The sequence below is a fragment of the Sciurus carolinensis genome, chromosome 17 (genome assembly GCF_902686445.1).
Source record: "Sciurus carolinensis chromosome 17, mSciCar1.2, whole genome shotgun sequence".
NCBI classification, from domain to species: Eukaryota; Metazoa; Chordata; class Mammalia; order Rodentia; family Sciuridae; genus Sciurus; species Sciurus carolinensis.
This window is the reverse complement of record NC_062229.1, coordinates 17326244-17398332: the sequence shown is the minus strand read 5'-3', so window position 1 is coordinate 17398332 and position 72089 is coordinate 17326244. Positions and strand designations below refer to the sequence as shown.

General features: G+C 40.3%; 1 protein-coding gene and 2 pseudogenes across 1 annotated transcript; all 3 read left to right on the top strand.

Annotated features, from left to right (window-relative positions):
- Positions 1-25142: 25142 nt before the first annotated feature.
- Positions 25143-25893, top strand: LOC124968138 (olfactory receptor 7C2-like; annotated as a pseudogene).
- A 9911-nt stretch (positions 25894-35804) lies between these two features.
- On the top strand, positions 35805-36756 carry LOC124968137 (olfactory receptor 7C2-like; annotated as a pseudogene).
- Positions 36757-60048: 23292 nt separating this feature from the next.
- LOC124968136 (olfactory receptor 7C2-like) lies at positions 60049-61011 on the top strand. Its single transcript, XM_047530467.1, has one exon. The coding sequence runs from the start codon at positions 60049-60051 to the stop codon at positions 61009-61011; it is 963 nt and encodes a 320-aa protein (XP_047386423.1).
- Positions 61012-72089: the final 11078 nt, after the last annotated feature.

Below are 72089 nucleotides of genomic sequence, written 5' to 3'. Positions count from 1 at the left end.
CACCCACCACAGGAAGTTCAACTCCTGATTGTCCGATGACAGTCAGCAAACTGATCACCAACTGCCAGTGGAGCACCAGCTGCCTGCTGCTACCTGTAATTTCACTGTCACAGTCCCTGCAGGTTTGATTACACGTGGCTGCAACCATTTTGAGACACCTGCCAGGCCCCGTAGGACCCCTGGCCAGAGTGACTGAGCCCCACCTCCAGGATCCCTCAGCCCAACCGATCACTTCCTGCCTCTGGAGCCCTTATATTGACTGACTGCTCCCTGCCACCAGGACCCCCAGACCAACTGACTGCGCCCTATCACCAGGACACCAGACCGACTGATTGCACCCGGCCTCCAGGATCTCACAACCGCACCAAACACACCCAACCTCCAGTACCCCTGTCTGACCAACCGCAACCCGCATCCAGGACCTCCAGCCAACCAAATCTATGATCGCCCACTGCCCGCAGGCGGTGGGCAATCACAACACGTAAGCTCTTCTTGATCACAGGAACCAAAAAGGGGGCTTTATTCCACAAGTCTCAGACTTATATTGAGAACATCAGCCTGTCAGAGAGTAGACTACCAGTAAGTCAGCCTATCAAGGAACAGTCTCCAGGCAGATACCAGGATTGCCTCATGTACAACAGCCAACCAGAGTTACTTCCTAAAACTTGAATATGAGTGCAGCTATGTCTGGCAAGCTGCCAGGCGCTATCTTAGAAATCAGGACACGGTGCGGCTCTGGGGCCCTCAGAGGCTGCCCCTGACATCTCCCCTTATTCTTTAAATAAGAAAAGATGACTTGGGACCATGCCTGACTTAGGTTGTCCATGGCAAATTACATCCTTACCCGTCATTGGAATTCTGACCTCCAGGTGTCAGAACCCTGTCTTAGGTTGGTATGCAATTCCACGGATCTTACCCGTCTTTGACTACTGGTCCAGCATGCTTAGCCATACTTGGGGGGATGTGCCTGTCTCAATGGCTGTCAAAGCCTGTACTATAGCCCGTTGATGACATCGGGCATCTTGGCGAGCTCTGATTTGGCTGCTTATAACATAGGCTATCCCAAAGCAGATATAATCAGAACAGCTACTGTTCCAGCCCACTGTTTGGTCAATACCAGGGCTTTAGATAACAAAGAGAACATCTCAGATACCGATAAAACTGAACCCTGGTGGCATTGACTCTGAGTATCAAACGTAGATGACCAATTTTTAGATAACATAATCACAGAGCTAAGGTTATTATAAGCAATAGGGGTGACACACACTGCTCTTAAAGGATAAACACATCCCAGTCCCAAAAGTTCTTGCAAGATATCCACTTGTTCTTGTAGTAAGTCCACTCTTTGATTTACAAGGAGTAAGCCTGCTGTTAGATGTTGGTTTAGGGTCTCTTTAGTCTGTAAGGCTGCAGCTGTATTTTTGGCCAAGTGATTGACTGCTGTTGCTGTAGGTATGGCAGTTGCTAGTGCTGCTGTTGCAGAAACCACTATTGCAGTGACCATAGCCGCTGTGATGCCAAATTCTCTCCTGTTTCTTGACAGTAACACTGGCAATTCCGCATCTGTAACAGAGACTGGGACTGGTAGGAAGGTAGGAACACACATTAAGACTGCCAGCAGGAACCTAGAAGCATTCCAACATTGAGAGAGATAGCATAAATCTGAAGTACAATTGAGAGAAGCGGTTGTTTCGTTAGTTCAGAAACATAAAAGGGGGAAACACACAAACTGGGGTAGGTGGAAAGGTACATAATTGAACTGTTCCTCCTAAGAGACTGAAAAGAGGTTGTAAGTTAGTTCAAGGGGGGAAAGGCTACAAGCATCATGGTCATCAGGAGTCTGAGTTACTTGTTGGTAGCGTTGGCACTGGTCGAGTTAGTTGCTCAGGAACCCAGATAGGCGATGTTTTATCCTGTGGAAACACACAAACCGAGCCGCGGCTCCAGTAATGCACCGGGTCCGGGCCGTTCCATTGTCCTGTAAGAACATCCTTCCATTTTACCATCACTCTATCATGTTGTTTATGATTGCCATGTCTCTCAGTGGCAGAGCGACCCTCATTATCCAGAGTTAAAATTTTTTTAAACTAAAGAGGCAAAGAGAAAGTTTATCTTTAGGGGACCTGAAGGTCTCCCCTATCCCCCCTTTTTGTTTATAAAGAGTCCTTGTGGGTTATACAATACTCTAACAGTTGCTTAACCATAATTGTATAAACCCCTATTTTTAAGACTAATTGTTCTAAAGAATAAAACTTAATAGACACAAAGTTAAGAGTAAATTAGTGTTTCTAAGAAATCCTTGTTATTTTACCATGTCATTTTACCATATAGATTAAACTTTGGTTTATATTAGAACATTAGTATTTCACCTTAGGAAAACCTTAAATAGCTTTAAATGTTTCACATACATACAACCAACTTAGTTACATGCAAACTTGTTGAAACTTGCCCTTTACTTACGTAGACTTTCTTTTAGCACTTACTTAGACCCTCATTTATTTCACACACACACTTTCTTACCCAGAACATTTCCTTTTCCCTTTACTAAATATATTTCCATACCCGAATCTTTTTTCTCTTTCCTGTTGACCCCTTTTTGTTCACATTCTGAAACAACTCTTATGAATTTCTAAATTTAAAAAAAATTACTCTATTTTAATAAGATTAAATATTTTGTTATTATAGTACTCTACATCAACATTTTATTAGTTTGACCACCTAGAGACTCTCAAGTTATTTTAAGACATTTTACTTCTATTAGTTTACCCAATTTAAATTGAACCTCTTTAAATCACGTGAATTAAAAATATTTGGATCCATTTTTAAATTTTAATTTTAGGAGTGCTCAATTTTGATACAGACAAAACATGACACTAGACAGCACGACATACACATAACACAAAATCAAAGGCCTTGAAACTTTATAGGTGAATCTCCATTGCAATGTAACAGATTTTCAAAACTAGTTGAATAAAAAAAAAAAATAGAACTGATCAAAAAAGTCATGAGCTCAAAAATAAAATATGGAATTAAAAAAAAAACAAGAGTACTGGAAAAATGATACGGGAAAATGATACGACTGTTAATTACTTTAGTAAAGCACCATAAAATTTACTTTTGCTGGAGTTCAAGTAAGACTCTTTTTGCTCTTTTTTTTTCCTTGGGTTTGAGACCAGTCTCCTACTGAGCCTTCAGGCTTTCTCTATTTACATTTCAATGTAAGCCTTGACTGAGATTTGGATCTGAAAGGGGATGAAATGTTCCAGCAGAAACTTGATGCCTAGGGCATTTTAACCCTTAATCCTGGTTAGTAATCAATTCAGGTTTGGATGCAGAAAATTGTGAAACAATTATCTCCCAATATTTGTGGGGACTGGGGCTACTATATCATACTCCTTATTAGGACATGCCACTGATGGTTTGGCTGGTTACTCCCTCCACACCGGCATATGTGGGACCTCATGGCAAGAGGACTAAGTGAGCTGGGTGGGGCGAAGTTGGAGGAGGTGAAGGAATTAGCATAGAAGCGCAAGAAAGAAGAGACTTGAAGATAAGGAATCCCTTTCCATCTGCCCGCTCGCTTGCAGAAGCTGTGTGCCAATATCTTTGGTAGCCAAAATCCACCTTCCCATGGAGCCATCTTTCATCCCTGCACAGGCCAATTTGTTATCGGTAGTCATTCCTTCCCAAACTAACATTTTAACATTTACCGGGAAGGCCCTACAGGGAGGGGGGAGGTTAGAGTTTGTGAGTTTCTGGAAGGAGATGCAACGGGGAGGAGCCCGCGGTTCTTTAGGTGACGGCTCTTTGGGCAGAAACTTGGAGCGCCCTTTGGGAGGTCCTGGAGAGAAGCAGGCCTTAAGGGCGGATAAAGTAGGGCAGACTCCTAATGGGGGACCCTCCCCTAAACTGATTTCCCTCTTCCTAACAAGTTGTTCCTCACACCCAATTTCATTTTCCTTGTCTGTCTCTGATCTTATTGACACCCTTTCTGATGCTTTAGACCTTTCCTCTTTTATTTCTTCCAAAACCTCTTCCCCTTGTTTTATGGCCTCTCTGCATTTGGTTCGGGCTGTTTTAGTTTTAAGAGGAATTCCATTGGCCCGGAGCAAATCCTTTAAGGGACCTTCCATGCGCATTCGTGACATTTCAGTGCCCATTTTTCTCTATTAAACTAACAATGCAAAGCACTTTAAGTAGCAAAACAAAGCAAAAGCACTTACAAACACTCAATCTCTGTCGCTTATCCTGCGAACTTTAACTCGTCGCTTCCCACGAACTTTAACTCCTCACTTTTCCCATGAACTTTACCTGTGAACATTAATTTGTTGCTTTTCCTGCGAACTTTAACTCGTCACTTTTCCCACGAACTTTAACTCCATTGCTTCCTGCCAACTTTAACTCCATTGCTTCCTGCGAACTTTAACTCCGTCGCTCCCCGCGAACTTTAACTTGTCACTTCCCGTGAACTTTAACTCTGTCGCTTATCCAGCGAACTTTAACTCGTCACTTATCCAGCAAACTTTAACTCGTGGCTTATCGAGCAAACTTTAACTCGTCGCTTACCCAGCGAACTTTAACTCGTCGCTTATCCTGCAAACTTTAACTCATCGCTTATCCAGCGAACTTTAACCTGGCCAGACTGTACTTTACTTTCCCTGTATTTACCTGATCAGTTTCTTCTTTATAACTCGAGGGTCCCGGGTTTCGGAACCACTTATGATCGCCCACCGCCCACAGGCGGTGGGCAATCACAACACGTAAGCTCTTCTTGATCACAGGAACCAAAAAGGGGGCTTTATTCCACAACTCTCAGACTTATATTGAGAACATCAGCCTATCAGAGAGTAGACTACCAGGAAAGTCAGCCTATCAAGGAACAGTCTCCAGGGAGATACCAGGATTGCCTCATGTACAACAGCCAACCAGAGTTACTTCCTAAAACTTGAATATGAGTGCAGCTATGTCTGGCAAGCTGCCAGGCGCTATCTTAGAAATCAGGACATGGTGCGGCTCTGGGGCCCTCAGAGCCTGCCCCTGACACAAATCCACACCCCGAGCTGCAGCTCCCCATTTGCCAACACATTTCAAAGCCAGAGCAGCCATCTTGGATAATCCTGGAAGCCCTTGCTCTGATCTTTAGGTGGGGCAAATCTCATCCTAAGATGCCTGCTGGAGACTTGAAGCTCATTGTTGGGTACCTCTCATGCATCAGGCTACTGAAGACTTGAAGGTTTGAATACTATATGTCTGCTATAGTGTAGATTTTCTTTTATCTCCTTACTGAATAATCTTAAGTTTTTATTTCTTACTATTCTTGCTCTCTTTTTCTTTTGTATACCTGTTCCCTCAGAGTCTCTTTCTCCCTTTTTGCATGCTAAGATCCAATTTCTTTTGATTACACTCTCACACTTTCTATTATCTAGAACTTCAGAATATTCTTTTCTTATCCATTCAACAGCTACATCCTACATCCCTCTGCATCCTCTTTGTCCCTCATTAGAAACTGCAGACCTTATTGCAAATCTGATGGTTATACTGAAGAAAATATTTGAACTCATTCTGTTTATTATGACAATATTGTTAATGTTCTCATAGGGACTATTTGGTCTCGGACAGCATAGTGTCTGAATTGGGCACTGCTAATATTGATCTCCCCTTAAAGAAAAGCTTTTGGAAACCGATAGGGCCACTATAAGCCTATAGGGAGGAATCTGCAATACACCAGATCTGCACTGCTATAGGAGAAGATACATGAACAACATGAAGAAACAAGGGAAGAAAATGATCCAAACAAATCTATATTCTATATTAATAGACACCAATGACAGTATGGTAGAAGAAATGTCAGAAAAGGACTTCAGATTATACATGATTAAGATAATTAACAAAGCAAAGGAAGAGATAATAGAGCAAATACAGGCAATGAATGATAATACCAATAGGCAGTTGAAAGAGCAACTGCAGGAAGCAAAAGATCATTTCAAGAAAGAGATAGAGATTCTCAAAAAAACCCAAATGGAAATCCTTGAAATGAAGGAAACAATAAACCAAATAAAAAACTCAATGGAAAGCATCACCAAAAGACTAGACCACTTGGAAGACAGAACCTCAGACAATGAAGAAAAAATATTTAATCTTGAAAATTAAGTTACCCAAACAGAGAAGATGGTAAGAAACATGAACAGAAACTCCAAGAACTATGGGATGTCATGAAAACACCAAATTTAAGAATTATTGGGATTGAGGAAGGCACAGAGACACAAACCAAGGAATGAACAACCTATTCAATGAAATAATATCAGAAAATTTCCTGAACCTGAAGAATGAAATGGAAAATCAAATACAAGAGGCTTACAGAACACCAAATGCACAAAATCACAACAGATCCACACCAAGGCACATTATAATAAAAATGCCTAACATTCATAATAAAAATATGATTTTGAAGGGTGCAAGAGAAAAGTATCAGATTACATATAGGGGGAAATCAATGTGAATAGCAGCAGACTTCTCAACCTAGACTCTAAAAGCTAGAATGGCCTGGAACAACATATTTCAAGCTCTGAAAGAACATGGTTGCCAACCAAGAATCCGATACCCAGAAAACTAACCTTCAGATTTGAAGATGAAATAAAATCCTTCCATGATAAACAAAAGTTAAAAGAATTTACAAATAGAAAGCCTACACTACACAATGTTCTCAAAACACTATTCCATGAGGAGGAAATGAAAAACAACAATGTAGGTCAGCAAAGGGAGGAACTACCTTAGAGAAAAACCCACTCAAAGGAGAAACCAAACCATTTTACAAATCAAAAATAAGCCCAAATGACTGGAAATACAAACCATATCTCAATAATAACCCTGAAAGTTAATGGCCTAAACTCATCAATCAAAAGACAGAGACTGTCAGAATGGATTAAAAAGAAAGACTCAACAATATGCTACCTGCAAGAGATTCATCTCATAGAAAAAGACATCCACAGACTAAAGGTGAAAGGATGGGGAAAAATCTACCATGCACATGGACTCAGTAAAAATGCGGGGTTTTCATCCTTATATCAGATAAGGTGGACTTTAAGCCAAATTAATCAGAAGAGATAAAGACATTTCATACTGCTTAAGGGAACCATAAATCAGGAAGACATAGCGATAGTAAATATTTATACCCCAAACAATGGTTCATCCCTGTACAAAAAACAAATCCTTCTCAATTTCATGAATAAAATAGACCACAACACAGTGGTCTAGGTGACTTTAACACACTGCTGTCATCACTAGATAGATCTTCTAAACAAAAAACAAACAAAGAAACCATAGAACTCAATAACACAATCAACAACTTAGTCTTAATAGACATATATAGAATATTCCATCCATCAATGAGAGAATTCACTTTCTTCTCAGCAGCACATGGAACCTTCTCGAAAATAGAACATACATTACGCCACAACGCAGTCCTTAGGAGATGCAAAAAAATGGAGATACTGCCTTATGTTTTATCAGATCATAATGGACTGAGAGTAGAAATCAATGACAAAATAAAAAATAGAAATTACTCCAACACCTGGAGACTAAATAATATGCTATTGAATGAAACATGGATAACAAAAAACATCAGGGAGGAGATAAAACATTCTTACAGATCATGATACAACATATCAAAATCTCTGGGACACTATGAAAGTGGTACTAAGAGGAAAATGCATTGCATGGAGTACATTCCAGAAAAGAATGAAAAGTCAACAACTAAATGACCTAACATTACAGCTCAAAGCACTAGAGAAAGAAGAACAGAATAACAGCAGAAGTAATAGAAGACAGGAAATAATTAAAATCAGAGCTGAATCAATGAAATTGAAACAAAAGAACCAAATCAAAAAATTGACAAAACAAAAAGTTGGTTCTTTGAAAAAGTAAACAAAATATACAAACCCTTAGCCACACTAACAAAGAGAAGGAGAGAGAAGACTCAAATTACTAAAATTCTTGACGAAAAAGGAAATATCATGACAGACACCACTGGGATACAGAACATAATGAGAAAACACTTTGAAAATCTGTATTCCAAGAAAATAGAAACTATTGAAGACATTGACAAATTTCTAGAGATATATGCTACTCCCAAACTGAACCAGAAAGACAAACACAATTTAAACAGATCAATATCAAACAATGAAATAGAAGAAGCCATTAAAAATTTACCATCCAAGAAAAGCCCTGGACTAGACGAATTCTCAGCCAAGTTCTAGAAGACCTTCAAAGAAGAACTCATTCCAATACTTCTCAAAGTATTCCAGGAAATAGAAAAGGAGGGTACCCTACCAAACTCATTCTATGAAGCTAATATCACCCTCATACACAAACCAGGAAAAGAAACATTAAGGAAAGAAAATTTTAGACCAATATCCTTGATGAATATAAATGCAAAGATCCTTAACAAAATATTGGCAAACCGTATCAAAAACATATTAAGACAATTGTGCACTATGATCAAGTGGGGTTCATCCCTGGAATGCAAGGACGGTTTAACATTTGTAAATCAATAAATGTAATCCATCATGTCAATAGACTTAATGATAAGAATCATATGGTTATTTCAATTAATGCAGAAAAAGCATCCGACAAAATACAACACTCCCTCATGCTCAAAACACTAAAAAAAATAGGGATAGTAGGAACATACCTCAACATTGTAAAGGCTATTTATGCTAAACACATTGCCAACGTCAATCTTAATGGAGAAAAACTGAAACCATTCCCTTTAAAAACAGGATCAAGACAGGGATGTCCTCTTTCACCACTTCTATTCAACATTGTCCTCGAAACTATAGCCAGAGCAATTAGGCAGAATAAAGAAATTAAAGGGATACGAATAGAAAAGAGGAACTTAAGCTGTCACTATTTGCAGATGACATGATTCTATATTTAGAGGATCCAAAAAGCTCCTCCAGAAAACTTCTAGACCTCAACAATGAATTCAGCAAAATAGCAGGCTATAAAATCAACACGCATAAATCTAAAGCATTTTTATACACAAGTGATGAAACATCTGAAAGAGAAATGAGGAAAACAACTCCATTTGCAATATCCTCAAAATAAAATAAAACACTTGGAAATCAATTTAACCAAAGAGGTAAAAGATCTCCACAATGAAAACTACAAAACATTAAAGAAAGAAATTGAGGAAGACCTTAGAAGATGGAAAGATCTCCCATGTTCTTGGATAGGCAGAATTAATATTGTCAAAATGGTCATACTACCAAAAGTGCTATACAGATTCAATGCAATTCCAATTAAAATCCCAATGACATACCTTACAGAAATAGTGCAAGTAATCATGAAATTCATCTGAAAGAAAAGGAAACCCAGAATAGCTAATGCAATCCTTAGCAGGAAGAGTGAAACAGGTGGTATCGCAACACCAGTACTTCAACTATACTACAAAGCAATAGTAACAAAAATGGCGTGGTTTTGGTACCAAAATAGACAGGTAGATCAATGGTACAGAATAGAGGACATGAACACAATCCCAAATAAATACAATTTTCTCATACTAGACAAAGGGGCCAAAAATATGCAATGGAGAAAAGATAGCCTCTTCAAAAAATGGTGCTGGGAAAACTGGAAATTCATATGCAGCAGAATGAAACTAAACCCCTATCTCTCACCCTGCACAAAACTCAACTCAAAATGGATTAAAGACCTCGTAATCAGACCAGAGACCCTGCATCTTATAGAAGAAAAAGTAGGTTCAAATCTTCAACCTGTTGGCTTAGGATCAGACTTCCTTAACAGGACTCCCATAGCATAAGAAATAAAAGCAAGAATCAATAACTGGGATAGATTCAAACTAAAAATCTTTCTCCCAGCAAAGGAAACTATCAGCCATGTGAAGAGAGACCCTACACAGTGGAAGAGAACCTTTGCCAACCATACCTCAGATAGAGCACTAATTTCCAGAATCTATAAATATTTCAAAAAACTCTACACGAAGAATACAAATAATCAAATCAACAAATGAGCTAAGGAAATGAACACACACTTCACAGAAGAAGATCTACAAGCAATCAACAGACATATGAAAAAATGTTCAACATCTTCAGTAATATGAGAAATGCAAATCAAAACCACCCTAAGATTCCATCTCACCCCAATTAGAATGGCGATTATCAAGAATAAAACCAACAATAGGTGTGGGGAGGATGTGAGGAAAAAGGTACACTCATACATTGCTGGTGGGGCTGCAAATTAGTGCAGCTGCTCTGGAAAGCAATGTGGAGATTCCTCAGAAAGCTTGGAATGGAACCACCATTTGACCCAGCTATCCCACTCCTTGGCCTATACCCAAAGGACTTAAAATCAGCATACTACAGAGATCTACAGAGATACAGCCGCATCAATGTTCATAGCTGCTCAATTCACAATAGCCAGACTGTGGAACCAACATAGATGTCCTTCAATTGATGAATGGATAAAGAAAGTGTGGCATATATATATATATATATATATATATATGGCATATATATATATATATATATATATATATATATATATATACACACACACACACACACACACACACACAATGGAATATTACTCAGCTATAAAGAATAATAAATTTATGGCATTTGCAGGAAAATTGATGAAATTGGAGAATATCATGCTAAGTTAGATAAGCCAATCTCAAAAAACCAAAGGATGAATGATCTCACTGATAAGTGGATGATGACACATAATGGGGGTTGAGAGAGGGGCAAGAATGGAGGAAGGAGGGACTGTGTAGAAGGAAAAGAGGGGTTTGAGGAGTGGGGGGAAGGAAAAAATAACAGAATGAATCAAAAACCATTACCCTGTGTAGATATATGATTACACAAATGGTATGCCTTTACTTCATGTACAAACAGAAACGACATGTATCCCATTTGTTTACAATAAAAATAAATAATAAAAAAATTAAGCAAATCGTATACAGAAACATTTTTAAAAGATAGTGCACCATGATCAAGTGGGTTTTGTTCCAGGGATGCAAGGTTGGTACAATATCCAGAAATCTATAAATGTAATTCACCACATCAACAGGCTTAGAGTTAAGAATCCCATGATTATTTCAATAGATGCAGAAAACGCATTTGATAAAATACAGCACCCCTTCATGCCCAAACACTAGAAAAAATAGGTATAGTAGGAACATACCTCAACATCGTAAAGGCTATCTATGCTAAGCCCATGGCCAACATCATTCTAAATGGTGAAAAACTAAAAGCATTCCCACTAAAAACTGGAGCAAGGCAGGGATGCCCTCTTTCACCCCTTCTATTCAACACTGTCCTCGAAACTCTAGCCAGAGTAATTAGGCAGACCAAAGAAATTAAGTGGATACAAATAGGAAAAGAAGAACTCATAGTATCCCTATTTGCTGATGATATGATTGTGTATTTAGAGGAGCCAAAATATTCCACCAGAAAACTTCTAGAACTCATAAATGAATTCAGTCAAGTAGCAGGATATAAAATCAATACGCAGAAATCTAGTGCATTTCTATTTATAAGTGATGACTCCTCTGATAGAGAAATTAGGAGAACTACACCATTCACAATAGCCTCAAAAACCTAAAATCCTTGGGAATCAATCTAACAAAAGAGGTGAAAGTCTTCTACAATGAGAACTACATAACACTGAAGAAATTTTAAAAAATCTTAGAAGTTGGAAAGTTCTTCCATGTTCTTGGATTAGGCAGAAAGAATTAATAGTGTCAAAATGCTATACCAACAAAAGCACTAAACAAATTCAAAGGAATTCCAATTAAAATCCCAAGGACGGTCATTCTTAACAGCATTAAACCTGAACATCAAATGTTATGAACAAGAAATGAATGTAATTTACATTTTATTGATAAGAAAACTTCATTAAAGTTTACCCAAAGGGAATGAAAAGTCTTGAGGGAAATTTCTGCCCCTGGAATGAGAATAGGAACATTGTAATTACATCAGATTATTTCAGATTAATTCACAATTTTAAGGGATCTCTAATCAACTTCCTTTTTTTCTTCCATTAGCAATGATTCTAAAATCCATCTCTGAAAATAAACTGGTAACAGGAGCAAAATTTTGAAGGAAATAATATCAGCTAATATTTCTATTTGTCTTTTAAGTATAAAGTGAAGATAAATTTAAAAAAAAATCTGGATCTGAGAGTCTGAGAAATGACCATTTTTAATCAATTGTTTATATACATATGACACAGGAAATACCTGATATTTTTAAAAGTCAATAGAGGTCATTTATGGGCTATCTTAAGAAGAGAAAATATGAAACAAAAATAAATCCAAACTATATTTGTCATAAAGAAAACTCAGAAAGAATATAAATGACCAAAGTGGGCAAAGTTGAAAGAGCCATTTCCATGTGCTAAAACATGTTAGTATGGTGTCAGAGGATGAAAAATGTGCATAAGATTCACTTTTATATTTAGAAACGCTGGAATTTCTATCTTTACTTGTTTATTTGTTTATTTATTTATTATGGAACAGGGATTTAACCCAAGGGCACTTTGCCACTGAGACACATTCCAGCCATTTTCTTTTCTATCTCTCTCTTTTTTTTTTTTGAAACTGGTTCTTGCTAAGTTCCTTAGGACCTCACTCTGTTTGCAAGAATGGCCTAAAACTGGTGATCCGACTTCCTCAGCTTCCGGAGTCACTGGGCTTGCAGGCGTGCACCACTACATGTGGCTCAGGATTTCTATATTTTGCAAATCCATGTAAGTTGGAATTATGCAATAAAAGTGGTAGAACTGAGGACTGGAGTGGAGCAAAATATATTCCCTGCTTGTATGCCAAATGAAACACGATCTTATTTATGACTATAATGCACTAATAAAAACATGAAAATACTAAAAATGAAATGGAAGTGATGAACGCTCACAGTGGTTATCAATATTTTTTATAGAAAGAGCACTAAAGGCACACAAATATTACATGTAGAAATTACAGAGAGGTAGCATTATACAATAAAGAGTCTACTCATCATGCTATCCTGCTACGTGCAGTAGGAAGAAAGGCCCAGAGCAGCCACCAGGACACTGGGGAAGGACTGACTGCCAGGGATGCAGCAAGCACTAGAGCCGGGACCTACAAACAGGCATGCACATCAGAATCCTTAATAACCTGGATTGTGAGGCTCAGGTGGTTCTGTAGACCTGAAGATGCATATTCCCACCAAGTCTCCAGGTGATACCCTGGTGGCTGTTCCAGGAACACCATTTGAGAACCACTGGCCTAGAAGCCATTTTCCTTGAGTGAAACATAAACTTCAACTTGTCAGCACAAACACCCCATGACAAGACACAATATATAATTTATTGAATTTCTGAGGTTTCAGTAAAAGACACTGGAGGCATCTGGGGAATTCTTTCTGGGAGTGAATTTTGTGTTCTTATTCCCTACTTCTCGAGAAACTCAGAAACCCCATGGAAAGAAGAAATCCAAACAGGAGTTCGAAACTTCTTCCTCCTGGAATTCACAGACGACCCTGACCTGCAGCCCTCCTCTTTGTCCTGCTCCTGTCCATGTACCTGGTCACTGTGCTGGGGAACCTGCTCATCGTCCTGGCCACCATCTCAGACTACCACCTGCACACGCCCATGTACTTCTTCCTCTCCAACCTGTCCCTGGCTGACATAGGTTTCACCTCCACCACCATCCCCAAGGCTCTGAGGAACATCCAGACGCAGAGCAGAGTCATCGCCTTTGCAGGCTGCATCTCACAGATTTGCTTTTTCTTTGTGTTTGCATGCAAGGACAATTTGCTCCAGGCAGTGATGGCCTATGACTGCTTCGTGGCCATCTGTCATCCCCTGCACTCTGTGTCCATCATAAACCCACGACTCTGTCAGCTCATGGCTCTAGGGTCCTGGTTTAACAGTGCCCTGGGTTCCCTCCCCGACACCTTGGCTATTTTGAGGCTGTCCTTTTGCAAAAACATAGAAATATCTCACTTTTTCTGTGATCTTTCTGAAGCTCTGAAGCTTGCCTGCTCTGACACCCTCATCAATTACAAGGTAGTATACTCCATGGCCATCATCCTGGGTGTTTTCCCTCTCACTGGCATCCTCCTCTCCTACTCTTAGATTTTCTCCTCCATCCTGAGGATCTCATCAGACAGAGGCAAGTACAAAGCCTTTTCCCCCTGTGGGTCTCACTTCCTGGTGGTCTCCTTGTTCTATGGAACTAGCCATGTGGTTAACCTCAGTTCTATATCCACAGTGTCTTCTAGGATGAGTCTGGTGTCCTCAGTGATGTACACGATGGTCACTCCCATGCTGAACACCTTCATCTACAGTATGAGAAACAGGGACATCAAGTTGTCCCTGGGGAGAGTTGGCAACAAGATGTTGCCTCTCAGAGAAAGAATGGATGCACACTTCTCATGAGTCACAGTGTGCACCACACTGGAGACCTGAGAGTTTCACCCTCCCCATCCAAATTGTGGCTAACTCTGATTTGTGTATTTTAGGACAACTCATTCTTTGCATCTTCTTAGCATCCATTCCCACCTAGGGACTGTTCATAATGCAACATATTGGATCATGTACACTTTCTTACCATTTTTGTATGAATACACCTGGGCTTTTTCATTTGCAATTACTTACACTGAGGTATGGGCATTTGTATTTCTATTGATATATGATACTGCCATGTTTATGGGGTACAGTGTGATATCTCCATGCATGTGTGCAACATATACTGATCAAATCAAGGCAATTGGCATTTCCATCTTCTGAAACATTTGTCATTTCTTTTCACTGGGACACCTCACTTTCTCTCTTCAAGTTTTCTAAAATTATAAAATCAATTGTTATGAATTATGGTCCTCTATGTGCTGTAGAGCTTTATAAATCATTTCTCTTATAAAACTGAATTTCATGCCCTCTACCCAATATCCTCCTCACCCCACCTGAGTTCCAGGGACCACTGTTGTACTCTTAACTCCTGTGATATCAACTTCATCCCCATCCTCACGTGAAAAAGAACTTGCAATCGTTGCTTTCTGGTCTTTTGGACTGACATATATCAGAAGTGATGGGATGTGTACTTCTAGTGTTGAGTTAATGTTGTATGAAAAATTCATATACAGGAACATTTCTTAGAGGGAATGAAAAAATTCACCCTATCATATCAAATTACTGTGCTTCCTCATCACACCAAATATATTCAATTTTTTTAATTCATCCTCTGTACAGATTCTTCAAATTCTGAAAAGGCTCTTTCCCAACCTTTAAGACAAATGCTTCAACCTTTTGTTGGAAAGAACTTTTTTCCTCAGGGAATATTTTCAAATGTAGTGAAAATGGCAGGGCAGAGAGTTAAATGTAAAATGGAATCAAGAACAGGAAATACAAAGTTTTAATATGAATAAAAGATTTGAGCTGGAAAGAAATTCGGAGTAATTTATGTTATATTAATAACAACAACACGCAGTAGGTGTCAACACTATTCCTTGTTTTAAACACATCACATCACTAAGCTTAAACATATCCTATTTTATATGATATGTTAGTCCATTTGCATTATTATTACAAAGTGCCAGAAATGGTGTAAGTTATAAAGAAATCCATTATTCTCACAGTTTGGAGTCTATCAAGTCCAATTATCATGACTCCAGCTGAAGTGAGGGATCCTCTGTCTTCATCCCATCCAGGTGGATGAAGCTGAGCAAGGAGCACTCCCAAGATGGAGAGATCAAATGGAGAGACAGGAAGCCAGAGAGATATGGGGGTGGACAGTCCTTGCTTTCTTAACACAGCACATAGACAAGTTAATGTTGCTGTACCATCACCAGGAGATGCAAATCTTATGAGATCATGAACTTATGTGTGGTTGATGAGGTTCCAAAATGTTGTTATGCAGGGCACAACAGGTTTCTCATTTCACTTACTGTTTTAGTCAACTTTTCATTGCTCTGACCAAAACTACTGACAAGAATATTTAGAAAAGGAAAAGGTTATTTTGGCTCTCAGTTTCAGAGTTTTGGTCCATGGTCAGCTGACTCCACAGGCTCTGGGACTGCGATGCAGCCACACGTCCTGCTGGAAGAGTGAGTAGGAGGAAAGCAGCTTAGAGCAGGGCAACCAGGAAGCAGAGAGAGTTCCGCTCCCCAGAAAGAAAATACAAACAGAAGGCAAGCCTCCTGATGACCTTAGCTCCTCCAGGCCACACCCTACCTGCCTACACTTATCACTCACATGATCCTTTTTAACAGGCTTAGTCCACAATTAGGTTACAGATCCATGATCTAATCACTTAAACCTCTGAACATTGCAGATTCTCCCACACCTGAGCTTTGGAAACACCACAAATTGAACCACAGCACTGCCCTGGATCCTTAGTGAAGTTGTGCACCATTTCATGATTTTGTGTTATCCTGCATTTCTACTTTACTGAAGTACAGCAGCACAGTGGCACATATTCAGATGACAGGTGATGGACTTGACAGACACACACTTGGTCATGAGCTCCTTGCATTTATTCTCTGTATTTTTATCTCATCTCCTTGGATCACATAGCATGGTATGTGTTTTCACTCTAATTGACTAAACAGTGTACATATCTACAAGTTCATGTTTTATAATGCCTAACATGTTCTAAATACATTCCCTAGAATTCCATTTGTTTTTTCTTTCGTTTTCTTGACCTACACTTGTTTAACATGCTTGATTCATCATTTGTGTTCTTGGTTCTACTCAGTTCCTTTCTTCTTACACCCTAGCATATGCTCAGAGGGCTCATTGACACTGTCTTCTAGAGTCCAGTAGACTTGAAGATCTTTACTACAGCTTTCTTATTTTGGTATTAAGGCAATAATTTAGTTTATTTTGATACAATGACTTTAAAAAATTTGAACAACATTTATTTGAAAATCTTTTTCTTCTACACTGATTGTTTAACACTAGTATATCTTTTAATTATGGGGGATTTGTATTTTAATATTCCTCAGAACTGATATATTTAGAGAAAACAAATTCACAATGTCTATATGAATACATATTTAAACATAATTTCATGTAAGATGGAAAATGGTCCATTGTGCTCCTTTGCTTGAAAACTATCTTGCCCCATTATTCACGGTGAAAAGCACACCTGAGCTGCCATTCCAACATGCCTGCTCAACTCTGCTTCATAGACACCGTGAGTTGACCACGGGTAGTGGATGACCAGTTTAAAACAAGAGCATGGGGATTGCCAGGTATGGTCATTTCCTTTTGCTGCTGGAGCCAATTACACCAAGCTTGGAAGATAAAAGAGCACCAATGAATTATTTTACAGTTCAAAAGAATGGTAGTCCAGAATGGATATCACTGGGATAAAATCAAGGTGTCTACAGGGCCGTGTTCCTCCAGGAGCATCTAAGGAGATGTTAAAGTTTGGATCTGGAGTCTCCCCAAAGCGCATGTGTTGGAAGCATGATCCTCAGTGCAGCAAGGTTCAGAGGTGCAGCTCTTAGTCAGCCACTGGCTCCAGGAGCTCTGACATCACCCGTGGATATTATGGTTTAGCTACATGGTGTCCCCAAAAGACCCACGTGTGAGATAATCCAAGAAAGTTTAGAGATGAAACGATTGGATCTGACAATATGAACCTAATGATTGCATTAATCCCTAGTGGGGCTAACAGGGTGGTATCTGTAGGCTGTTAGGGTGTGGGTGGAGGAGATGAGTCATTGGAGGTATGCCTTTGGGGCGTATATTTTATTCTTTTTTTTTTTTGTATATTTTGTTCTTGATGAGCAGGGCACTGTCTCTGCTTGTGGTGCCATGTGTCCTGAGCCACTTTCCTCCACCACACTCTTCTGCTGTGGTGTTCCACCACAGCTTGGACCCAAGGCAATATAGCTTTGTCTTTGGATTGACACCTATGAAATTGTGAGCTGCAGTATAAACTTTTCCTACTCTAAAATTGTTCCTGTCACATCTTTTGTTCAAAGCTGCAATAAAGCTAACGAAAACAGTTGATTGCTCCATTCGATGTATTAATTCATTGGTACCTAAAGGGGTTTTGAAGTGAGACCTAGATGGAGGAAATGGGTCACTGGGGTGTGACCTGGAAGGATTCACCCTCTCCCCATCCCCTTTCATGCTCCCTTTCTCTCTCTGCTTCCCAGCTACCATGTGCTGAGTACTTTCCTCTTCCACACTCTTCCACCATGTCTCTCCCACGAAGAGCTAGCAATGAACCATGGTGTTACAGTTCAGCAGAGTCCTTATGGCACTGATCTGGCTTACAATGTGACTCATTGTGACACTGGATAGACATCAGATGAGGGGTACCTGGGCAGTCACAATGTACCTGAGACCTGAATCATAGCCATACATTGCAGACATGCAGGTCTAGAATGCAAGAGAGTAATGGCCTTGGTACAGGGAGCAGCCACCTCCACTGACACGTTGGTAACACTGTCAGATGTGGATGCTGTGAAGCAGACGACGATCCAGGACTGGAGGGCCCAGGCCTCCACAGACTTACAGAAGTTAGGGGCACCTCAGGGAATACCTCTCTGCTGCAAGTGACCCAATGTCCAGCATATGGTCACATTCACTGAGAGCTCATCTCTTGATATAAGAGTGCAAACTACCTCACATTACAAGAGACCAGTATCTGAAGTGTGGTCATGCCAAGTTCAGCCACAGGGGTCGATATGGACAGTGGACTCCTAATGGGCTACAGCAACAGCATTGGAGTCAGGACTCTGGCAGTGTGTAGGAGGATATGGAATCTTTTCCAAAGTGACTCCACAGCAGTCTGTTCCTGAAGAAGAGAGAACCTGGGAGCCACATCTCCCTCTGTGGAGTTCCCCAGGGGAAATAGTCATTGATGATGTCCTGGCAGAAGGTGCTGGTGTCCTCTGTGGGGCAGGCTGCTATCAATCACCATGGGTCCTACTACATGGGTGCAACCAATATCCTCTGCTTTATGCATCGCTACTGGTCATGTCCTAGCATTTCCATCATCCTGTCCTTTGGTTACCCACCATGTGAATCCCCTTTCTTGATGGGCTCTTGTTCCATCCATGGGCTTTCCTGCTTTATGGATAACAGTCTCTGCCTGACTCAGGTGACCTGGCAAAGGCAGGGGTTGCCTGCTACGCCATCTTGATGTTGTCATGCCTGAAAGGAATTCACAAAATAAAAGGCTGTCCAGTGATTCCTCCACTCGAAAACCCAGAATAACTAACAATTAAAGGCACACCCTTCCCAGTCACCTAGGAGTCTACCTGAAGATGTTCCTGCCTCCCGTTTTGATTCACTTCCTAATTCTTTAACCCAAAGCATGTGCATGCATGACAGTGATGGATCATAAGTCCTTACATATTTGTTAAGTTGGAACTACAGACTTGACCCTGTGATCTACAACATCAGAAGGGGAGAAGGGGACTATGTGCCCAATACTCAGGACATTGCTAAAATGAGCACATAGGAGTTCTCCCTACAGCAACCATTCCTGATACATGGACAATAAAAGATTTGGCCACATTTTTCCCAAACAGGGGTACTGCACTTTACAGTCTATGACATTCTCCCATGATTTTCTTTCTTTGACTCCAAAAGTCTGTTTCTTGTATGATGCTTTCGTAGAAACTGGTGTCTCTTTAGCAAGTGTAGGCAAGGGATGGCTTCATTCCTAGGAGGAGGACAATGGGAAGTGGATCGAGGAACACAGCATGGACCAGGAGTGTGGAAACCCTGAAACACATGGGTGTAGGGAGCCCGTGTTAGGTCCTCCCTTCTGGTGAGACATTCTCACCCATGGAGCATTGCCTTAATACCATCCCAGTAACCTCTGCTTATATTTGTTCTCAGCATCTGATGGCATCTTAAGTATGTCAATATGACCTGCAATTCCTCTATGTCAGTGGTATCCTTTTCTTTCATCCGCAGTTCATTTTTGCAGATGCTACCTGGAATTTTATGGTATGTGGAGAGTTGTCTCTACCTAGTTTTGGGTGGGATGATGAAACTGGTATCTCCTCCACCATCCTGATGATATCATTTTTAAATAAACTTGAAAGAAGAAAAGTATGTTCAAAGATTACATTCAAAACCCCAGTGTCACTTACAGTGCAGGTCAGGGTTCCAGGGCCATGTGGGAGTCTGCCTAAGACATTCACCTTTTCTCTGATTCTTCTTCTGCCTCTTTTCCTCAAGACAATTTTACAAATGAAAATAATTGAATGTGTATCACTGCCCAAAGTTTAAAGTGGAGCCACAGACTTTGTGCTAGGATCTACCACAGCCAGAAGAGGGAAGGGAGAGTGTATTAATAACAAGTTAAAGGACATGGTTAAAATCAGCACATACCAGTCCTCAAGGAAAAATCATTCCCATATGTTGACATGAAAACACTCAGTCACACGGTTCTCAAACAGAAATCGCTGCACCTTGTCCTCAAAACTACACTGATGCTCTTCGTTTGGCTCCAAAAAAGGATTTCACAGGGCTGTTTCCTATAATACACCTTTTTAGAGGCTGATGCCTACGTGTTGTATGTGAGTGAGGAACGTCACCCCTCCTGAGAGGAAGAGGATGGAAAATGAACCAGGAATACGGCATGAACCAGGAAAGTGCTGCAATTCCTGAACACCTGGGCACTGGGAGCCCCATGGTAGGTAGTGCCTTTGGGAGATCTCACCTGTTGGCTACTCCTTCATGCTAAACACAAGGACATGAAAGGAATGCTTGGTGTTCCACTGTTCTGATTTTCTGATTTTTCATAATGCTTGATATGGCCTATAAAGTCAGTACCTTCTAAATCGATAAAGATGGTCCTTACTCTCTGGCTTCGAATATTTAGGACCACACAATGGACTTGTTTTGAGCTTGTAAAGAAAGCTGTGGATTCATGCAGATGACTGCCTACACGAACTCCTTTCATTATATTTCTCTGATCACACTCCTGGAACTGTGTCTACACTGTGCCCTGGGTAGGGAGGACAGAAGCTGTGTCAAAGTATGTGGGCAGGGGGTTTAGTCAGCTCTGTGTGGGCTTGGAAAGAGTGTTTGCTCTTGTCTGTGACAGACAGGCTCCAAGTTACTTGATGAGGAAATGCTCATAGGGAAAGACAATGATCCCTTGAGATCAAGTCCAACACCGGAGCCAAGAGCCCCAAGGGAAAGACTGTCTGTATCTGGCAAACTAGTTGGTTCCAGGGATGCAAAACTGGCTGCTTTCACAATTACCTTCCTAATTTTGTTTCCTCACTCAGGGAAACTTAATTGAGTAACAATGCAATGATTAATTTAATGAGCATTCATGAGTAGTCATTTTCTGAGGTCCTAGAAATAGTAAATATGCCCCGTGATCCTCTGGCCCACAGCTCAGCTCTGCAGGAATGAGTGGCTTCATCTGGACCTTGAAGAGCCCTCCTCCTGATGCACCATCCTACCCTTCATTAGAGCTGAGCTGACCCTTATCACCCAGGGAAGGAAGAGCAGGAGCTCACCAACCCCTGGGGTGCCTGATGTGGGAGCAGGTAGGAGCAGCACAGCACTCACAGGACCAGCCTTGGTGGCCCAGGTGGGGACATTGCAGTGAGAGAGCCCCTCACTTAAAGCAGTCTTGCAGCCAGCTCCTGTGCCTCTTGATGTCTCTCCTCTCAGCTTGACTTCCTCTCTCTACTTCGAGCACTGGATCTGAGGAACTCGGCCCTTCTTAGTAAAAAATCGGACCTCCTCTTTACGCCACTGTCGTCAAGAGTTCCCTAAACCCTGCCATCATCAGTCATCTGGAACCATCACAACTACCTTCACCTTCTCTCTTCAAACATTTCTAGCACTTACCACCCTTTTGACATTTTCTTTTATAAATCTATAATACTGTCTGGCCTTTTCCAGTAAAGCATGAAGCTTTCCATAATTAATAGTTAAGGCTTTGTAGATCAAATATATTAACTTTGGTCAATCCCATAAATTATTCTTGCATCTAAGGTATTCGCATCATATTTCTTCATTCACAATCTTAGCTTGTAGACACAATTACCTATGTCACCTCCCTTACATCTACAATAGGCCTCATGCTCAGAAAATAACTCTATAAAGGTGAGGTGTCTCCATGGTAAGTTCACCTTAACATTTATGTTTCTGCAGATAGCTGATGTAGTCCCTTGTTCCACATTCAATCGTTTAGAATTTATTTGAGAATACAAAAGAAATATTTTTGAGAATATGGAGATGGATTTAACATTGTTTCTAAAAAGTTTATTACTAAAACTTATTTCTACCTTTACAAAGCCCTTTAAAGCACCCAGAAATGTAATATGAAGTCATTTTTATATTTTATGCATTGAATATGATGAATTTTAATATAAATGTGAAACTCACATTACCACCATTTTTAGGGTTATTTCCCTAAAAGGAAAGAAAGTAAAATACAAATTCTAATCATCCCATAAATTGTAACAAGATTTTGGGATTTCCCACCAATAATATAAGACCTGGAAAAGAAATAGTTGTTATAATTATTATTATTTGAAGAATAATATTTGAAGAATGTGGATATATTTTTAGAAAATCATTAAACTAAAATGCATTCCTTGGAACAGGACATCTCATTAACACAGAAAAATCTAAACCTTTAATACCATAACAAAAACAGAGAGATAATGTCCATGCAAATCATTCTTAAACATTAAACCCTCTCACATTAAACACTCTCAATACAAAATAATTATAACCTATATATGTATATTCTAAATGTCAGGAAAATGTGCTCAAAAAATGATTAAAATATCCAGAGGGAAATTACGGTGACTGGAATGAGAATCTGAAACAGAAAAGACAACACTTTTCCAAATTAATTTATGAGCTTCATGGAGCCTTTAGTAAATATTCAATAATATTGCTCTTCCAACATGGCTAAAGGATTAAAACCTCCTCAACAAGAACAGACTGCTACCTGGAAAAAAATTTGGTACAGATGATATTTGGTGAGTCTCTGTTCAACTTTCATTTATTCTATAAGGAGAAAAAATTTAATGAAAAAGACACCAATAAAAATAAAGTGGGAAGGAAAAATTAGAAAGAAACTGAGAAATTATTTACCATTATAACATAGACGGTCACTTACAATCATTTATTTTTAAGAATGTAAAAAGGGAAATACCTGAATTTTAAACTGACAGGGGCCACCTATAGATAATCATAAAAGAGGAAAATGAAAAATGAAAATGAATCAAAACTGAAAGGAAAATTAACACAGTCAATATCCAAAGTGAGCATGTTTCAAAAGCCATTTCCAGATGGTTCAATATTGTAATATGAGAATCACATGATTCAAAATATGCATAAGTTTCATGCTTCGTTTTAGAAATTCTAGGATTTCCATATTTAGAAATTCCATGTTGGTTGTATTTATAGAGAGAAAGTAGTAATTACAGGGAAATCTAGAAAATAATAACAGCAGTGTTTCCCCATATATTTTAGCACAAGGAGCACCCCAGGTCCAGGGGATGTGAAGTGCAGATATTGCAGGAACCAGGCACTGTAAACCAAAGAGCCTTCCAATGGTCGCTGAATCTGTCTAGAGTTAGGGACTTCACGTTTCCACATGATTAGGCAGAACACACCACAGCAGCCACCAGGATGCTGGGGAAGGGAGGACTGCTGGGGATGCAGCAGGCACTGCAGCTGGGGTCCACAAAGGAACCTACACATCACTGAGCAGACAGCCTTGTGAGAGTGCATATGGTAGCTCCACACCTGGGGCATTCAGGTGCAGGTGGTTCAGACCTGGAACTGCACATACCCAGGGGAGTTTCCCAATGAGGCTGAAGTGGTTCTCCCCTTCCAGAAAGCACCTCTGAGACCACTAACTACACTTGCTTTGTTTTATTTTATTTGTTGCAGATTGTCAATGGTAATTAGAGCTTCTCATCAAAGAAATCCAACAGTGGAGACAAAATGAAAATTTCATGATTTTCCTAGGTCCAAATAAAAGATATGGAGGTCATCCTGGCGAATACCTATTGGGAGGGAATTTTGAGTTCCTGTTGTCCCTCTTTCTCAGGAAAACCAAAAACCCCTCCAGAATTTATAAAGAAAAAAAAAATTACACCAAGCATCCAAATAGCCCAATAAACAAATGGGCTAAGGAAATGAACAGACACTTCACAGAAGAAGATCTATGAGCAATCAAAAGATGCATGAAAAAAATGTTCAACATCTCTAGTAATAGGAGAAATGCAAATCAAAACTACAGTTAGATTCCATCCCACCCACAATAGAATGGCTATTATCTAGAATACACGGACAGTAAGTGTTGGCGAGGATGTGGGGGAAAGGTAACACCCATACATTGCTGGTGGATTGCAAATTTGTGCACCCACTCTGGAAACAGTATGAAGATTCCTTAGAAAACATGGAATGGAACCACCATTTGACCCAGCTATCCCACCTTGGCCTATACCCAAAGGACTTAAAATCAGCATACTACAGTGATGCAGCCACATCAATGTTCATAGCTGCTCAATTCGCAATAGCCAGACTGTGGAACCAATCTAGATGCCCCTCAATTGATGAATGGATCAAGAAACAATGGTATATATACACAATGGAAAATTACTCAGCCATAATGAGGAATAAAACTATGGCATTTGCAGGCAAATGAATGCAGTTGGAGAATATCATGCTAAGTGAGATAAGCCAATCCTAAAAAACCAAAGGTCGAATGATCTCTCTGACAAATGGATGATGCTACGTAATGGCAGGTGGGAGGGAGGTAAGAATGGAGGAAGGATAGATTGTATAGATGAAAAAGAGGAGGGAGGAAAAATAACAGAATGAGACAAACATCACTATCCTATGTACATGTATGATTACATAAATCGTGCAACTCAACGACTTGCACAACCAGGGAAACAAAATTGTACCCAATTTGTGTACAATGACTCAAAGTAAATAAATTTTAAAAACTAAAAACCAATGGAAAGAGGAAACCAAACAGAAACTGGTAACCTCATCTTCCTGGTAATCATGAAGGACTCTGACCTGAAGTCCCTCCTGTTTGATCTGCTCCTGTCCATGTACTGGTCACAGTGCTGGGGAACCTACTCATCGTCCTGGCCACAATCTCAGACTCCCACCTGCACATGCCCATGTACTTCTTTCTCTCCAACCTGTCCCTGGCAGACATTGGTTTCAACTCTACCACCATCCCCAAGGCTCTGAGGAACATCCAGACGCAGAGCAGAGTTATCACCTTTGCAGGCTGCATCGCACAGATTTATAATTTTTGTTCTGTGCATGACAGATCAATGTACTCTGGCCAGTGATGGCATATGACCGTTTTGTGGCCATCTGTCACCCCCTGTACTATATGTCCATCATGAACCCACGGCTCTGTTTGCTTATGACTCTGGGGTCCTGGATGATCAGTGTCCTGGGCTCCCTGCCAGAAACCTTGAACATTTTGAGGCTGTCCTTGTGCACAAACAGGGAAATTCCTCACTTTTTCTGTGATCTTCCTGAAGTTCTGAAGCTTGCCTTCTCTGACACCCTCATCAATAGCATAGTGGTGTACTCTGTGACCATCATCCTGGGTGTTTTCCCTCTCACTGGTATCTTTCTCTATTATCAGATTTTCTCCTCCATCCTGAGGATTTCATCAGCTGAGGGGAAGTACAAAGCCTTCTCCACCTGTGGGTCTCACCTCCTGTTGTCTCCTTTTTCTAAGGCACTGGCCTTGGGGTCTACCTCAGTTGTGCTGCTTAACCATCCTCTAGAATCAATCCAATGGCCTCAGTGATGTACACCATGGTCACCCCCATGTCGAATCCTTTCATCTATAGTCATCAAAGTGGCTCTGGGGAGAGTCCTCAGCAAGGTGGTGACTCTCAGTGAAAGGTCCTTTGCATGAATCTCCTCATCAGTGTTGTGCATGATTCTGAAGACCAGAGAGCCTGGATACCTTCATCCAATATTTGCACCGCTTCTGCTTTTATTTTGAACTTTTTCCTTGGGTCTTCCAATTGGGTCTTTCCATCCCTAGCTACCATTCATCATGTTACATATTAGAATACCCTTTTCACTTTCTAACCAGTCACTTTAACATTCTGTGGTACAATCTGTTTTCATGCACTAACACCTAAGAATTTCTTTGGAATAATTGTTGACACATAATAATCTGATATATTTTTGAGTACGTTGTGATAATTGGACAAAGATGAATAATGTGTGATGATCAAATCTGTAATTTTTCCATCTCTTTAAACATTTCAAAATTGCTGGAGTTGGGAAGCTTTGAACTCCTCATGTTCTCTGTAATATGTATAACTAATTGTTGGATTATAGTCATCCCACTCTGCAGTAGAACATTAGAACTTATTGCTTCTGGGTAACTGTACCTGGGATCCTCATTATTCAACCTCCCTTCTCCCCTTCCTAACCTCCTGCAACATCTGCTCAGCTCCCCACTCCTGTGGAATCAGCTTCATTAATTTCTATGTATGACAAATAATATGCTAAGTTTGTAGTTTGTAATTAAAACTTACACATTTCCATAACCCCTGAAGTGGAGGGATGCTCATTTAAAGTATTTTGAAAATGTTGCCCTGATTGCATACCCATTGACAGAGTTGTTTTCCTTGATAATGAGAATAAGACTAACTCAAAACGTTTGCACTTTTGATCTGACTCATTTTTCTTTCAGTCACACGAGGCAACTGGTTGAATATTCCTACTCAACACAGTATCACTTCCTTAACTGTCAGAACTATATCTTATTCACTTTTGCAACCAAGAAGCTTAATACAGTTCTTGGTTAAAAAAAAAAAAAACAAAAAAACAAAAAAAATTAATGCTTGGTAAATCTTTACAAAATGGAAAGAAATTCAGGGGTGTGAGTGGTTAAAAATCAAATAGAATCTGGATAAAAACATAAAAATTCAAAAGTTTAGTACTAGACTTTAACCTAGAAAATAAATAAAAAGCTGTTGATATTGATATGAATAAGAACAACACTCAAGATGTGCCAGCAGCTACTTCAGTGTGTTATCCACATCATCATATTACTTTTTCCATAAACTCATTTATGGGATATTTTAGCCCATTTTCCTTTCCTGTATAAAATGACCTGAGCTAGGATAATTTGTACAGCAGGGAGTATTATATTGGTCCTGGTTTAGGAAAATGAAAGTCCAAATAGTATAGCATAGTTTTCAAGTGACTCCCTAGTCATATCATATCATGGTAGAAGGAGTCATGGCCAAAGCACATGCACAAAGCAGAGGTCACGTGGAACGATGAAAGTCAGAGAGACCGGAGGCTAGTCTTGCTCATTCATAGGAACCAGGGTGTCAGTAGATCTGCATTAATAACTTTAGGGGCAGCTACCCAATGACCTAACAGCCCTGCCTCACAGTCCACCTCTTAACCACTCCACCCCTGACCAACATCGCCACACTGAAGACCAAGATTCCAACCTAGAAAGCTTTGGAAGACACATTTAAACCACACCCAAACCAGAGCCCGCAATTGGGGACACTTTCTCCTCTGTTCAGATAAGGAAGTAAGAGCTTACATCAGCAAGGTCATTCACTCAAGGTCACAGATATGGTGATGAGACTAAACCCCAGGGCTGTATAAGTCAGGATTCTTGCACAAGTGTAATCTTAGTTCTTTCAAGCCAAGTTTTATAACAATAATAGTTAAACCTTAAAAGAAGTGAGAGTTCTCTGACCAAAATTTCCACTTCCATAATTCCACTTAGTAGCTGTTTTTCAAATATGGTGTTCTTAACCGGTTCATGCCTGTAATCCCAGTGGCTTGCAAGACTTGAGTGATGAGTGGCTACCACATGTGGCAACACCAACAGAACATCTGTATCATCACAGGAAGTTCCATCAATCACTCACACACTAATTTTGCAATGTAAATACCTGCTCCTATAGGGGTTGAGAGAATTCAGGCAGGTGTGGCACCTGGGAGGGTATCTCTGTATGGTGTCTATATACCTGTCACCTGAGGCTGGAGTTGATAAAGATGCAGGGACTCTCATCACCCAATGCTGTGTAAGGCCACATGGGCAGAGAGGGTGGATGGTCTTCAGCATAGGTGGCTCTGAGCTCCTCCCATTCTCCTTTCCTCCCATGGAAGGAGTTGAGCCTAAGGGGAATCCTTCTTGAAACTGCTCTAGCTTGCAGACTGCCTCATGGTGACAGATGATGGGGACCTGGGTAATGTTCATGAAGGTGAGACCTGAGTCACAGGCATGCATGGGGGAGCACAGCTCTGGGATCCAGAGCAATGATGGCACTGGTGCTGGGGGCAGGCACCTCCACTGAGACATTGTAACAGTGTGCCAGACATGGAGGTGGTTTAGCAGCCCTTGATCCAGGACCAGAAGCCCAGGCCTTACAGAAGCTCTGGGATCCCTTAGGGAATAGCTCTGTGGCAACTGACCCACAACACAGCAGATAAACACAACAAAGAATAATAAGTCTAAAAAAAATTTCACATTAACGAAGAGATTTGAACTCTCTGTTACAAATTCTGTACCACTTAGGGAAAGAGATTTCCTTTAATGCATAAATGGAGGCACATATTTAATTGGCATTTAAATCATAAAATCAATAATCATTTTTATCATTACATCCTATGTAAAGATGTAAGGATGGCATGTCAAAATTAATACTGCAAATGCATGTAAAATTATAATATTAATATTATAATAGTTATCATTTCTTTGTTCTTTTCTTTTGAGTAAAGATATTTTATTAACAACTAGTACAAACAGTTAAGATACTGCAATTAGATTACCAAGTACAAAATCAACATACAAAAATCAGTAGTTTACACTTTCAAACAAAATTTTGAAGATTGAATGGAAGAAAATTTTTCATATCTAACAGTAACAAAAAATATTAATATGTTTGTCAATAAAATGGGAGACCTATTAAAAATTAAAATACCACTAAAGGCAAAAAATAGCCTTTCTAAAAGTAGAATGACCATATTATTGTATAAATTAATTTATAAATTTAATACAACCTCAATGGAAACTTAACAGTTCTAAGCTATATCACCTGGTGCTAAATTTACTGATAAAGATAAACATAGACGTGAACCACCACTAAAACACACCAAGGCAGTATTTAAATGCCTAAATAATTTCAGAGTATCATACTGGTCTATTAGCAAAATGGAAAGCCCAGAAATAAATACACTCAGACCCATATAAAAATTGAATGTATAAGGAGGACATCATCTGAAATCACTGGGAAAAAGAAGTACCAATAAATGTTAGAGGGATAAGTAGAGTAATATCCCTGCCTTACCTCATATACCATGACAAATTTCATATGTACCAAAGATATTTTTTAAATAACACAAGAAGAAAACTGGAAAATTTTTTCTTTATAAATCTGGAGTTAGCAAGATCTATCTAGTCCTTCATGACTCAAAATCCCTAAGTCATAAATTATTTCATGAGTACTTTTTGTTACATAAAAAATCCATTTTTTCATGGAAAGAAGCATCATAAATAAACATTTTTAAAAAGACAACTAAGGAGATACTTACAGGTCATATCAGAAAGAGCTATTCTTCCTAACCTTTAAATTGACAAAATCATAATCCTTTTGAAACATAGAAAAAGGAAATAAAATTTGCTATTAATAAACAATAGTTAACTTCATCTATTAAAAAGAGAAATGTAAATTCAAATTGCAGATGAAAGAACTTTTTCTCTCCATTGGCAAAATTCAAAGTTAACTTACATACGCTATTGATAGGACTCTGGAGGGGAAAGCATTTTCTCATGCATTCTGACAACAGTGTGTTAAAACCCAGAGTTATTGTGTTTTGGTCTATTTGATTTCTGGAATTGAGAAGGATTTGATTGATGTACATGGATGCACCATTGTTTGAGGTATAAATATTTACAATCATTATGTCTTCCCGATTTACAGTTCCTTTAAGCAGTATGAAATGTCCTTCTTTATCCCTTCTGAATACTTTGGCTTGAAGTCAACTTTATGAAATATAAGAATGGAAACCTATAGTTTTTTCCTGAGTCTATGTGCATGGTATGTTTTTTCCCATTCTTTCACCTTTATTCTGTGGATGTCTTTTTCTATAAGATAAAGACAGCATATTGTTGGGTCTTTTATTAATCCAATCTGCCAATCTATGTCTTTTGATTGATGAGTTTAGGCCATTAACATTCAGCGTTATTATTGAGATACAAATGTACTCCCAGTCATTTTGGTTTATTTTTGGTTTTTAACTTGACTTGGTTTCTCCTTTAACTGGCCTTTCCTTTAGGGTAGTTCCTCCCTTTGCTGACCTACATTGTTGTTTTTCATTTCTTCCTCATGGAATATTTTGCTGAGAATGTTCTGTAGCACAGGCTTTCTATCTGTAAATTCTTTTAGTTTTGTTGATCATGGAAGGATTTTATATCATCTTCAAATCTGAAGATTAGATTTGCTGGTTATAAGATTCTTGGTTGGCAACCATGACTTTCAGAGCTTGGAATATGTTGTTCCAGGTCCTTCTTGCTTTTAGGGTCTGGGCTGAGAAATCTGCTGATACCTGTATTGGTTTCCCCCTATATGTATTCTGATGCTTTTCTCTTGCAGTTTTTAAAATTCTATCTTTATTTTGGATGTTAGGCATTTGCATTATAATGTGCATTGGTGTGAATCTGTTGTGATTTTGTGCGTTTGGTGTTCTGTAAGCCTCTTGTATTTGATTTTCCATTTCATTCTTCAGGTTTGGGAAATTTTCTGATATTATTTCATTGAATAGTTTCTTCATTCCTGTGGCTTGTATCTCTGTGCCTTCCTCAATTCTGATAATTCTTAAATTTGGTCTTTTCATGATGTCCCATAGTTCTTGGAGGTTCTATTCATGATTTCTTCACATATTCTCTCTTTGGTTAACTTATTTTCAAGATTAAATATTTTGTCTTCATTGTCATCTAGTCTGTTGATGATGCTTTCCATTGAGTTTTTTATTCGATTTGTTATTTCCTTCATTTCAAGGATTCGTGTTTGTTTTTATCAGAATCTCTATCTCTTTGTTGAAATGATCTTTTACTTCCCGCAGTTACTCTTTCAACTATTTATTGGAGTGATTGTTGATTGCCTGTATTTGCTCTCTTATCTCATCGTTTGCTTCACAAATCATTTCAATTATGTATATTCTGAACTCCTTTTCTGACATTTCTTCTAACATGCTGTCACTGGATTCTATTAATATAGAATCTAGGTTTGTTTGGAATATTTTCTTTCCTTGTTTTTTCATGTTGTTCACATATCGTCCCACCTAGCAGTGTAGATTTGGGTATTGCAGTTTCCCCCCTATAGCCTTATTGTGAACCTGCAGGTTACAAAAACCTCTTCTTTAAGGGGGAGATCAATATTAGCAGCACCCAGTACAGACAATATGCAGCCCTAAACCGAATAGCCCCTATGAAGACATTAAAAATATTGTCATAATAAACAGAGAGGATGAGTTTGATTTTGAACTACAGTATATCAAATAGATTTGCAATGAGGTCTACATTTTCTAGTGGTGGACAAAGAGGATGGGGAGGGTGTAGGATGTAACTGTTAATGGGATAAGAAAAGAGTATATACAAGTAGTAGATGGCAGGAAGAGTAAAAGCAGAATCAAAAGAAGTTTCTTATTAGCATGAGAAGAGGGAGAAAGAGACTCTAAGGAAACAGGTAAACAAAAGGAAAATAGAATGAGAAAAATAAAGAAATAAAAACTTAAAAGTTTTCAAAAAGAGGGAAATAATCTATACTATAATATTCATATGCTATTCAAACGCTCTAGTCTTCAGTTGCCTGACAATGAGCTTCTGGTCTCCAGAAGGCATCCTAGGATGGGATTTGCCCTACCTAAAGATGACCTCGTCCACTTACAGGATAATCCAAGTATGCTGCACTGGCTTCCAAAAGTGTTGGCAAATGAGGAGCTGGAGCATGAGGCATGGGTGCTGAGTCCATGTAGGGTGTGGTCCATTAACCTGGGGGTCCTAGAGGTGAGGCAAGGTTGCTCAAGCTGAGCGGTCCTGGAGGCAGGTGCAGTCAGTTGGGCCAGGGGTCCTGCAGGCAGCCATGTGTAACCAAACCTGTAAGTACTGAGACAGTGGACTTCCAGGCAACAGCAGGCACATGGTGATCTGCTGGCAGTCTGCCAGCAGTCTGCAGGCTACCAGCAGATGATTGGCAGGTGGACCTTGGGCGATGGGTGATGGGTAGGTGAAAGGTAAGCAATGGGCAGGGAAGAGGCAGGCAAACGGGCAAATGGTGGATGATAGGCAGCAGTCAGTGAATGATCTGCACTCAAAAAGTAGTCAATATGCTGGTAGACCTGCAGGAGATTGAGGTGGACAAATGAGGTAAACAGCAGGGGATCGATGAGCAGCAAACATTGTCTCACAGAGAAACAGATATTCTTCTGCTTGAATACAGAGTTACAAACGACAAGGAATGCTGCCCCAAACTAGTCTGCCATCTTGGATCTCCTGCCATCTTGGATCTCCTCTTTATTCTTAAATTACACTATTTAAAGGATCATACTGTTCCAGAGAACAAAGATCTATTTGTCTAGGTCAAGTTCCATTGATTCCTTTAATTATCTTCTGAATGACCGGATCTCTGTTAAGATAAATAGATAGATGATCAATAGACCAAAAAGACTTTCAATTTTGGACATAATATTTTACTGATCACATTATTTGAATTTTGATTTTATTGATTTACTGAAAGAAGAAGTTATACTAGCAACTGCCTCTCACATAAGCAAAAGGACATTGATTCTTTTTAACTAGTTATAACATAAAGTAACAGAGAAAATGACATACACTTGTATAACTTCAAAAGAGTGTCATGTTTTTCCATAAAACCCACTTATTATCTCCAGAAGGTTCTAATTGCTGATGATCTAGCATATATAAAAGAAAATAAACTCATACACAAAAAAGGAAAAGAAATTTAAGAAAATGATTGTTGTGTTTTAAGGGCATATTCCAGGGAGCAGAAAGTGTAGGTATTATTTATATCATGCTTTATATATTATTTAAAGAATTATATACAAGGAATAAGCAATGGACAAAAAAGTTTTGAAAAGTAGTTCAATGGTTGCAATTCGTTTTCTTTAAATAAAATATTCCAATGCTGAAAAATGCTTGATTTGGGATGAAGAGGTAAGAGTCTTGTGAAATGTTAAAGATGGTTCATATTCTCTGCACTGAGTACTGTGGACCATGCAGCCAGCTTGTTTGGAAATGTAAAACTCTAGATGTCTACACAATCCACCCTGTACAGTCAACCCATCTCTAAATTCACTATTCTAAATAAATGCATGGAACTTTATCTGCACTGAAATACAGTGCTGAATATGGAAGCTTTGCAAGGTCATTGGAGGGACAAGGTCATTGAAAGAGCTGTGTGAGGAGTTTGAAGTGATCTATGCACAGTTTCCACTCAAGGTGCAAGGCTCACATGGGCTTGGATTCTGTTTGCTCATACCTGGGAAAGACCAAGAAACTCCTTCTCACATAGTGAGGACATACTCATGAAAAAGGACAATAATCAGTATAGATGAAGTCCAGAGATAAAATGACATCATGAGCCAATAGCCCCAAGCGAAGGACAGACATAACTGGCAAACAAGATGGTCCCAGGGATGCAAAACTAGCTGCATGCACAATTACATCTCTAGTTTGGTTTCCTTGCTCATGGGAATGTAATTGTGAAAGGCCCCAGCTCCATGTCTTAAACCCATGACACAGGGGAGGCTGCACAACCTCCCCGGAGGTCTTTAAACTGATAAATAGATTGAAAAAGAATAGGGCGGTTGGAGAAAAGCATAGATCATCGGGTCCTAGGGAGTGCCTGCACAATCAGGAACTGATAAGCGGGAACCATAAAATACCAAGCAACCATTGTGTCTTTTTCCCGAGGCATAAGGAAAAAAAGAAAGAAGAAAGGGTGTCTGTTTTAAACTTCTGGGCTGCTAAGAAAAAGGGCTAAAAAGTCCTGGGTGATCCTCCCTCCCCCTTGCCTGGCCTTGCTGAAGCCTGCATTGAAATGTTGGCTGCAGCGGTCTCAGCGGGAAAGGGAGGTAACCTGAAGATAAGAAACCTGCTGCTTACCACGTGCACAAAACCTGCCCCTTCACCCTATAAAAACCCTGTACCCCAAAGCCCGGTGTGCCAGTTCACTGAAGCTCCGGCTGAGGTTTTGCTGAGCACCCGCAGGTGCCTGTGTATCCATAAACAGCCTCTTGCTATTGCAGCCAGTGTCTTCGCGTGATCTTCCTTGGACAGGGGGACGGAGAGTCTTTCAATTGCTCAGAGAATACAGCAACAAGGAAAGAAATAATTTAATGAGCACTCCCGAGAATTCACCCTCTGAGATCCTGGAAATAGCAAATATGCTCCTTGATCCTCTCACCCAGCTCAGCTCTGCCAGGAATGAGTGGCTTCACCTGGACCTTGAAAACAACTCATGCCTGACACAACTTCCTGTCCTTCATGAGAGCTGAACTGACCCTCATCACCCAGGGAAGAAAGAGCAAGAGCTCACCAACCCTGGGGCTGCTGTTGTGGAAGCAGGTAGGAGGCAGCATGGTGCTCACAGGACACTGCAGTGAGGAGGGCCCCTCACTTAGAGCAGTCCATGCTGTCAGTTCCTGTGTCTCTCAACTTCTCTCCCTCTCAGCTCCTTCTGTTCTTAATTCCTCTTATTTCTGGAGCCCAGGTCTTAAGTTATCTAGTCTTCCTCCTGGCATTGTCCACCTCTTAGCCCCCAGCTCTCTCAAGTTCTTACCCTACCATGTTGGGTAATTTTGGAGCCACCACAAGTGCCATGCCTCTCCTCTACCAAAGATACTTCTTTGTCTTTTAACTGTAACAATCTACTAATGTGTTCATTCATTCCCTCGAGGTGCCTTTTGGGTTGAGGATGTGACTCACAGGATAAGCACCCCAGGATTTATCCACAGCACCAATAAAGAAGAAATAAATAAAGTCAAAGTTCTTCTTATCTTTGACTCACCAAATATTTTTGCACTCTAATTTTCTGCACATGATATTTTCTCCTTTGGGTGTTTTCAAAGTATGCTTCTAATTACTGGGTTTTTTTTTATTTATAACAAAATCTTACTCAGAAAATACTTTTACAAACAAAGATAATTTATATCCACATATATATTGGAGTTGCATTTTTTGTTAATTGTGCAGTCAGCTGCTTTAGACTCCTGTTCCACATAAATGTTTAATAAAATAAAGAGTCTTCCATGAATTGATGTGACTGCCTGGATCTAGGAAGCTCACATGCCCAAGTGCAGTAGGAAGAATAGCCCAGAGCAGCCACCAGGACACTGGGGAAGGACTGACTGCCAGAGACGAAGCAAGCACTAGAGCCAGGAACTACAAACAGGCATGCACATCAGAATCCTAAGAGGCCTTAACAACCAAGAAGGGGCTCCAGATCCAGAACGTGAGGCTCAGGTGGTCCTGTGGGCCTGAAGATGCACATTCCCACCAAGTTTCCAGGTGACACCCAGGTGGCTGTTCCAGGAACACCATTTGAGAACCACTGACCTGGAGCCAGTTTGCCTGGAGTTAAACATAGTAACATCAACTTGTCATCAAAAACACCCAATGATAAAAAAATATACAATTTCTGAGATCTGGATGTTTCACTAAAAGATACTGGGGGCATCCTGGGAATCCCTTCTGTGAGAGAAGTTTGAGTTCCTATTCCCTCCTTCTTGAGAAACCCAGAAACTCCATGGAAAGAGGAAAACAAACAGGAACTGGAAACTTCATCCTCCTGGGATTCACAGATCATCGTGACCTGCAGTTCTTCCTCTTTGTTCTTCTTCTCTCCAAGTAACTGGTCACTGTACTGGGGAACCTGCTCATCATCCTGGCCTTCATCTCAGACTCCCACCTGCACACACCCATGTACTTCTTCCTCTCCAACCTGTCACTGGCTGATGACATTGGATTCACCTCCACCACCATCCCCAATGCTCTGAGGAACATCCAGACGCAGAGCAGAGTTATGCATCTCACAGATTTATTTTTTTATTGTGTTTGGATGCCAGGACAATTTGCTCCTGACAGTGATGGCCTACGACCGCTTCATGGCCATCTGTCACCCCCTGCACTACATGACCATTATGAACCCATGACTCTGTCAGCTCATGGCTCTGGGGTCCTGGTTGATCAGTGTCCTGGGTGCCCTTCCAGAGACCATGACGATCTTGAGGCAGTCATTCTGCACAAACAGGGAAATCCCTCACTTTTTCTGTGATCTTACTGAAGTTTTGAAGCTCACCTGCTCTGACAAGGTCATCAATAACATAGTGGTGTACTCTGTGGCCATTGTCTTGGGTGTTTTCCCTCTCACTGCCATCCTCTTCTCCTATACTCAAATATTCTCCTCCATCCTGAGGATATCATGAGACAGAGGAAAGTACAAAGCCTTTTCCACCTGTGGGTCTCACCCATTGGTGGTCACCTTGTTCTATGGCACTGGCCTTGCAGTCAATCTCAGTTCTGTAGCCACACTGCCTTCAAGGATAAGTGTGATAGCCTCAGTGAGGTACACCATGGTTACACAAATGCTGAACCCTTTTATCTACAGTCTGAGGAACAGGGATATCAAGGTGGCCCTGGGGAGAGTCCTCAGCAAGATGGTGCCTCTCAGAGAAAGTGTGGATGCACGTCTTTCATGAGACACAATGTGCATGATACTGGAGACCAGAGAGCCTCACCCTCTCCACCCAACACTGTGGCTACCTCTGTTTGGTATATTTTAAGACATTCCTTCTTTGTATCTTCTTAGGACTCATTCACAGTCCTTCTAAGAACTGTAGATTAAGCAACATACTCAATCACCTGTACACTCTCTTACCACTCATTATAATTTTGTATGAAAACAACTGGTCTTTTTCATTTGCAGTTACTTACTCTGAGGTATGGACATTTGTATTTTATTGATACATGATACTGGCATATGTTGATGGGGCACAGTGTGATATCTCCATGCATGCATGAAACATATACTGATCAAATCAAGGCAATTGGCATATACTTCTCCTGAAACATTTATCATTTATTTTTACTGAGACACTTCTCATTCCTCTCTTCTAGTTTCTAGAATTTAAAAATCAATTGCTATGAAATATTCTCCTCTATGGTGCTGTAGAACTTTAGAAATCATTTTATTCATGAACTGGACTGACACCCTCTACCCAAACTCCCTCTTTCCCCACCTGACTTCCAGGAACCACTATTAGTACAACAACTGTCAACTTCTACAACATAGACATCATCTCCTTCCTCACATGTAATAGAACCTGCAGTCCTTTTTTTCTGGTCATTTTGACTGCTATATATCCTCAAAATGTTGGGATTCTACCTCCAGTATTGAGTTAATTCTGTCTTCAAAACTCATTTACAGGAATATTTTCTAAGGGTGAAAATAAATTAACCCCATCATATGGCATTACTGTGCTTCCCATCACACCAATGCTATTGACTTTTTTAAAATCATGCTCTCTAAGATTCCTCACATTTCAGAAATGCCTCTTTCCCACCTTTACAACCAAAGTGCCTCATCCTGTTTTTGGAAAAGCCTTTTTTCTCAGTGAATATTTGTCTAATGTAATGAATATTAGTTGGGCAGATGGTTAAAAGTAAAATAGAATTTGAAACAGAAAATGCAAAATTTAAATTGAATAAAAGATTTTGAGCTTGAGAAGAAATTTGGAGTAATTTATGCTGATATTAATAACAACAACCCTCAGTAGGTGGCAGCATTATTTCCATGGTTTATACACATTACATCACTATGTTTCCCAGTATCTCTTTTATGTGACATATTAGTCCATTTGCATTACTATAACAAGGTGTCAGAGACCGAGTATGTTATAACGAAGACTATCTCACAGTTTGGAGGCTATCAAGTCCAAATAGCATGACTCCACCTCTGGAGAGGAAGTCTCTGACTTCATCCCATCCAGGTTAATGGATCTGTGCCAGAAGAACTCCCAAGAGTGAGAGATCACATGGACAGACAGGAAGTCAGAGAGATATTGGAAGGGGACAATTCCTGCTCTTTTCTCACAACCATGTACATAAGCTAAGTTTGGTATGATATCACCAGGTAATGCAACTTATGTGTTGTTGCTGAGGAACCAAAATGTGTTATATAGAGCACAACCCTATTCTAATTTCACTTCCTGATTTAGTCAGTTTGTCCTTGTTCTGACCAAAAGTACTGACAACAAGATTTGGAGAAGGAATACTTTTTTTTGACTCTAGTTTCAGAGGTTCAGTCCTTGGTCAGTTGACACCACATCTCTCTGACCCTGAGATGAGGCACAACTTAATGCTGGAAGGGCAAACAGGAGAAAAGCAGCTCAGGTCAGGACAACCAGGAAGCAGAGAGAGCTCCACTCCCAGGTGCAAAGTATAAACCCAAATCATGCCCCTCATGACCTAGCTGCTCCAGTCACACCTTGCTTGCCTACAGTTATCACCCATTTTAAGGGGATTAATTCACCTATTAGGTTACAGCTCTGTGACCTAATCACTTCAGCTCTGAACATTCCTACCTTGTCCCACACCTGAGGGTGAGAAACACCACATATCCAAACTGCAGCACTGCCTTGGATCCTCAGTGAAGATGAGCACCTTTTCATGGTTTTGAGTTTTTCTGCGTTCCTGCTTTACTCAAGTGCAGCCAGCATGGTGGCACAAATTCAGGTGAGAGATGATGGCTCTACAGAAACACACAGTACCTCAGGATCTCCTGCATTGATTCTTTCTGTAATTTTGGCTCACCTCCTTGGATCATATGGCATAACATTTATTTTTACTCTAATTGACTAAACAGTGTACATATCTACAAGTTCATATTTTATAATGCCTAACATGTTCTAAATTCATTCCCTTGATTCCATTTGTTTTTTCTTTCCTGTTTTCTTGACCTACATTTTTTAACATAATTGAATTCATCAGTTATGTACTCAGTTCTACTTATTTCCTTTTCTTCCATCTGAGTGTATGCTCAGAGACATGGTGATACTGTATTCCAGAGCCCAGTACAACTGAAAATTTTTTCTACAACTTCCTTATTTTGACATTGAGGCAATAATTTACTCTTTTTTTTGTGGTGCTGGGGATTGAACCCATGGCCTTGTGCATGCAAGACAAGCACTCTACCGACTGAGCTATATCCCCAGCCCTAATTTACTTTTTTTGATCCAATTAATTTAAAAAATCTGAGCAACATTTATTTCAAAATCTTTTTCTTCTACACCAATTTTTTTAACACTAGTATATCTTTTAATTTTATTAGTTTTGTGTTTTCATATTTTACTGAATTGAGATATTTAAAGAAAAGACAAATTCACAATAACTAGATGAATACAGATGTATACATAATTGCATAATAAGAAGGAAAATGGTCCATTGTGCTCCTTTGGTAGAAAACTATCTTGCCCCATTGTTTACGATAAAAAGCACACCTGAGGTGCCATTCCAACATGCCTTCTCAACTCTGCTTCATAGACACCATGAGTAGGTCAGGGATTTTGGTTGACCAGCTTAAAACAAGAACATGGGGATTGCCAGGTATGGTCATTTCCTCTTGTTGTTGGAACATATTACAACTTGATAAATTAAGGGAGCACCAATTAATTTTTTTTCCTATTCCGAATACTGGAAGTACAAAACGGATACCACACTGGGATAAAACCAAGGTGTCTACAGGGCTGTGTTCCTTCAGGAGAATCTGTGGAGCTGTTATGGTTTGGATATGGAATATCCCCAAAAGTATATGTCTGGAAGCAGGATCCCCAGTGCAGTAACTTTCAGAGATCCAGCTTTTAATAAGCAACTGGATCCAGGATCTCTGACCTCATCACTGGTTTAGCTATGATGTGTCCCCCAAAAGCTCACATGTGAGAAAATGCAAGAAAGTTTAGAGGTGAAATGATTGGGTTATGACAGGTTGAACTTACTCAGTGCATGATCCTACTGTGGGGACAAACCAGGTGGTATATGTAGGCAGGTAGGGTATTGTTGGACGAGTCATTGGGAGGTGTGCCTTTGGGGCACATAGTTTGCTCTTGGACAGCAGGGCTTTCTCTTTGCTTCCAAGTGCCACATCCTGAGTCACGTTGCTCTACCACACTGTTCTCCATTGGTGTTCCACCACACTGTGGGCCCAAGGCAATGGAGCTGCTGTCTATGAACTGAAACCTCTGGAACTGTGAGCCCCTGAAAAAGTTGTCCTCCTCTAAAATTGTTCCTGTCACATCTTTTGCACAAAGCAGCAAAAAACTAACTAAAACAGTGCATGAATCCATGATGCATTAATTCATTGGCACCCGAATGAACTACTTGGAAGTAGACATAGAGGAAGTAGGACACTGGGGTGTCACCTGGGTGTGTTCTTCCTCTACCTTTTCCCTTTCATGCTCCCTCTCTCTCTCTGCTTCCCGGCTACTTTGTGCTAGGTAGCTTTCCTATGCCACACCCTTCCGCCATGTCTTTCCCTGGAGGAGCTAGCGATGAAATAAATCCTCTGAACCATGGTGTTAGGTTTGAACATATTCCTCTTGGCACTGATGTGGCTCACAGTCTGACTCATGGTGACACTGAACAGATGTCAGATGAGGGGTTCACAGGTAGTGGTCATGGAACTGAGACCTGAATCATAGGCAAATATGTAGGGCATAGAGCTCTGGAATCCAGGAGAGTAATGGTGTTGGTGCAGGGTGCAGCGACCTCCACTGAGACATTGGTGACAGTATGTCAGATGAGGATGTGGTGAGATAGCCAATGATCCAGGTCTGGAGGACCCAGGCCTCCACTGACTTAAAGATGCTTTGGGATCCCACAGGTAAGAGCTTTCTGCAGCAACTGACCCAATGTCCAGCATATAGTCACGTGCACGGAGACATCAACTCTGGATATGAGAGTGCTAATGAACTCACCATGACAAGAGTCCAGTACCTGAACATGCTCATGCAAAGTTCAGTCACAGGGCAGGATCAGGCATCCTAATGGGTAGCAACAACAGCATGGAGGTCGGGACTCTGGCAGGGTGTGGGAGGACATGGCATCTTTTCCAAAGTGAATCCAAATCAGTCAGTTCCCTAGGGGAAGAGAACATTGTAGCCACATCTCCTTCTCTAGAGTTTCCCAGGGGAAATAGTCATTGGTGATGTCATGGGCAGTAGGTGCTGGTGTCCTCTGTGGGGGAGGCTGCTAGATATCACCATGGGTCCTACTACATGGGAAAACCAATAGCCTCTACTTTTCTTCTTGGTTCCTAGCCAACCCCTGGCATTTCCATCATCCTTTCTAAGTAAACACTGTCCTTTTGTTACCCACCATGTGGCTCCCAATTCCTAATGGGCTCTTGGTTGTGCCATGGACTTTCCTGCCTTGTAGATAATAGTAGAAGCAGTCATCAAAACCTACCAACAAAGAAAAGTCCAGGACCAGATGGGTTCTCAGCTGAGTTCTACAAAACCTTTAAAGAATAGATCATTCCAATACTCCTCAAACTATTCCATGAAGTAGAGGAGGAGGGAAACCTCCCAATCTCATTCTATGAAGCCACTATCACCCTGATACCTAAACCAGACAGAGACACATCGAGGAAAGAAAATTTCAGACCAATATCCTTAATGAACATCGACGCAAAAATTCTCAACAAAATTTTAGCAAATTGCATACAAAAATATATTAAAAATATAGTGCACCACGATCAAGTAGGTTTTATCCCAGGGATGCAAGGTTGGTTCAACATCCGGAAATCAATAAATGTCATTCACCATATCAACAGACTTAAAGTTAAGAATCACATGATTATTTCAATAGATGCAGAAAAAGCATTCGATAAAATACAGCATCCTTTCATGCTCAAAACACTAGAAAAAATTGGGGTAGTGGGAACATTTCTTAACATTGTAAAGACCATCTATGCTAAGCCCATGGCAAATATCATTCTAAATGGTGAAAAATTGAAAGCATTTCCCCCTAAAAACTGGAACAAGGCAGGGATGCTCTCTTTCACCATTTCTATTCAACATCATCCTTGAAACTCTAGCCAGAGTAATTAGACAAACCAAAGAAATTAAAGGGATACATATTGGAAAACAAGAACTCAAACTATCCCTGTTCGCTGATGACATGATTATATATTTAGAGGAACCAGGAAATTACACCAGAAAACTTTTAGAACTCATAAGTGAATTCATTAAAGTAGCAGGTTACAAGATCAATGCTCATAAATTCAATGCATTTTTATACATAAGTGATGAATCTTCAGAAAGAGAAATTAGGAAAACTGCCCCATTCACAATAGCATCGAAAAAAATAAAATACTTGGGAATCAATCTCACAAAAGAGGTGAAAGACCTCTACAATGAGAGCTACAGAACACTAAAGAAAGAAATTAAAGAAAACCTTAGAAGATGGAAAGTTCTCCCATGTTCCTGGATAGGTAGAATTAATATTGTCAAAATGGCCATACTATATAAAGTGATATACAGATTCAATGTAATTCCAATTAAAATCCCAATGATGTACCTTACAGAAATAGAGCAAGCAATTATGAAATTCATATGGAAGAATAAAAAACCCAGAATAGCTAAAGCAATCCTTGGCAGAAAGAGTGAAGCAGGGGGCAGCGCAATACCAGATCTTCAACACTACTACAAAGCAATAGTAACAAAAAAAGCATGATATTGGTACCAAAATAGAAAGGTAGATCAATGGTACAGAAGTGAGGACATGGACACAAACCCAAATAAATACAATTTTCTCATACTAGACAAAGGGGCCAAAAATATGCAATGGAGAAAAGATAGCCTCTTCAACAAATGGTGCTGGGAAAACTGGAAAACCATATGCAACAGAATGAAATTAAAACCCTATCTCTCACCCTGCACAAAATTCAACTCAAAATGAATCAAAGACCTCTGAATCAGATCAGAGACCCTGCATCTTATAGAAGGAAAAGAAGGTCCAAATAATCAATTTGTTGGCTTAGGATCAAACTTCCTTAATAGGACTCCCGTAGCACAAGAAATGAAAGCAGAAATCAACACCTGGGAAAGATTCAAACTAAAAAACTTTCTCTCAGCAAAGGAAACTATCAGTAATGTGAAGAGAGAGCCTACAGAGTGGGAGAATATCTTTGCCACTCATACTTCAGATAAAGAAGTAATCTCCAGAATCTATAAAGAACTCAAAAAACTCTACACCAAGAATACAAATAATCAAATCAACAAAAGGGCTAAGGAAATGAACAGACACTTCACAGAAGAAGATGTAGAAGCAATCAACAGATACATGAAAAATGTTCACCATCTTTAGTAATAAGAGAAATGCAAATCAAAACTACCCTAAGATTCCATCTCACCCCAATTAGAATGGCGATTATCAAGAACACAAGCAACAATAGGTGTTGGCGAGGATGTGGGGAAAAAAGTACACTCATACATTGCTGGTGGGGTTGCAAATTAGTGCAGCCACTCTGGAAAGCAGTATGGAGATTCCTCAGAATGCTTGGAATAGAACCACCATTTGATCCAGCTATCCCACTCCTTGGCTTATACCCAAAGGACTTAAAATCAGCATACTACAGAGATACAGCCACATCAATGTTCATTGCTGCTCAATTCACCATAGCCAGATTGTGGAACCAATCTAGATGCCCTTTGGTTGATGAATGGATAAAAAAACTGTGGCATATATACACAATGGAATATTGCTCCACCACGAAGAATGATAAAATTATGGCATTTGCAGGCAAATGGATGAAATTGGAGAATATCATGCTAAGTGAGATAAGCCAATCTCAATAAACTAAAGGACAAATGATCTCACTGAGAAGCAGATGAGGACATATAATGAGGGGTGCAAGGGGTTAGCGTTAGGGTTAGTATTAGGTTTAGGGTTAGGGTTAAGGAGGGTGGTAAGAATGGAGGAAGGAAGGACTGTATAAAGGGAAAAGAGGGGTGGGAGGGGTGGCGGTGAAGGGAAAAAAATAACAGAATGAATGAAACAACATTAGCCTATGTAAATTTATGATTACCCAAATAGTATGCCTTGACTCCATGTACAAATAGAGAAACAAATGTATCCCATTTGTTTACAATTAAAAAAAATAAAAGAAAGTAATTTACATTTTTTTGAGAAGGAAACTTCAGGCAAGGTTACCCAAAAAGGGACTGGAAATTACAGAGGGAAATTCTGTCCCTGGAATGAGAATAGGAACATTGTAATGATTTCAGCTACTCCAAATTAATTCAAATTTTAAGGGATCTCTTTATCACCTTCCTTTTTTGCTTCCAAAGGTGCTTATTTTAAAATTCAATTATGAAAATAAACTGGTAACAGAAGCAAAATTAGGAAGAAAGAATACCAGCTAAAATTTCCATTCATCTTTTAAGTATACAATGAAGATAGATTTTTTTAAATCTAGATCTGAGAGCCTGAAAAATGACCATATTTAATCAGTTATTTCTATACATATGACACAGGAAATACCTGAATTTTTAAGGTTTACAGAGGTCATTTATGAGGTATCCTCAGAAAAGAAAATGTAAAATGAAATTACATTCAAACTCTATTGGTCAAAAAGAAATGTTAGAAAGCATATAAATTGCCAAATTGGGCAAGGTTGAAAGAGCCAGCCATTTCCATGAGCTGAAATATTTTAATGTGGTGTCAGATGATGAAAAATGTGCATAAGATTCACTTTTATATTTAGAAACCCTGGAATTTCTATATTTACTTGTTTGTTTGTATATTTACTTTGGTACTAGGGATTTAACCCAAGGACTGTTTAGCACTGAGATACATCCCCAGACCTTTCCTTTTCTTTCTTTCTATCTTTTTCTTTAAAGAGGTTCCTGCTAAGTTGCTTAGGGCCTTTCTCTGTTTCTGAGGCTGACCTCAAATTGGTAATCCTCCCTTCTCAGTCTCCTGAGTCACTGGGATTGCAGGAGTGCACCACCACACATGGATTAGGATTGCTACATTTGAAAAATCCATCTGGAGAAAGTGGTAGGACAGAGGACTGGAGTGAAGAGAATTATACTCCCTGCTTAGATGATTATGCCAAAATGAAACCCAATATTACTTATGACTATAATGCACTAATAAACAAATAAAAATAGTAAAAGTGAAATGAAAGTGATGAACACTCACAGTGGTTACTGATATTTCCAGCAGAAGGAGCACTAAAGGCCCACAACACAGGACATGTAGAAATTTCAGAGAAGCAGCATTATACAATAAAGAGTCCTCAACACACTGATGCTCCTGCCTGGAGGTAGAGAGCTCACATGCCCACGTGCAGTAGGAAGAACAGCCCAGAGCAGCCACCAGGATGCTGAGTGAGGACTGACTGCCAGGGATGCAGCAAGCACTAGAGTCAGGACCTACAAGCAGGCATGCACATCAGAATCCCAAGAGGGCTTCACAACCAAGAGGGGGCTCCAGACCCAGAATGTGAGGCTCAGGTGGTTCTGTGGGCCTGAAGATGCACATTCCCACCACGTTTCCAGGTGACACCCAGGTGGCTGCTGCAGGAACACCATCTGATAACCACTGACCCAGAGCCAGTTTGCCTGGAGTTAAACAGTAACTTCAAATTCTCACCAAAAACACACAAAGATAAGACAAAATATTTGAGTTCTTGAGATCCGGGGTTTCAAAAATGATACTGGTGGCATCCTGGGAATGCCTACTCAGAGTGAAGATTGAGTTCCTGTTCCCTCCTTCTTGGGAATCCCAGAAACCCCATGGAAAGAGGAAACCAAACAGGAACTGGAAACTTCATCCTCCTGGGATTCACAGATGACCCTGACCTGCAGTCCCTCCTCTTTTTTCTGCTTCTCTCCATGTACCTGCTCATCATCCTGGCCACCATCACAGACTCCCACCTCCACACGCACATGTACTTCTTCCTCTCCAACCTGTCACTGGCTGACATTGGTTTCACCTCCACCACTGTACCCAAGGTTCTGAGGAACATCCAGACGCAGATCAGAGTTATCACCTTTGCAGGCTGCATCTCACAGATTTATTTTTTTATTGTGTTTGTAAGCCAGGACAATTTGCTCCTGACAGTGATGGCCTAGGACGCTTCGTGGCCATCTGTCACCCCCTGCACTTCATGGCCATCATGAACCCACGACTTTGTCTGATCATGACTCTGGGGTCCAGGTTGATCAGTGTCCTGGGTGCCCTTCCAGAGTCCATGACCATCTTGAGGCAGTCATTCTGCTCAAAATGGAGATACCTCATTTTTTCTGTGATCTTACTCAAGTTCTGAAGCTCACCTTCTCTGACACTCTCATCAATAACATTGTGATGCATTCCTTGACAATTGTCCTGGGTGTTTTCCCTCTCACTGGCATCCTCCTCTCCTATTCTCAGATTTTCTCCTCCATCCTGAGTATCTCATCAGACAGAGGCAAGTACAAAGCCTTTTCCACCTGTGGGTCTCAACTCCTGGTGGTCTCCTTGTTCTATGGCACTGGCCTTGCAGTCAAACTCAGTTCTGTAGCCACACTGCCTTCAAGGATAAGTGTGATGGCCTCAGTGATATACACCATGTTCACCCCCATGCTTAACCATTTCATCTACAGTCTGAGGAACAGGGATATCAAGTTGGCCCTGGGGAGAGTCCTCAGCAAGATGGTGCCTCTCAGAGAGAGTATGGATGCATGTCTCCTATGAGTCACAGTATGTGCCATACTGGAGAATAAAGAACCTCACCCTCTCCATCCAACACTGTGACTACCTCTGCTTCATGTATTTTAAGACACTCATTCTTTGCATCTTCCTTTGTTCTCATTCCCACCTAAGTTCTGTTCATAATGCAACCTATTGGATCACCTGTGCCCTATCTTAGCAGACATTGTAATTCTGTATAAATACAACTGGGCCTTTTCATTTGCAATTACTTACACTGAAGTATGGACATTTGTAGTTTGATTGATATATGATACTGGCATACATTGATTGGGCACAGTGTGACATCTCCATGCATCTGTGACACATATACTGATCAAATCAAGGCAATTGGCATTTTCATCTACTCAAACACTTATCATTTCCTTTCACCATGGTGTCCCACTTTCTTCTCTTCTAGTTTTCTAAAGTTATAAAATCAATTGCTATGAACTATTTTCCTCTATAATGCTGTAGAGCTTTAAAAATCATTTTAAAAAACTGGACTTCACGCCCTCTACCCAACCTCCCCATCACTCCAACTGAGTTCTGGGGACCACTGTGCTACTCGCAACTTCTGTCACATTAACTTCACCCGCTTCCTCATATGAGCAAGAACTTGCAGCTCTTGCTTATGATCTTTTGGATTGACATATATCCTCAAAATTATGTGATGTGTACCTACAGTACTGAGTGAATGCTGTCTTGAAAACTCATTTACAGGAATGATGTCTAAAAAGGTTTGAATAAATGAACCCCATTATATCACATTACTGTACTTCCCATCACACCAACTATATTGAATTTTTCTACTCATCCTCTCTACCAATTCCTCAAATTTTAGAAATGGCTCTTTCCCACCTTTGCAATCACAATGCCTCATCCTCTCATTGGAAATGACTTTTTCTCAGTGAATATTTGTCAAACGTTGTGAAATTAGCCGGACAGATGGTTAAATATAAAATAAAATCTACAACAGAAAATGCCAAGTTTTAAACTGAATAAAATATTTTGAACTGGAGAATAAATTCAATATAATAAATGCTGATATTAATGACAACAGCACTCAGTAGGTGACAGCAGTATTTCCATGTTTTATACACATCACATCACTGTTTCCCAATATCTCCTTTATGTGACATATTAGTCCAATTGCATTACTATAACAAAGTGCCAGAGATGGATTGTGTTATAAAGAAGTTCATTATTCTGACAGTTTGGAGTCCATCAAGTCCAATTGGCATGACCCCAGCTCTGATGAGGGAGCCTCTGACTTCATCCCATTCTAGTGGCTGTAGCTGTGCCAGGAGCACACCCAAGTGGGAGAGATCACATGGATAGATGGGAAGTCAGAGAGATGTGGGGAGGACAGTCCTGCTCCTTTATCACAGCCACGTACACAATTTAATATTGGCGTGGTGTCACCAGGCAATGAAAACTCATGAGATCACCATCTTTTGTGAGGTTCGTGAGGGACCAAAATGCTGGTATATAGGCACAACTATATTCTAATTTCAATTCCTCATTTAGTCAGCTTTTCCTTGCTCTGACCTAAAGTACTGACAAGAATATTTAGAGAAGGATAAGTTCATTTTGGCTCTCACTTTCAGAGTTTCTGTCAATGGACAGCTGACTCCATGCCTCTGGGCCTGAGATGAGGTCAGACATCATGGGGATGGGTGAGAAGGAGGAAATCAGCTCAAATCAGGGAAACCAGGAAGCAGAGAGAGCTCCACTCCCAGGAGAAAAGTACAAACCGAAAGGCATGCCTCTGATCACCTAGCTCCTCCATTAACACCCTACCTGCCTACAGTTATCACCCAGTTGATCCATTTAAGGGATAATCCACCCATTGGGTTACAAATCTGTGATCTAATCACTTCAACTTTGAACATTCCTGCCGTGTCCCACACCTGGTCTCTGGGAGATACCTCATATCCAAACCACAGCATTGCCTTGGTTCCTTAGGGAAGATGAGCACCTTTTCGTGATTTTGTGTTATACTGCATTCCTGCTTTACTGAAGTACAGTCAGCATGGTGGCACACATTCAGGTGACAGGTGACGGCTTGACAGACAGGATCAGTGAGGCATGAGCTCCTTGCATTGATTTTTTCTCTATTTTTGGCTCACCTCATTGGATCATATAGCATAATGTGTATTTTTACTCTGATTGACTAAACAGTGTATACATCTACAAGGTTGTTTTATAATGCCTAACATGTTCTAAATACATTCCCTAGGATTCCATTTGTTTTTTCTTTCCTGTTTGTTTAACAAAATTGAATTCATCAGTTATGTTCTCAGTTCTACTATTTCCTTTTCTTCCACCTGAGTACGCTCAGAGTGTTCATTGACACTCTTCTACAGCTCAGTACAGTTGAAGATCTTTCCTACAACTTCCTTATTTTGGGCATTAAAGCAGTAATCTAGTTTATTTTGATCCAATTACCATAAAAAAATCTGAGCAACCTTTATTTCAAAATCTTTTCCTTCTGAACTTATTTTTATACCACTAAAATAACTTTTGATTTTATTGATTTTGTATTTTCATATTCTACTGAATTGATGTATTTAGAGAAAAGACAAACTCACAAAGTCTAAATGAATACAGATTTATACATAATTTCATAAAAAGTTGAAAAATGGTCCATTATGCTCCTTTACTTAAAAACTACCTCCCCGAATTTATCCTTGTGAAAAGCACACCTGAGCTGCCATTCCAACATGACTTCTCAACTCTGCTTCATAGACACCATGAGTTGGGGTAGTGGCTGACCAGCTTAAAACAAGAACATGGGGATTGCCAGGTATGGTCATTTCCTCTTGCTGCTGGAACCAATGAAATGCTTGATTAATTAAAAGAGCACCAATTAATTATGTTATAGTTCAGAAGACTGGTAGCCCAAAATGAGAATCACTGGGATAACATCAAGTTGTCAGCTTGGCTGTGTTCTTTCAGGAGGGTGTGAGGTGTTGTCAGGGTTTGCATCTGGTGTATCCCCAGAAGCACATGTATTGGAAGCAGCATCCCCAGTGCAGCAAGGTTGAGAGGTACAGCTATTAGTCAGCATCTGGTTGTGGGAGCTCTGACCTCATCACTGGATGTTTTGGTTTAGCTATATTTTGGCCCAAATATCTCACACATCAGACAAAATTCACAAAATAAAGGGTTTTCCAGTGATTCCTCCACTCAAAAATCCAGCATCAATAACAAAGTCACACCCTCCCAGTCACCTAGGAGTCCACCTGAGGAGTGCCTTCCTCCATTTTTGATTCACTTCCTAATTCCCTAACCCAAATCATGTATGTACATGACAGTGATGGACCTTAAGACCTTGCACAGCTGTTAAAGTGGAACAACAGACTTGGACCTGTGATCTACAACATCAGAAAGGAGAAGGGGGACTATGTGCCACAGTACTCAGGACATTGTTAAAATGAGCACATATGAGTTCTTTCTAGAGCATCCATTTGTGAAACATGGACAATAAAAAGACTTGGCCACATTGCTCCCAAACAGGGTCACTGAAAATTGCACTCTCTGAAGTTCTATCATGATTTTCTTGCTTTGAATCTGACATTAGATTTCAACAGTCTGTTTCTCATAGCATGACTTTGTAGTGACTGGTGTCTCTGTACCAAGTGTGAGCAAGGGATGGCTTCATTCCTAGGAGGAGGACAATGGGAATTGGATCCAGGAACACAGTATGGACAAGGTTTGTAGAAACCCTGAAACACATGGGCATAAGGAGCAACACAGTAGGTCTTCCCTTCTGGTAAGAAGGTCTCACCCATGGAACATTGCCTTAATACCATCCCAGTAGTCTCTACTTTTCTTTGTTCCCAGCCTCTGTTGGCGTCTTAAGTATGTCAATATCATCAGCAATCCTTTCCATGTAAACAGTATCCTCTTCTTTTTTTTTTCTTCCACCTACATTCTAATGTTGCAAATATTCTCTGCAATTTTATGGTATGTAGAGAGTTGCCTCTACCTGCTTTTAGGTGGGATGATGAAGCTGGTATCTCCTCCAATATTCTGATCTTGTCATTCCTGAATGAAACAAGACATCATGGTGGAAGGGTGAGCAGCAGGCAAGCAGCTCAGAGCAGAGCAACCAGGAAGGAGAGAGAGCTCCACTCCCCAGGAACAAAATACAAACCCAAAAGCACATCCCTATCCCCTCCGGTCACACCCCACCTGCCTACAGTTGTCACCAATTGATCCATTTTAAGGGGAATAATTCACCCATTAGGTTATAGATCCATGATCAAATCACTTCACCTCTGACCATTCCTACCTTGTCCCACACCTGAGCTTTGGGGAACACCACATATCCAAACCACAGCACTGCCTTGGATCCTTACTGAAGATGAGCACCTTTTCAAGCTTCTGTGTTAATCTGCATTTCTGCCTTACTGAAGTACAGCTAGCATAGTGGAACATATTCAGGTGACAGGTGATGGCTTGATAGACATGTACAGTGCATCATAAGTTCCTTGCATTTATTCTTTCTGTATTTTGGCTCACCTCGTAGAATCATGTGGCATAATATATATTTCAATTCTAATTTACTTTAAGCCTTTTATATATCTACATGGCCATGATTTATGATGCCTAATGTGTTCTAAATAGATTCCCTAGGTTTGCATTTGTTTTTTCTTTTCTGATTTCTTGACCTACACTTATTTAATATGCTTGAATTCATCGGTTATGTTTTTAGTGCTACTCATTTTTTTTCCATGTGCATATGGGCTCAGCGGATTCATCTATATTCTCCTCTAAAATCCACTACAATTTAAAGTCTTTACTACAACTACCTTTTATTATGATTTTTGGCATTTAGACAGAAATTCAGCTCGTTTTGAAACAATCAATGAATAATTATCCAAGTTCAATTTATTTCAAAATGTTTTCCTTGGCACTTATTTGATACTACTTACATGACTCCTAATTTCAGTGGATTTGTAATTTCTTTTTCTATGGAATTGATATATTTATATAGAAAGAGGCTAAATTTACAATTTCTAGATGAATACAGCTTTATGTAATTTTATAAAAAGCTGGAAAATGGTCTGTTGTGCTTCTTTGTTTAAATAGTGTCTTTCCAAATTTTTTGTGGTGAAAAGCACATCTGTGCTGCCATTACAACATGCATACACAACTCTGCTTCTTAGACACCAAGAGTTGGCCAGGGGTAGTGATTTACCACTTAAAACAAGAACATGAGAAATGCCAGATATGCTCATTCCCTCTTGCTGTTGGAACCAATCACAACTTTGGGAGATTAAAATTGCACCAATGAATTATGTTACAGTTCAGAAGCCAGGTAGTCCTGAGTGGGTATCACTGGAATAAAATTGAGGTGTCTACTTGGCTGTGTTCCTGCAGGACAGTCTGAGGTGTCGTTATGGTTTGCACTTAGAGTATCCCCAAAAGCACACATGTTGGAAGCAGGATCCCCAGTGAAGCAAGATTCAGAGATTCACCTTTTAGGCAGCAACTGGATGTGGGGACTCTGACCTCATCACTGGATGTTATGGTTTAGCTATGAGGTGTCCCCTAAAGACTCACATGTGAGACAATGCAAGAAGGTTTAGAAGTGAAATGATTGGATTGTGACAGTTTGAACCTAATCAGTGCATTAATCTCCTACTGGGGACTAACAGGGTGGTGTCCGCATCCAGGTATGGTGTGGTTGGAGGACATGACACATTGGCAGTGCACCTTTCAGTCATATAATCTGCTCTTGAAGAGCGGGGCTCTGTCTCTACTTCCTACTGCCATGTCCTGAGCCACATTTCTCCACTACACACTTCAGCCATGGTGTTCCACCACACCTTGAACCCAAGGCAGTGGAGCCCCCTAAGGACTGAAACCTCTGAAATCGTTAGATCCAATACAAATCTGACCTCCTCTAAAATTGTTCCTGTCACATCTTTTGCTCAAAGTAGCAGTAAATCTAACTAAAGCAGTTGATCACTGCATTTGATGAATTAATTCATTGGTAAGTGAATAGGCTACATGGAGGAGGGACCTAGATGGTGGAAGTAGGTAACTGCAGGTGTGACCTGGAAGGGTTCATCCTCTCCCCATCCCCTTTCATGCTCCCTCTCACTCTTTCCTTCCCATCCACCATGTGCTGAGTAGCTTTCCTTGGTCAAACCCTTCCACCATGTCTCTCCACGTTAGCAATGTCTCTCTTCAGTTAGCAATGAACTGAATACTCCAACCATCATGATAGGATTGAGCATATTCCTTGTGGCACTGATCTGACTTACAGTCTGACTCATGGTGACACTGGGAAGATGTCAGATGAGGGGGATCTAGGTAGTGGCCATGTTCATGAGATATGAAAATAGGCATATATGGATGGCATAGAGCTCTAGAATCCAGGACAGTAATGGTGTTGGTACAGGGTGCAGCCACCTCCGTGATACACTGGTAACATGTGTCAGATGTGGATGTTGTGAAGCCTGAATAATCCAGGTATTGAGGATTCAGGCTTCCACAGACTTAGAGAAGCTTTAGGATCCCTCAAGGAATACTTCTCTGCAGCAACTGATCCACTGTACTGCCCATGGTCACATGCCCTGAGATGTCCATTCTGCATGTAAGAGTGCAAACTACCTCACAATGACAAAAGTCCAGTACCTGAAATGTACCAGATTCCTAACTGGTGGCAGCAACAGCATGGGAGTCAGGAGTACAGTAGGGTGTAGGGGGACATGGCATCTTTTCCAAAGAGATTCCAAAGCAGTTAGTTCCTGAGAGGATGAGAACATTAGAGCCACATTTCCCTCTCTGGAGTTCCCCAGGAGAAATAAGCATTGGTGACGTCATGAGCAGAGGTGCTGATGTCTTCTGTGGGGCAGACTGCTAGCAATCACCATGGGTCCTATTACATGGGTGAAACAAAAAGCCTCTACTTTTCGTCTTTCTTCCTAGCCATCTACTCACATTTCCATGATCTTTTCTAATGAAATATTGTCATCTTTTACCCACCATGTGGCTCCCAGTTTTTAATGGGCTCTTGGATCCGCCTTGCACTTTCCTGCTTTGTACATAGCAGTATCTTCCTGGCTTAGGTGTGCTGCTGAAGTGGCGGTCTCCTGCTACTCCATCTTGATGACGTCATGCCTGAAAGGAATTCACAAAATAAAAGGTGGTCCGCTGAATCCTCAAGTCAAAAACCCAGAATCACTTACAATTAAAGTCACCTAAGAGTCCACCTGAGAAATTCCTGCCTCCCACTCTGAATCACATCCAAATTCTTTAACCAAAATCATGTGCACACGTGATAGTGATAGACCATAAATCCCTTCACAGTCATTAAGTTGGAACCACAGATTTGACCCTGTGATCTACAACATCAGAAGGGAGAAGGGGGACTACGTGTCAAAATACTCAGGACATTGCTAAAATGAGGACATAGTATTTCTTCCTAGAGCAGCCATCCCTGATACATGGACAATAAAAAGACTTGGACACATTGTTCCCAAACAAGGGTCACTGCACATTGCACTCCATCTTTAAAGTTCTACCATGGTTTTATTTCTTTGAATCCAACATTAGATTTCAACAGGCTCTTTCCTACAGAGACTGTTGTGTCTGTACAAAGTGTGAGCAAGGGATGGCTTCATTCTTAGGAAGAGGAGAATGAGAAGTGAATCAAGGAACATGGTATGGACCAAGTGTATAGAAACCCTGGAACACATGGGCATCAGGACCCCAATGGTAGGTCTTCCCTTCTGGTGAGAAGGACTCACCTGTTCAATATTGCTTCACAATAAAGAGTCACCCATAAAGAATTCTATCTGTCCTACTGTTATCATTGTTCTGGAATTGCTTTTACAATGCTTGATTCGTGGTTTAAAGATCAGTGCATTGTGAATTGTTAAAGATGGTCCATACTCTCTTCACTGGAGTACTGAAAACAATGCACCCAGCTTATTTGAAATCTGTAAATCTCTAGATAACTACAAACTCCATCTTCTGCAGCCAAACGACCTCTCAATATACTTCCTTAACTAATGTCTGGAACTTCATCTGCACTAAACTTCCAATAATGAATACAGAAGCATTGGCAAGGTCATTGGAAGAGTTGTGTGTGAAGTTGGATGTGGTCCTGCGCACAACTCCTACTTAAGGTGCAGGATGCACATGAGATTGGACACTGCCTGCTCAGGCCTGAGAGAGACAAAGAAACTCCATCTCACAAGTTGAAGAATACACATGAGGAAGGACAATATACATTAAAGATCAAGTACAGAGACAAAATGACATCACAAGCAAACAGGCCCAGGGGAAGGACAAACATAGCAGGCAAAACGATTTTTCCCAGGGGTGCAAAACTACCTGTATGCACAACTACATAGTTTAGTATCCTCACTCATGGAAACTCAATTGCTCAGAGAGTATAGTAACAATGCAACAATTAATTTAATGAGCATTCATGAGAATTCAACCTGAGGTTCTGGAAATAGTAAATATGCCCTTAAACCTCTCACCAGAATTCTGTCCCAGCCGGAAACGAGTGACTTCACCTGTACCATAAAGAGCACATGTGCCTGACACCATCTCCTGCCCTTCATCAGAGCTGAGCTGACCCTCATCATTCAGGGAAGGAAGAGCAGGAACTCACCACCCCATGGGTTGCTGGTGTGGGAGCAGGTAGGAGGCAGCACAGTGCTCACAGGATGAGCCTTGGTGGCCCGAGTGAGGACATTGCAGTGAGGAGAGCCCCTCACTTAGAGGAGTCTGCGCAGTCAGCTCCTGTGTCTCTCCTCTTCTCTCCCTCTCAGCTCCTTCCCATCTTACTTCTCTTTCCTGGAAGCCCATTCTGAGGATATCTTGCCTTCATAATGGAATTGACCATCTCTCAAGTGTTTCCTGCACAGTCATCTCCACCACTTTTCTGGAGCCACTAGAAGTGACTTTGTTCTCCTGTATCAGAGAAGCTTCTTTTCCTTATGTGTATAAAACTTCTCCTTCATTCACTCAAGGTACCTCCTTTTGTATCTTCTGTAGTTAACACAAGTCCATCCATAAAACCTCTGACATCAAGTTATTGAATGGTTTTTGTATCTGTTTCCATATCTAAAAAATAAGGATCATAATAGGGTCCACTTCATAGGAATCATATTGGGGTAAAGTTAAAGCAAATCAAGCAGAAGAAAATGATAATACTCTCTGTCAGATGGTATGGCCTCCTCTTCTTCATTATTATCATTCCACTATTATAACACATTTGTTGACAAACTATAAAAACAGTCTGATGATAAAATTAATTAATGTATATAAAATATAATACAAGGGTGAACACAGACAGGCCCTCAAGTAATTATACGTATTAAAACTATCACTTGTTGTGTGTTAGTAAGATTCCAGTCCCCGTTCCAGGAGTTGTAAATGTGATGAACATTTGGAATCTTGGAGATCTATTTTCTAATAAATTCACCAGCATGTGAAAATGCAAGTTTTGCCCCTTCTGCCAACTGTTTTCTTTTTTGAAAAAGTTAGATGAGGAGAAAGGTTACAGGGAATACTAAAATTTCTCTGTTAGAGCTAAAGATGGAAATTCAGAACAAGAGAGAAGCAATATTTGCCAAAGATCTCGATGTGCTATCCACCCTGTTGCCAACTGGAATGGCATCAGCTTTTTACACATTGGCTTTGTATGAACAGTCTCTAAAAAGTCATCCTGAGTGAAAATAGGTTTGCAGCTACCGATCTGTCATCTGCAACCAGTCCATCCTCCATCAACAATGACATCTTGCCTTTACTCTGTTTTTTACTGTGCTTTGTGGTTGTACATAGGTGGGATTTCTTGGTACATTGTTGTACATGCACTTGATATAACCATGGAATTTGACCAATACCAGTCCCCAAATAGACACCTTGCCTTTTCCATACTCGGGTGTCTGGTGTCTTTTGCTCCATCTATTGGATTGCTCTGAACCTCCAGGGCACCGACCAATAATTTGCAATGAGAAACTTAGTGTTTTTTTTCTTTATTTAAAAGGGAATTCTGCTTCTGCTCCAACTTCAGTGTCCTACTGGAGCATTTTTTGGTGGTAAATCTTGTAATTTTTTAAATTCTTTCCTTGGTTGTTGACTTGTTGTCCTCCATCAATTTTGGACAAATTCCAGAAATAAGTTCTACTGTGGGATAGCTGCATACTATGTACTCTGGGATAGCTTCATACATGTAAGAAATATAACACTGCAAGATTGAATGTTCCCTTATGTCTGTGCACATTTTTCTCAATCCTCATCCTAGCATTTCAGTTTACCTTTTGTCTTTTTGAAGGGTTTTAGTAGGCATTTTACTTTTGTATTATATCAGGATTTTTTTGACATAATCATACATGTGTGGAATTTTATTTGCTGCACCTCAAACCCGATCATTCCTCTGCTGGTCTGTTTTTGTCCCGTTCATACTAAATTACATCTAACCATTTCTAGTTGTGGAAGATATAGAATTTGTTCTGGAATTCATTTTCAATTCTAGGGTCTTTCTCCTTTTTAGTTCTGTAGCTCTCCTCTGAACTATATTTTTATGCTTTAGTTTTGCCTAATGGTGTTTTTATTCCCAATAGTTTCAAATTTTGAAGTTTTTATTTCTTAAGCATGGATGACATATGTTTTCATTTGCAGTTTTTTATATGATATACCAAGAAACAACTCCAAAAGGAAACAATGATGTCAATGCTCAAGGAGATTCCCGGTCGTCTACTGGTGACTCTAGCAGAATTTGTAAAAGGCCTATTCGTGAATTTAATTTCTCTAGCCCAGAATAGACAACCAAGTATCCACTCATATCAGTTCCTGAAATGTCACTTCCTTTGCTTATCACAGAATTTAGCATGGTTACTGTTTTTCAAAAAGGGTTTCTTGATTACTTCAAAGAAAATGGAATCTTATTTTTATTTCACCCTTTCAAATCAATGGTAAGAATGAAATTCCTCTCAAACATTTAAAACCTTTTAACATTTCCTTTAATGAGGATTTAACTCCCTCAACCCCTTTCCCGGCAATGCATTAATCTTTCTAAAATTCATAAGTGAATGCTTATGATTGAAATACACTACCTTTGACTAACCAAATTAAATATTTTACAGTTTTCTATCTGGTATATTTTTCCTTCAGATATTTTCAATATAAAATTCTAATTACTGAAGTTTCTGTTTTACTTGTACCAAAAATAATGTATTCAAAAAATATTCCACTACTTTTAGAGATTATTTATGCCCAAGTATGAGTTTATTTTATTTTTATTTTATGCTTTCTTTATATAGCTGCTTTGTCTCTCATCCCACAGCAAAGGCTTGATATTTATTTGGGAACATGGAGACTGGTTTTAACATTATGTTTTTAAAATGGTTAATAATTCATTACAATCTTACTGAAAATTTTAAAAAGCTCTCTCAAAGTATGCAGGAATAAGTAATATACATTACCCGGACTAAAATTACCTAGTTAATATCATGCAACTCAGTATGAGTTCAGCATCAATATTATATGGCAATATAAATAATTCCATATCTTACACAAAACCTTAAAAAGGATCTACAATGTCAAAACAATAAAATAAAACCAAAGATATGTTCAATGTTATAAATTAATATTATTTAGTTAAAGTACACTATTACAAAAAAATTATGAAATTAGTGAGACAGTCCAGAAAAACTATATGCTACCTCATCAACTACCACAAAATAAGACCCAAACACTTTCTGTATATAATGTAGGGACAATCATTCTTAACAGCATTAAACCTAAAATACACTCAATATGATTAAAAAGAAATGAACATAATCCACATTTTCTCTTCAAAACTGGGAAATTTTACCCACAAAGTGATTGAAATACCAGTAGGTCAATTCCCACTACTGATATAAGAATCTGAATGTTGTGCAGATTCACAACTTTTCAACTTAGTTTAAAATTTTAAGGACATTTCCAATAAAGTAATAATACTATTTTCCTTAAAAGTAGCCTGATTCTAACATTCATCTACAATAATAGACTGGGACTAGGAATAAAACTGTGAGGAAAATAATGCTACGTGACACTGTCTACTCTTAAATACAAGATGAAGACGGATATTTTTTTAAATATGAACCTGGAAGCCTCATATGTGATCAGTTTTAATCACTTATTCATATGAAGGTGGCAGAGAAAATACCTGAATTTTTAAGAACCTACAGAAATCATCTGCAGATTATCATAAGAGAAGAAAATATGAACATAAAATTCACCTTACCTGTCTTCTTCATAAAGAAAATTAGAAAAACAAGCATCCAGAGTGGGAAAGTTTTCAGGAGCCATTTCTACATTTTGAGGTGATTCTTTTAAGGTGCATAAGATTCAGGATTACATTTAGAAACTCTGGGATTTCTGTATTTAGACATTCCATGATTCTTGAATCTATATTCTAAGAGTGATGATTAAAATAAAATAGAAATAGAATAGCAATACCAGAAGCTGTTGACATTTCTAGCAAAAGAACCTCAATGTCCAAAGGATAAGACATGTAGAAATCACAAGAAAGAAGCATAGTAAAACAGAGAGCCTTATCATGACAGGTCAACCTGCCTGGAACTAGTAGATGCTCATTCCCATGTGCATGAGGCAGAACACAGCAGAGCACCTGGGGATGGAGGAGCGCTGAATGTGCAGGTAAGCCCTGGAGCCCTGGTTCCCAAACAGGTGTATCCTGAATCTGAATCCTGCCAGGGCTTCCTAAGAGAGGGCTGCTTCTCACCTAGAATGTGAGGTTCAGGTGGTCAGGTGGGCATGAAAATGCACATTTCACATGATTGCCAGGTGGCTACACCTGGGGACACACTTTGATAACCACTGACCTAGAGCCAGGTCTTGACTTGTTTCCTTGTTTGGGGGTTAAAAAATAATTGAAAAATATCAGCAAAAAGACACAATGATAAGACAAAAATAAATGATCTATGTTCCAAAGGTTTCCATAGAAGATGTTGGGGCATCCTGGGAAATCCCTATCTGGAATGACTTCTATTATTTGGTTTTCTATAAAGTGCCATGATTTGAACCCAGGGGTGCTTAAACACTGAGCAAGATGCACAGTTCCTTTGTAATATTTTTTATTTTGAAACAGAATCTCGATAAGTTGCTGGGGCTTCCTTTTAACGTATGACGTTTTGCGTCAACATCCTGAGCTGCTGGCTGCAGTAAATTTTGAGTTCCTTCTCTCCCTCCTTCTGGGAAAACACACCAGCATCATGGAGACAGAAAACCAAACAGGAGTTGGAAACTTCATCCTCCTGGGATTCACAGATGACCCTGACCTGCAGTCCCTCCTCTTTGGCCTGCTTCTCTCCATTTACCTAGTTACTGTGCTGGGGAACCTGCTCATCATCCTGGCCACCATCTCAGACTCCCACCTGCACACACCCATGTACTTCTTCCTCTCCAACCTGTCCCTGGCTGACATTGGTTTCACATCCACCACCGTCCCCAAGGCTCTGAGGAACATCCAGACGCAGAGCAGAGTCATCACCTTTGCAGGCTGCATCTCACAGATTTGCTTTTTCTTTGTGTTTGCATGCCAGGACAATTTGCTCCTGGCAGTGATGGCCTATGACCGCTTCTTGGCCATCTGTCACCCCCTGCACTATGTGGCCATTATGAACCCACGACTCTGTCAGCTCATGGCTCTGGGATCCTGGTTGATCAGTATCCTGGGCCCCCTCCCAGATACCTTGACCATTTTGAGGCTGTCCTTTTGCAAAAATAGGGAAATCCCCCACTTTTTCTGTGATCTTCCTGAAGTTCTGAAGCTTGCCTGCTCTGACACTCTCATCAATAATGTAGTCCTGTACTCTGTGGCCATCATCCTAGCTGTTTTCCCTCTCATTGGCATCCTCCTCTCCTATTCTCAGATTTTCTCCTCCATCCTGAGGATCTCATCAGACAGAGGCAAGTACAAAGCCTTTTCCACCTGTGGGTCTCACCTCCTGGTGGTCTCCTTGTTCTATGGCACTAGCCTTGGTGTCTATTTCAGTTCTGTAGCCACACCATCCTCTAGGATGAGTCTGATGGCCTCAGTGATGTACACCATGGTCACCCCCATGCTGAACCCTTTCATCTACAGTCTGAGGAACAGGGACATCAAGGTGGCCATGGGGAGAGTCCTCAGCAGGATGATGCCTCTCAGGGAAAAGGTCAATGCACGTCTTTCATGAATCACAGTGTACACCACACTGGAGACCAGAGAGTGTGGCCCCATTTATTAAATGGTGCGGACACCTTTGAGTATTTTAGGTCAACTCATTCTTAGCATCTTCTTTTGGGCTCATTCCAAACTAAAGACTGTTCGTGATGCAACATATTAGATCACCTGTACACTATCCAACATTCATTGTAATTTTGTATGAATAGAACTGAGCTTTTTCTTTTTCAGTTATCTGCAGTGAGATATTTACATTTGTATTTTTATTGCATACTGGTATATGTTTCTGGGGCACAGTGTGATATCTCCATGCATGTGTACAAACTGTGATGAGTGAATCAAGGTAATTGACATTTACTTCTGCCAAAAGGCTTGTCTTTTCTTTTTACTGGGACACTTCACATTCCTTTCTTCTAGTTTTCCAAAATTATATAATCAGTTGGTGTGAATTATGGGCTTCTATAATGAGGTAGAATTTAGAAATCATTTCACTCATGAATCTATACTTCACAACCTCTACCCAACCTCATCCTCACCCTGCCTGACTCCAGGAAACACTGTTCTACTCTCGACTTCTGTGACATCAATTTTACCCACATCCTAACATGGGCAAGAGCTGACGTATATCCTCAGGGCTGACATATATCCTCAGAAGCGATGGGAATGGTACCTACAGTGTTGAGTGAATGCTGTCTTGAAATCTCATTTACAGAACACATTCTGAGGTCATGTGAAAAAAATAACTCAAAGTTTTCCCTCTTTATCAGACCTACTGTGCTTTCCATCACACCAATTGTGTTGCATTTTTTATTCATCCTCTGAACAGATTCTTCAAATTTGAGAACTGGCTCTTTCCCACGCTTGCCAACACAATGCCTCATCCTGTTGTTGGAAAGGACTCCTTGTTCATTTGTCAAATAGAATGAAAAATAGTTGTTCAGAGGGATAAATGAAAAAATAGAATCTGGAACAGAAAATGCAGAGTTTTAAATTGAATAACAGGTTTTGAGCTGGAGAACATATTCAGAGTAATTTATGCTGATATTAGTAACAATAGCACTCAGTAGGTGACAGCACTATTTCTATATTTCATACACATCACATCACTAAGTTTCTCAATATGTTTTTTATGTGACATATTAGTCCGTTTGCATTACTATAGCAAACTGCCAGAGATGGACCGAGTTATAAAGAAGTCCATTATTCTCACAGTCTGGAGTTTATCAAGTCCAATTGGCATGACCCCAGCTCTGGTGAGGGAGTCTCTGACTTCATCCCACTCTAGTGGCTGGAGCTGTGCCAGGAGCACACTCAAGTGGGAGAGATCACATGGAGAGACGGGAAGCCAGAGAACTGTGGGGAGGACAGTCCTGCGCTCCTTTATCACAGCCACGTACACAATTTAATGTTGGCATGGTGTCACCAGGGGATGTAAATTCATGAGATCACCATCTTATGTGAGGTTCATGAGGGAACAAAATGCTGTTATACAGGCACAACTGTACTCTAATTTCAATTCCTGATTTAGTTAGCTTTTCCTTGCTCTGACATGAAGTACCGACAAGAATATTTAGAGAACGATGAATTTATTTTGGCTCTTGCTTTCAGAGTTTCAGTCAATGGACAGCTGCCTCCACACCTCTGAGACTGAGATGAGGCCAGACATCATGGATATGGGTGAGCAGGAGGAAATCAGCTAAAAGCAGGGTAACCAGGAAGCAGAGAGAGCTCCATTCTCAGGAGAAAAGTACAAACCCAAAGGCATGCCCCTGATTACCTAGCTCCTCCAGCCACACCCGACCTGCCTACAGTATCACCAAGTTGATCCATTTTAAGGGGATTAATCCACCCATTAGTACAGTCTGTGATCTAATCACTTCAGCTCTGAACATTCCTGCCTTGTCCCACACCTGAGCTTTGGGGACAACACGTATCCAAACTACATCACTGCCTTGGATCCTTAGGGAAGATGAGCATGTTTTCATGCTTTTGAGTTATTCTGCATCCCTGCTTTACTGAAGTTCAGGCATCATGGTGGCACATATCCAGTTGAAAGGTGATGGCTTGACAGACCTGTAGAGCTGGTCATGAGCTCTTTTTACCTCTTTGGAACATACAGCACACTAATGTGTTTTTACTCTAATCGATTCAACAGTGTATATATCTACAAGTTCATGTTTTATAATGCCTAATATGGTCTAAATACATTCACTAGGATTCCGTTTGTTTTTTCATTCCAGTTTTCTTGACCTACACTTGTTTAACATGCCTGTATTCATCAGTTTGTTCTCAGTTCTACTCAGTTCCTTTTCTTCCACCTGAGTGTATGCTCAGAGGGCTCATTGACACTGTCCTTAGAACCCAGTACAATTGAAGAACTTCCCTACAACTTCCTTATTTGTGGCATTAAGGCAGTAACTTAGTTTATTTTGATCAATTAATTTTTAAAAATGTAAGGAACATTTATTTCAAAATTGCCTTCTACACTGATTTTTATACCACTAATATAACTTTTACTTTATTTTTTGCATATTAATATTCTACTGAATTGACATATTTAGACAAAAGTAATTCACAATGTCTAGATGAGTACAGATTTATACATAATTTCATAAAACAATGGAAAATGGTCACTTGTGTTCCTTTCCTTAAAAACTGTATTGCTCAATTTGACTTTGTGAAAATGGCACCTGAGGTGCCATTCCAACATACATTCTCAACTCTGCTTCATAGATACCATGAGATGGACAGGGGTAGTGGTTTACCAGCTTAAAACAAGAAATTGGGCAATACCAGTTATGGTCATTTCCTCCTACTGCTAGAACCAATTACAACTATTACAATTATTGGGAGATAAGAGAGCACAAATGAATCATTTTACACTTCAGAATACTGGAGGTACAAAATGGGTATCACTGGGATGAAATCAGGTTGTCTACATTCCTGTGCTCCTTCAGGAACACCTGAGGTGTTGTTATGGTTTGGATCTGGAGTATCCCTAAAAGCACATGTGTTGGAAGCAGAATCCCCAGTGCATCAAAGTTCAGAAGTTTACCTTTTAGTCAGCAACTGGATCCAGGTTCTATGACCTCATCACTGGATGTCATGGCTTAGCTATGAGGTGTCGCCCAAAATCTCACATGTGAGACAATGCAAGAAGGTTTAGAGGTGAAATTACTGGGTTGTGATAGTTTGAACCTAATCAGTGAATTAATCCCCTAGTGGGGACTAGCAGGGTGCTATCTGTAGGCAAGAAGGTTGTGGTTGGAAGAGATGAGTCATTGGAGGTGTGACTTTGGGTCATAAATTTGCTCTTGGTGAGTGGGGCTCACTCTTTGCTTCCTAGTGCCACATTCTGAGCGACTTTTCTCCACCACATTCTTCTGCCATGGTGTTCTACCACACCTTGAGACCAAGGCAATGGATCCTGCCATCTGTGAACTGATCCCTCTGGAATGGTGAGATTCAGTATAAATTTGTCCTCTTCTGAAATTGTTTGTGTCACATTTTTGCTCAAAGCAGCACAAAATCTAATCAAAAGAGTGCATGAATACATTTGATGAATTAATTCATTGGTTTCTGAATGGGCTAAATGGAAGAGGGACCTAGATTGAGGAAGTAGGTCAGTGGGAGTCTGACCTTGATGAGTTCATCCTCTCCCTGTCACACTTCATTCTCCGTTTCTCTGCTTCCCAGCTACCATGTGTTGAATTGCTTTCTTCTCACACAACCTTCCACCATGACTCTCCCTGGAAGAGCTAGTAATGAACAGAATCCTCTGAATCATGGTGTTAGGGTTGAGCATATTCCTCTTGGCACTGATCTGCCTTACAGTCTGACTCATGGTGACACTGGTTCAGATGTCAGATGTGGAGGAGCTGGGTAGTGGCTGTGGAGCTGAGACCTGAATCATAGGCATATATGAGAGCATAGAGCTCTGGAATCCAGTAGTGACCCAGGCCTCCAGACTTACAGAAGCTTTGTAATCCCTAAGGGAAGCTCTCTGTCTAGCATATGGTCACATGCACTGAGATATCATCTCTGGATATGAGAATGCAAACTACTGCACCATGAAAACATTTGAGTACCCAAAATGTGGTCATGCTCATTTAACCACAGGGCAGGCTCAGGACAGCAGAATTCTGATGAGCATTTGCAACAGCATGGGAGTCAGGACTTGGCAGGGTATGGGAGAATGTGGTATCTTTTCCAAAGTGATTCCACAGCAGTGAGTTCCTGAGGGGAAGATAAACTTGGAGCTACATCTCCCTCTCTGGAGTTCTCCAGGGGAAATGGTCTTTGGTGATGTCATGTTCAGAAGGTGCGGGTGTCCTCCGTGGGTAGGCTGGTAGCAATCACAATGGGTCCTACTACATGGGTGCAACCAACAACCTCTTCTTTTCTTCTTTCTTCCTAGTCATCTACTCACATTTCCATGATCCTTTCTAATTGAATATTGTATTCTTTTACCCACCATGTGGCTGCCAATCCTAAGTGGATTGTTGGGTCTACCTTGTGCTTTCCTGCTTTGTAGATAGCAGTCTCTGCCTGGTTTAGGTGAGCTGATGAAGGCAGGGGAGTCTTTTTATACCACCTTGATACTGTCTTGCCTGAAAGGTATTCACAAAATAAAGGGCTATACTGCACTCAAAAAAACAGAACCACTTACAATTAAAGTCATGCCCTCCCTAGTCACCTAAGTGTCCACCTGAAAAGTTTCTGCCTCCCACTCTGAATCACATCCAAATTCTTTAACACAAATCATATGCACACATGACAGTTGTCAGGGGCGGGTCCTTAAAGCCCCAGAGCCGCACCGTGGCCTGATCTCCTAGATGGCGCCTGGCAGTTTGCCAGACATAGCTGCACTCATATACAAGTTTTAGGAAGTAACTCTGGTTGGCTGTTGTACATGAAGCAATCCTGGTATCTGACTGGAGACTGTTCCTTGATAGGCTGACTTTCCTGGTAGTCTACTCTCTGATAGGCTGATGTTCTCAATATAAGTCTGACACTTGTGGAATAAAGCCTTTTTGGTTCCTGTGGTGAAGAAGAGCGTATGCGTTGTGATGTCCCCGCGGGTGGTGGGCGATCATAAGTGGTGCCGAAACCCGGGACCTCGAGTTATAAAAAAGAAACTGATCAGGTAAATACAGGGAAAGTAAAGTACAGTCTGGCCAGGTTAAAGTTCACGGGATAAGCAACGAGTTAAAGTTCGCGGGGAAAGCGACAAGTTAAAGTTCCGGGAAAAGTGACGAGTTAATGTTCGCGGGAAAAGTGACAAGTTAAAGTTCACGGGATAAGCGACGGAGATTGAGTGTTTGTAAGTGCTTTCGCTTTTGTTTTGCTAGTTAAAGTGCTTTGCATTGTTAGTTTAATAGAGAAATATGGGCACTGAAATGTCACGAATGCGCATGCAAAGTCCCTTAAAGGATTTGCTCCGGGCCAATGGAATTCCTCTTGAAACTAAAACAGCCCGAAACTTTTTACGCACAGTGGAAGATATTGCACCATGGTTCTTGGACGAAGGATTACTGAATATCCCTCAATGGGAGCTTCTAGGGGAGGATTTGAGAGCGACAGAGAGAGTAAAACCATTACCCCTGGGAACCATGGCCATATGGATGTTAGTTAGAGGGTGTTTAGATACTCCTAATACCAAATGCAGAGAGGCAATAAAACAAGGGGAAGAGGTTTTGGAGGAAATAAAAGAGGAAAGGTCTAAAGCATCAGAAAGGGTGTCAATAAGATCATAGACAGACAAGGAAAATGAAACTGGGTGTGAGGATAGTTCAGATGAAGAGGAGGATTTACTATGTAGAACAAAAAATCTTGCTATTACAGAATCTACTAAATCAAATGTAGCATTTAAAAGGAAAACTCACAGACTTACGCCGTCTGCTCCCCCACCATATAATTATGAGCATTTAGGGGGACAAAAATGTTATTGTAGCCATCCTAATTCCAATTCAACAGGATGGGACTTCCTACAACAAGATGCAACAGCATTCCCAGTGTTTGAGCATCAAAATAATCAGAGATATCATCAACCTTTAGATTTTAAATTAGTAAAACAATTAAAAGAGGCTGTCATAACCTATGGCCCCCAAGCAGCCTTTACTTTATCACTTGTAGAATCCATAGGGGGAATGAATCTTACTCCTGATGATTGGGGTAACGTGGCACGAGCCACGTTGTCAGGGGGGCAATATCTGGTTTGGAAAACGGCGTGACAGGAGCATTCCAACAATACTGCACGCCGCAATGCTGCAACAGGAAATCCTCAGTGGAATTGAGAGATGCTTATGGGATTGGGAGTATTCACAGGACAACAGGCTCAAATTGGCTATAATCCTGCAGTGTACATTCAGGTTTCTGCAGCCGCTGTAAAAGCATGGAAAAGTATACAAGGGAGTGGAGACTTGCAAGGTCAACTGTCAAAAGTTATTCAGGGATCAAATGAGCCATACGCTGATTTTGTAGCGAGGTTGATGCAAAAAGCAGGCCGCATCTTTGGGGATGTGGATCAAGCTATGCCCTTGGTAAAACAGTTAGCTTATGAACAGGCTAATAAATGGTGTATGGACACCATTCGTCCCTGGAAAAATAAGGATTTAACTACATATATCAAAGTGTGTAGAGATATCAATGAGACTGTGATTCAAGGAGAAGTTATGGCAGCAAGCATTGCACAAGGATTACAAGGTCCTATAGGAGGGCCTCCAGGAGATTGTTTTTATTGTAAACAATAAAACATATAAAATTTAAACAAATTAAAAAATAAAACAAATAAAATTTCCTCTGGACATTTCAAAAAGGACTGTCCACAATTAAGGGACCCTAATCAACCCCCTAGAAGACCTAAGCCTCAACGTTGTCCTAGATGTAGAAAAGGTAATCATTGGGCATCTGAATGTAGATCTATGATAGATATAGATGGAGTTCCTCTGCCCCCTCATGGACAGACAAAAAACGGGAGTTGGGGCCCAGCTCCCCGGGGCCCTTCAAAAGTATACGGGATGATTTAACAGGTACACAGGACTCACCAACTCTTGACAAGCCAAGGAGAGTCACCACAGAGAGCGCAGGATTGGACCTCTGTGACACTGCCAGAGCAATACTAACTTCAGAAATGGGAGTCCAACTTATCCCTACAGACCTAAAAGGTCCCTTACCTCCTGATACTGTTGGAATTTTATTAGGTAGGAGCTCTAGTGCACTCAGGGGACTTATAGTTATCCCTGGAGTTATTGACTCTGATTTTACAGGAGAAATTAAGGTTCTTGCACATTCTCCTCAAGGAATTATCTCCATATCACCTGGGGAGCGCATAGCTCAGCTTTTGATTATTCCCAGCCTTCATAATAATTTTCCATCAACCACAGCAACCAGGGGAACTGCAGGTTTGGGATCTTATGGAGTTGATTTTGCCTGTCTTACCATGGACTTAAAAAATAGGCCAATGCTTAAAATAAAGAACAAAAATAGAGAATTTTCAGGACTCCTAGATACAGGAGCTGACACTAGCATTATTAGCCTAAAAGATTGGCCAAAAGAATGGCCTCTACAAGTAACCAAACAAACCCTGAGGAGATTGGGTGTAGCTACTAGCCCACAAAGGAGTAGTTCTGTATTGACATGGAAAAATGTTGAAGGCCAACAGGGAACATTTCAACCTTATGTCTTAGACCATTTACCTGTTAATTTATGGGGCAGAGATATTCTCATGCAAATGGATTTAGTACTCACTACAGAAGGCCATTATAGCCAAGAGGCTCAAAATCTAAAGGTAAAACAAGGTCATAAATGGGACAAGGGGCTTGGCTGCTATGACCAGGGAAATACCCAACCAATTAGTGTTAAGGGCAATCAAGGTCGCCAAGGCTTGGGTTTTTCCTTGGGGCCACTGAACAAAAGTATGTAAAAATAACTTGGAAATCCAATGCACCAGTGTGGGTCTCTCAGTGGCCCCTGACATTAGAAAAACTTAAAGCGGCCCAAGAACTGGTACAACAATTAGAAGCAAATCATATTAGACCTTCATCTTCTCCTTGGAATACCCCTATTTTTGTCATAAAAAAGAAATCAGGAAAATGGAGGCTCCTTCATGACTTAAGAGCTATTAATGCTACTATGCAGTCTATGGGGCCAACTCAGTTAGGGCTTCCAGTCCTTACTGCTTTACCAAAAGATTGGCCTACAATAATTATAGACATAAAAGACTGTTTTTTCTCTGTTCCATTACATCCTCGCGATTGTGAAAGATTTGCTTTCACTCTCCCATCTCTAAATCATCAACAACCTAAACAACGATATGAATGGGTTGTTTGGCAACAAGGTATGACCAATAGTCCCACTATGTGTCAAATTTATGTTGATCAGGCGTTAAACCCCATTCGACAAAAATACTCCAAACTTATTATCTATCATTATATGGATGATATATTATTATGCCACTCTGAGGAAGATATTTTAAAGGATATTTATTCAGAATTAATAGAACAACTCAAATTATGGGGACTCATTATAGCCCCTGAAAAGGTTCAAGTTGGTACTACACAAGAATTCTTAGGACCCCGCTAGTGAGAGCCTTTCTGACCAGAACAAGCTCCAAGTCTCGGAGCCAGCGCAGCGCAGTGTACTCCGGCACGCAAGCAGCTTCAGGGACCAGGATAGGGCAGCCAGAGGCTTCCCCAAATAGCCTGGACCCCTGCGATGGGAGGTGCCTTTCAAGGCTAGCTTCTCAGACCAGACCGCCCAGTGAGAGACTTTCTACATAGAACCAGCCACAAGCCCCCGAACCGACGGAGAGCTTCGATCCGCAAGCAGCCTCTGGGATCAGGGCAGGGCAGCGAGAGACCTCTTCAGGTGGCTCAGCCCACTCCGGCCGCAGGCTCTCTTCATGGGGAGATCCAAGATGGCGGCCTAGAGGGTGACTGCACCCCCAGTCGCTCCAGAACCCAGGAGTTAAGAAGGGGAGGCATTGAGAGACTCGACTGAAATAGAGCCACAGGTGAATCTGCCCACTGGGTAAAGCTTGGCCCGGGTGGCAGGCCCAGATAGAGGTGGCTTATCTGAGCCGGGCAGGGCACCTAGAGTCTTCCACAGGCATCCCTGCTCACTCCGGCGGTGGGCTCTTCCCACACGGCCAGCTGCACGGTGCAGGCCCACAGTGAGAGACTTTCCGCACAGAGCCAGTTCCAAACCGTGGAACCAGTAGGGGGCTAGGGCAGTTTTCTACGGATGCACTGCATTATCAGATTCCTCCAAGACATCAGGCTACTGAAAGCTGGGAAGTGATACACTGGAAATCTACCGGAACAATATAAGCCAATAGCGGAAAAATGAAATATCTCAGGGTTCCACTGACAGCTGACCAATATGAGAAAACAAGGGAAGAAAATGTCCCAAACAAACCTAGATACTACATCAATAAAACCCAATGACAGCACAGCAGAAGAAATGTCAGAAAGGGAGTTCAGATGTACGTAATTAAAACGATCAGGGAAGCTAATGAGGAGATGAAAGAGCAAATGCAGACATTGAAGGAGGAGATGAAAGAGCAAATGCAGGCATTAAATGATCGCACCAATCAACAGTTAAAAGACCAAATACGGGAAGCAAGAGATCATTTCAATAAAGAGTTAGAGATACTGAAAAAAAAACATACTGAAATACTTGAAATGAAGGAAACAATAAACCAAGTTAAAAAATCCATAGAAAGCATAACCAATAGGATAGAACACCTGGAAGACAGAACCTCAGACATTGAAGACAAATTATTTAATCTTGAAAACAAAGTTGGCTAAACAGAAAAGATGGTAAGAAATCATGAACAGAATCTACAAGAAATATGGGATATCATGAAAAGGCCAAATTTAAGAATTATTGGGATTGAGGAAGGCTTAGAGAAACAAACCAAAGGAATGAACAATCTATTCAATGAAATAATATCAGAAAATTTTCCAAATCTGAAGAATGAAATGGAAAACCAAGTACAAGAGGCTTAGAGAACTACAAACATACAAAATTACAACAGACCCACACCAAGGCACATTATTATGAAAATGCCTAACATACAAAATAAAGACAGAATTTTAAAGGCTGCGAGAGAAAAGAATCAAATTACATTCAGAGGGAAACCAATAAGAATATCAGCAGATTTTTCAATCCAGACCCAAAAAGCTAGAAGGGCCTGTAACAACATATACCAAGCCCTGAAAGAAAATGGATGCCAACCAAGAATCTTATACCCAGCAAAACTTACCTTCAAATTTGACGATGAAATAAGATCCTTCCATGATAAACAAAAGCTAAAGGAATTTACAAAAAGAAAGCCTGCATTACAGAACATTCTCAGCAAAATATTTCATGAGGAAGCAATGAAAAACAGTGATGCAAATCAGCAACAGGTGGCGCTAGCCTAAAGGAATAGCCAAATAAAGGAGAAACCAAATCATGTCAAAAACAAATATAAGTCAATTGACTGGGAATACAAATCATATCACAATAATAACCCTGAATGTTAATGGCCTGAACTCATCAATCAAAAGACATAGACTCGCAGATTGGATTAAAAAGAAAAATCCAACAATATGCTGCCTGCAAGAGACTCATCACATAGAAAGAGACACCCATTGACTAAAGGTGAAAGGATTGGGAAAAACATACCATGCACAGGGACACAGCAAAAAAGCTGGAGTATCCATCCTCATTTCAGATAATGTGGACTTCAAACCAAAACTATTCAGAAGGGATAAAGAAGGACATTACATGCTGCTTAAGGGAAGCATAAATCAGCAAGACATAACAATCATAAATATCTATGCCCCGAACATTGGCTCATCCACGTACGTCAAACAAATCCTTCTCAATTCCAGAAATCAAATAGACCACAACACAATAATACTAGGTGATTTTAACACACCTCTCTCACTACTGGATAGATCATCCAAACAAAAATTGAATAAAGAAACTATAGATCTCAACAACACAATCAACAATTTAGACTTAACGGACATATATAGAATATACCATCCAACAAAGAATGAATACACTTTCTTCTCAGCAGCACATGGATCCTTCTCTAAA

Bases quoted from the DNA above. Each gene is read 5' to 3' on its own strand.
- LOC124968136 (XM_047530467.1), top strand. From the start codon at position 60,049: ATGGAGACAGAAAACCAAACAGGAGTTGGAAACTTCATCCTCCTGGGA.